The sequence below is a fragment of the Salvelinus alpinus genome, chromosome 24 (genome assembly GCF_045679555.1).
Source record: "Salvelinus alpinus chromosome 24, SLU_Salpinus.1, whole genome shotgun sequence".
NCBI lineage: Eukaryota > Metazoa > Chordata > Actinopteri > Salmoniformes > Salmonidae > Salvelinus > Salvelinus alpinus.
Window position 1 is genome coordinate 10,990,023 of NC_092109.1, and position 71,285 is coordinate 11,061,307.

General features: G+C 44.2%; 2 protein-coding genes and 1 pseudogene across 3 annotated transcripts; 1 reads left to right on the forward strand and 2 right to left on the reverse strand.

The window, feature by feature from the left end:
- Positions 1–2,538: 2,538 nt before the first annotated feature.
- LOC139552141 (cytochrome c oxidase subunit 5B, mitochondrial-like) lies at positions 2,539–17,670 on the reverse strand. The gene is made up of 4 exons (XM_071363572.1): positions 17,481–17,670; positions 16,946–17,016; positions 3,302–3,401; positions 2,539–3,114 (listed from the first exon to the last, which is right to left on the reverse strand). The coding sequence occupies exons 1-4, from the start codon at positions 17,575–17,577 to the stop codon at positions 3,002–3,004; spliced, it is 381 nt and encodes a 126-aa protein (XP_071219673.1). The 5' UTR covers positions 17,578–17,670; the 3' UTR covers positions 2,539–3,001.
- Positions 17,671–28,453: 10,783 nt separating this feature from the next.
- LOC139552142 (transcription factor 7-like 1-B) lies at positions 28,454–49,512 on the forward strand. 2 transcript variants are annotated; one of them, XM_071363573.1, is made up of 12 exons: positions 28,454–29,428; positions 29,571–29,652; positions 29,999–30,162; positions 41,221–41,304; positions 43,337–43,451; positions 46,153–46,246; positions 46,383–46,469; positions 47,271–47,387; positions 47,466–47,631; positions 47,766–47,873; positions 47,959–48,046; positions 48,163–49,512. In XM_071363573.1, exons 1-12 carry the CDS (start codon positions 29,243–29,245, stop codon positions 48,735–48,737), a joined length of 1,866 nt encoding a protein of 621 aa, XP_071219674.1. In that variant the 5' UTR covers positions 28,454–29,242; the 3' UTR covers positions 48,738–49,512. The 2 variants fall into 2 exon arrangements, with proteins under 2 accessions (XP_071219674.1, XP_071219675.1); XM_071363574.1 differs by having other exon boundaries at positions 29,574–29,652.
- A 1,453-nt stretch (positions 49,513–50,965) lies between these two features.
- On the reverse strand, positions 50,966–56,687 carry LOC139551936 (caspase-7-like; annotated as a pseudogene).
- Positions 56,688–71,285: the final 14,598 nt, after the last annotated feature.

Sequence of the window (71,285 nt, forward strand, 5' to 3'; positions counted from 1 at the left end):
TGCCAAAGCCTGACATCCTATCGTCCTTTTATCCACTGTACTTTGTTTATGCATAGATGTCATGTATTATAGATGATGCTTGTACCATGTTTGATCATGATTGTTTTTAGTATCTCAAAACGCAATTGGAGTTGTCCACAATGTGGTTTTAAAATAAAATCTGCAGTGATACTTAAATTCATTTTTTCTAACACAAACATACAGCAGGGTCAGGAAGGTCTTATGGTCTCAGACCCATCCGGCTGATCTGACCCTAGTAGCCCGATGCTGGAGCTGACAGGGGGCTCTCACAGCAGACATGCCCATGATAAAGACAGGGTAAGACACCCTGGACCTCTAGGAGAGGAGACCATGCCAGCAGCAGACTGAAGGTAGGACAGTTCCCTCCAAATCAGACCTCTGTGTCTCAGTGAAAGACAGGAGAGCAGTGGCTCAGCAGCAGTAGACAAAAAGTAACAACTGCAGCTTAATAAAGTCAGCACAGTTGATGTAATCCTCCTGAGTTCTCCTCCCAAAACACTTAGCCTTTCTGCCTCTCCCCCTTTCCATCTACCTCTTCTCCTCTCTATGGCATTCACCCTCTCCCTTCTCACTCATCATATTCCCCTTTTTCCTCTCCACCCTTCCTACCTCCTTTCCTGCAGTATAAATAATTTCCCAGCTCACCATGCTCAAGTCAGGCATTTCTCAGGCCTATAGGATGTGACTGTCCTCTCTTCCTCCCTCAACCTCTCCTGAAAGAGTGGTAATGGGTAGAGGAGATGACAATATAGAAGGACAAGGAATGAGTCCCAAATACACAGGGAAAAAAAAATATAAAAACACGATGGGTAATTGGGCATCACACCATCCTTTTCTTCCAGTAGCCATGGAAACGCAACTTCATTAGGCTACAGAGGATTATAGCCCCGGGCAAATCACTGACAACCTAAACCTAGACTATTCCCCCTCCACTTAGTAGTGCACTATATGGGGAATGGGGTCATTTAATATAGTGCACTCTGAGGGGGATATGGTGTCATTTAAAAGTTGTGCACTATAGTGAATAAGGTGTCATTTGAAGACAAGCAGTGGGTCAAAGAATCCTCATATTTCCCGCCATCTTGTGGAAGACATCCGTATCAACATACTGTAGGCCTACTGTGAGAATGGAATAACACTAGTGTGACTAACTTAAAACGAAGGAACTCAGACATTCTGATGTTCTGTCCGATACAGAAGTTGTGGAGTCGGACTGAGATGTAGACGTGCTTCAAAACAGCAGTTTCCAAACTAACCAGCTGAACGACTCACTCAAGATCCTCAGGAATAACTAGGCAGAAGTAGTTTTTTTCCAATGATATCAATCTGCCAGTACGGTTCACTAATTCATAATAAACTGCTTATGGCAGTAGGCAGAGCATGGCATTAGTCATGTAAACACCTTACTTTGCTCATCTTAAAATCGCCACATGGTTCATAATCGAAGTAAGCATACGCTGATTAAAACTTGGTTTTCAGGGCAATTTTGAATGATTACAACATGCAAACACCTTAAATCGCCGTTTCAGCGGTGTATTCTGTCTGTGCATGTAATAGCACCAGCCGACTCGAGTGAGCCTCCCTCTAACGCGAGTGACATGTCCCTACGTTCTATCGGCATCGAACACGTCACCCTCCCTAGGAGAGGGGGTGACCTCGGCAATTTATTGTTAAAACGAGAGGCTGCCTGGAACTTTAATTTCCCTTCGGTCTCACCGTAGATTTTGATCTGAAGCCATGCTTGTGATTTTGCAGGCCTATGTAGCCAAATTGTGTCGATGATCGTATTCTATCCATTTGTTTTTTTTGTATGTTTTCTTGATATATGAGAATTAACCAATGATCTCAGGCCACACCCAGCCATGATTTGTCCCCTGTATGTGTCCTTTGACACCATATAAACTAGTCACCCCGCAGAGTTTGTCATTATACCCCGATGAAGACAGCTTGTCTATCTAAACGTTGGATATTAGGTTATTACGTCTGAACCCCTAGAGTGTGCGGCTCTCCTTTAATTTTTCAAGTGTTCTACTCCGCTAACCAGCACCTCGCCTAAATAGGTGTGCGTTTCTTTCGCTTCTAGATCGAACTCCCAAAAATAACATGGTCGGTCAAGTAGAACCTTTGAGTGGCGATTTTCTGCATTCATCAAAGTCCCATCAGGTAGCCTGACTTCATGTGTCCATGTAAACACGATTATTAGGGAAATTGTTCTTCTTGCTAAATATGTGAACATTTTAAAATCAAACCATTATATTCATCTGACTACCCACAATAAATCGTATTGTGTGCATGTAACCGTACTCATTATATAGAAAGAATATGGAACATCTGCAGGGAAGCACAGAACTGGGATAATCTGATGGTAAACGGTGTTGGTGACTGGCCACATGTAGCAGAAGCAAGTCATATCGAGAGACTTACAAAACTGTGGTACATATACAGAACATAACACAACCCACCACAAGGGTCCCGCTATCACCACCACAATCTACACTTCACCACTGAAAAAGCAAGAGGAGTTACGAGTTTATTGGTTTGATAAGAGGGGTAACTGGACCAAGTGTAACATTGTACAGTACATACGTCAACGTAAACTGCTGTTTGAATAGAATTGCTTGAAAAATAACATTGTGTCCCACACCGTAAAGCCTAGGCCTTTGGTACGTTTATAACAATAACTGGTGCTGTAAGCACAGAACGACATTGAGGTCAGATCATCAAGTAGACGCTAGGATGAGATAAAGAAGAATTGGACAGCAAAGAAATCATAAAAGGAAACCAGAAAGTGCACAGAGCACAACATTCTAAATTTAGAAACCCCTACTCCCAGTGCAAATACACTTCCTGAAAGAGCATTGTGATTTCTGACATCACTGTCTAACCCCACTTTACCCCATTCTAAAGAAGCTGGAATCTTTCAGAGTGAATGTAAGAGAAAATGTGTGTATGTATATAATAGATAGAGGGTGTATATATTTTAGTGTGGCAGCTCGTGGGGCATCAGTTTGTAGTGGGAGCCACAGGAGGGACAGCGCTGAGCCTCGCCCTGATGAAGCCAGAACCACACCACTGCTGTGTTATCCTCCTCACCTAGAGATGGAGAGAGGGGAAGGGGAGAGAGGGAGAGGAGAGGCAGAGAGAGTGTTTGAAGGAGAGATTAGATATGAGCAGAGACTACAACAATCAGACAGCCAAGACAAATGAGAGTGGAATGGCTTCTGGCAACAGAAAGCTACCAGACAGCTGTTGAAAGACTAATATGAAGCCAGTCACGTACAGACACAGCCCACAATCCTCTTTGTGGTGATGGAGGGCACCAGATGAGGGTCAGCCTTGGAGCCCGCATACTCCTTGGGTTTCAGCATGCTGTAGGGGTCCTGGAAGGAATTCAAACAAGGCAGGTTCAGTAATAGACTTATACAGTATGAGAGAGTGAACTACAATAAGGGCAAAGCCCACTAAGAAACCTTGTAATGATCTTAGCTAAGTTAGCCAAGTAACATCAAATCATATTTTGTCACATGCTTCGTAAAACAGGTGTAGACTAAGTGAAATGCTTAAATTACCATCGCCTTCTCAATGCAGAGAAAAATAAGAGGAATACACAATAAGTAACGATAACTTAGCTATATACACACAGGGTACCAGTACAGAGTCAATGTGCAGGGGTCCGAGGTAATCAAGGTAGATACAAAAGTATCCTTCAAACTAGTGGATTCGGCTATTTCAGCCACACCCGTTGCTGACAGGTGTATACAATTTACATTTAAGTCATTTAGCAGACGCTCTTATCCAGAGCGACTTACAAATTGGAAAGTTCATACATATTCATCCTGGTCCCCCCGTGGGGAATGAACCCACAACCCTGGCGTTGCAAGCACCATGCTCTACCAACTGAGCCACACGGGACCACAATCAAGCACACAGCCACCCAATCTCCATAGGACAAACTTTGACCGTAGAATGGCCTTACTGAAGAACTGACTTTCAACGTGGCACCGTCATAGTATGCCACCTTTTCAACAAGTCAGTTTGACAAATATCTGCCCTGCTAGAGATGTCCCGGTCAACTGTAAGTGCTGTTATTGTGAAGTGGAAACGTCTAGGAGCAAAAATGGCTCAGCCGCAAAGTGGTAGCCCACACTAGCTTGTTCTCTGGAGTGAGGAATCACGCTTCATCAGCTGGCAGTGATGTGGACACCGAGGAACTTGAAGCTCTCAACATGCTCCACTACAGCCTCGTCGATGTGGATGGGGGCGTGCTCGGCCATCCGTTTCCTGTAGTCCATGATCAGCTCCTTTGTCTTGCTGACATTAAGGGAGATGTACAGTGAGGGGGGAAAAGTATTTGATCCCCTGCTGATTTTGTACGTTTTCCCACTAACAAAGAAATGATCAGCCTATAATTTTAACAGTAGGTTTATTTGAACATTCAGCTTAAAATGTTGAAAAGCTATTATGTGATTTCTTCACATTTTAAGCGCAGCAATGCGCACATGGTAGTAGGCTATAAGCCTATAAGGTCAACTTTTGTACTATTAGGGATAGTAGATTGACATAGGCTTTGCTTTTCGTTAGGGCTACTCATCTTGTTGGCTGATGAAAATTAGGCTAAATATGGAAACCTCTAACATTTTCAATATGGGCGTCGGAATTTAATTGCATTGTAGCCGACTTATGAGTTGAAATGCATTGGTTCCAATCTGAAGGAGCCAAGTGAATGAGGGGCTTCGGAGCACGGCAGCCGGGAATTACAATTATTATATTCAGCCCAAGGCCACAAAAGGCATGGATTTTTTTAGAGGGCATTACGGTCACACAAGGGGGATGCTGCCGGGAAATTCAAGGGTCGGTGAAAATATTATCAAGTGCTTGTCAAATTGTGAATGAGTGTGATGGTGTGCAGCTCAACACAGAACAGCTGCATGTGCGCACTTCCTTTGAAATCGTTTGGAGAAAATATCCTTTCTATTTTATTCAGCTATGTTCAATTGTATCCCTCATACTATAAACTTAAAAATGTATGCCATGGAATTCTAAGCAAATCTTGTCTGCTAAATTAACTCCCGTAGCCGACAGCCATGTGGCATAGCCATATCAGGGCCTAACATAAGGACAACTCCGCATGCTATTCTGTTCTTCTGAAATGTACTACATTTTCTTCAAATTATGTTTCTTTAGACCTGTGTAAAATAATGGATTTATTGTGATGGTGTAGAATATTTGACATCGATTTATTAGTTTTAAATGTAGATGTTCCAAAAAGGTCTGTGTCAGTAGCTTGTAGGCTATGCATGGAAGCCAGGAGATACTAAACATGTTTATGTTAATTAACGGTCAATTACCGTGAGACAATCACCGGCTGACAAAAGTGTGTGACCGCCACAGCCCTAGCCCTGCAACATCTGACGAGCATCAGAGCCGGCGTAGTAAGATTCAATCTTAGTCCTGTGTAGACACTGTCTGTTTGATGGCTCTGAGGTCGTAGCAGGATTTCTTATAAGCGGTCGGATTAGTGTCCCTCTACTTGAAAGCGGCAGCTCTTGACTTCAGCTCAAGGCAGATGTGGCCTGTAATCCATGGCTTCTGGTTGGGATATGTACGTACGGTCACCGGGGACGACGCCGTTGATGCACTTAAAACCCTTAGCCTATAAACTTACACAGCCCCATGGAAATCTAAGTAACATAAAATCCCCATCAAAATTTGTCTGTTAAGCTAGAGATATGTTGTTTTTGCATGGGCTGCGTCTCAATCCAAAACATCCACTGATATCGCCCTTTCCGGTGAAAGATGGCAGAGCTTGAGCGATCTTCTCACAAAAATGTCTGTAGTGTCCAAACGGTTTGGCCTACAAAGTGTAATGACCACGACTGAACCACTTTAGCTCTAGGATGCCCACAAACCTCATGATGGTTAAAAAAAAAGAAGTATATAATGAGATATTTTAGGCACTAAACTAAGGGGATAAATACATGTAAAAAAAAATATATATAATAATAATCCTGATCTTTCTTATACATCTCTCATATATAGGACACTTCAGAACAAACTTCCTTTGGATTTTTTGGGGGACTTATTCAACGCGTTTCTATTGGCTAATAGCAGTAATGCCAAATTCAATGTTTCATCCAATAATTTATATCTTTATACCTTAAGGAGTCTTAAAATTAAAACCGATCCTTGGTAAGACCAAAACAAATCCATATTTTAGCTTACAACAACCCCCCCAGCTTAGACTTGAGGGTTAATGAAGCCAGTGACTTATCTTGTAAACTCTTCAATGTTTTCAGATGAATCACAGAACATATTCGTCTGTTAGCGAAAGTCCTGTAGCTTAACAGCCGCTTCATGTGACCACTTTTGTATTGAGCGTTTCACTGGTAATTCCTGTCTGAGTTTTTGCTTATAAGCAGAAAACGAGAGGATAGAGTTATGGTCAGGTTTTCCAAATGGCGTGCGAGAGCTTTGTATGAGTCTCTGTGTGGAGTAAAGTTGATCTAGAGTTGTTTCACCGCTAGTTGTACAGGTTACATGCTGGTAGAAATGAGCTAAAAAAAAATGATTTCAGTTTTTCTTCAATTAAAATCACCGGCCACCAGGACAGAGTTCTGGTTAGATTTTCCAAAGGGAGGCAAATATCAGACCAGGGCAAATGCTGACAGACAGAGAGCCAGATGGGAAAATGAGAAAGAGTCTAAGATTACTGTCAAACTGATAGAGTGTGACCTAGCTGCCAAACTGACACTTGACAAAATACCAGCCGTTTTACCTCAACACAAGCCCTTAACTCAAATTCCATTGCATTACATTGGGCCATTGGACGTCCCCTTTAGCCTTTTTTAATTTATTTGATTGAATATCCGAAACATACAATATACTTGCAGTGAAGCCGCTCAACAACTACACACCAGTCATCCAACAGACTCCCATTTAGAGTGACACAGAAGCATCCAGGGTCAATGCCCTGCTCAGGGGCACATTGACAGATCTCCCACCAGCCCAAAAAACATGAACCCGAACTCGCCAAGATTCCCCCCTACAGTTTCCCAATAGCTGTCCATCAACCATCCGAGACCACTCCCACAGTCCCCACCCCAAGAAGAAAAAATAAAAATACAAATAATTCCATTCCCCATTTCTAAGAACCCCCCCCAATGCACCAACAAAATGAAAGAGGAAAAAGAGAAGAAAAACAACAGAATGCAAAGAAATTTAAAAAATAAAGGACATCAAGGACAACTAATCAGAACAGCAATGCCAACTAAATATGTTTGAGTGCATGTCTGGCACTATTACGTGTGTGTCCGTGTATTTGAATTGGAGTGTGTATGTACAAACACATGCACGGCATCAGCCTCAGGCAAACCTGCATTAGCTGTAAAAACACTGCCCCGCAATGTAATTTAAAACATACTTTTTATTCTGTTTTATTCTTTACTTTGACCATCATTCTCTCACGCACAGCAACTCCACTCCCATCTATCTCTGCTGGCCACCCTCTTTGGATTTCTACAGAAGTCGCAAGTTTACATACATCTTACATTTACATTTAAGTCATTTAGCAGACGCTCTTATCCAGAGCGACTTACAAATTGGAAAGTTCATACATATTCATCCTGGTCCCCCCGTGGGAATTGAACCCACAACCCTGGCGTTGCAAGCGCCATGCTCTACCAACTGAGCCACACGGGACCATCTTAGACAAATACATTTAAATGCAGTGTCACAATTTCTGACATTTAATCCTAGTAAAAATCCCCTGTCTTCGGTCAGTTAGGATCACCACTTTACTTTAAGAATGTGAAATGTCAGAATAATAGTAGAGAGAATTATTTATTTCAGCTTTTTTTCTTTCATCACATTCCCAATGGGTCAGAAGTTTACATACACTCAATTAGTATTTGATAGTATTGCCTGGCTTTTTTGTTGTTTTGAAGCAGTGGCTTCTACCTTGCTGAGCGGCCTTTCAGGTTGTGTCGATGTAGGACTCGTTTTACTGTGAATATAGATACTTTTGTACCCGTTTCCTCCAGCATCCTCACAAGGTCCTTTGCTGTTGTTCTGGGATTGATTTGCACTTTTCACACAAGTATATTAATCTCTAGGAGACCGAACGAGTCTCCTTCCTGAGCGGTATGATGGCTGCGTGTTCCCATGGTGTTACTACTTGCGTACTATTGTTTATACAGATGAACATGGTACCTTCAGGCATTTGGAAATTGCTCCCAAGGATGAACCAGAATTGTGGAGGTCTACAATTTTTTTCTGAGGTCTTGGCTGATTTCTTTTGATTTTCCCATAATGTCAAGCAAAGAGGGACTGATTTTGAAGGTAGGCCTTAAAATACATCCACAGGTACACCTCCAATTGACTCAAATGATGTCAATTAGCCTATCAGAAGATTCTAAAGCAATGACATTTTTTGGGCAGCCAGACCAGTTCCCTACCCCCTCCCGCTGCTGCCTCCATTTTTGGGGTAATGCTGTAATCTATTGGTTGCACTCTTGGATTGAGCAGACCTTCTCGTACAATTCTGGTAACTCCATGAAGGACATAACTCTACCATCCCAATATCATTTAAGAACAAAAATACCCTTTCCCATAAATACAGGTATTTTATCAACCAGCACATTTGAGTTCAGCCATAATATTTGTGCTCTCTTTTAAGGGGGATGAAATTGAAATTGTAGCCAGCGCTGCAATGCTTGTTTGAAAAAGAGATACTTTTTTCAAAATATCTTTTTCAATCAATAGAACATGAGCCAAAAAGGCACATTTTAAACAATGGATGAGCTTTTCTTAGTATTCTACTTGAGAACCATTTAGGGTTCAAGTAAAACTTTTGAATAAGTGAAGCTTTTAGAGAAAGGTTTAGTGCTTTCATATTTAATAATCTCAACCCACCCAATACATATTCATTATATAGATAGGCACGCTTTATTTTGTCTCGTTTAGCGTCCCAGATAAAGCTAAATTTGTTTTGCTCATATGATTTGAAAAACGAATCATCAGGAGTAGGCAGCACCATAAGTGAGTAAACTGATATGACTAAGGAGTTATCAGGGCAATTTCTCCATAAAGACAGGTATTTACCTCTCCATGGTTGCAGGATCTCATCTATTTTTACAAGTTTTCTATTGAAATTCATTGTGGAGAGCTAATTTTTATATTTTGTGATATGAATAACAAGTATGTCTATTTCAGCATCAGCCCATTTTATAGGTAAACTGCATGGTAATGTAAAAGTTGTATTTTTTTAAAGATCCAATACATAATATTGTACACTTCTCAATTAGGTTTTAGTCCAGAAAAGTTATCTAGATCTTCAATGAGACATTGCAGGGATCTAGCTTGCGGACTTAATATAAAAGTCGTGAGTCGTCAGCATATATGGACACCTTTGTTTTTAAGCCTTGGATTTCTAATCCTCTAATGTTATTGGATCTGATTTTAATAGCTAACATTTCGATGGCCATAATGAATAGATATGTGACAGCGGACACCCTTGTTAAACTCCTCTTTACAATTCAAAACTCTGAGAAGTAGCCATTATCTACTATTTTACACCTGGGGTTGCTATACATTATTATTACCCATTTTCTAAGAGAATCGCCTAAATTGAAAGAAATCCAGGCATTTATAAATAAAATCCAGTCTTACTTTATCAAATGCCTTTTCAAAATCCGCTATAAATACCAGGCATGGTGTCTTAGATGTTTCATGATGTTCTATTATTTCTAGTAGTTGTCGTATCTCCAATGTATCATCCATGTAAAAAAAAATAATAATAAAAAAAAAGTCTGATCAGGATGAACAATACCTGGTAAAACCCTTTAAAAAAAATTCTGAGTGCTATGCATTTCGCTAGTATTTTTGCATCACAACATTGAAGTTTAAGGGGCCTCCAGTTTTTTTTTTTTGATAGACGGCAAATATAAAGACCCAGTCTGTGTCTTGTTTTAATAGAGAAATCAAACCTTCCTGCTGAGTACCTGACAGACTACCATTTCAATAGGAGTAGTTAAAACAAAGCTAACAAAAATGTAGCTTTTAGTACATCAAAAAATGCTTGATATACCTCTACCAGCATGCCATCAAGCCCTGGGGTTTTTACAGACAAAGGATTTAATGGCCTCAACAAGTTATTCCTCTAATTTGGCCTTCGCACTGATCTTTCTGTACATTTGTTAATTTTCCATTTTTTATATTATTTGGAAAGAATTCCTTACCGTAATCTTCATTCAGTGGGAGAAAATGAGACGGAAAAGAGAACATCTGCCTAAAATATTTAGCTTCCTCTTAAAATATAATTCGGAGAATCATAGTTGACTCCGTTTTCCCTTGTTAGTCTTGTCTCTTTAGACAGAAACTGCTTTTTTAAATGATTGATACATATGGAATTGAATGACCTCTGGGTACATTTAAAAAGGTTTCCTAAACAATACGGGGATTGCTTAACCTATTATAAATTATTTTGTCTTATTTCTAACTAATTTTTCCTCCAGTAAACTTTGATTAAATTTCCAATATCCCCGCGCACGTGGAAATTCTATAAGAGTTATGAGAAGGCCAATTAGATGATGATCCGATCGCATTCTGTCTCCTATTAAAAAACTTTAATGGAAAATAGAAAGAGACAAGAAACTAGCTCGATTAAGTCTACTCTATCGTGCATTTTTTAGTCTACAAATATACACTATTTCTAATGTGTCCATAATATTTGTGATTTCCTGAAGGGCACGGCAATGACAGTTTATAGAGTGACTTCCTTTACGGTCCATTGTGGTACTTAACACTGTTATAGTCTCCTACCATAATGATTTGACCATTTGTTGCCTGTAAGTTCAATAAATTGGTTTAAATGTTTTCGAAGTAGTATGGATCATCCTGATTTGGACCATCTAGATTAATGAGCCAAATCTCTTATTCGTCCACTTTCATATTCAAAAAGATCCACCTTCCTTGCAAATCATCCCTGACTATTTGCACATTCAGATCTACATTTTTGTTGATATTAATTATCACACCTTTTGAGATCCTTTGTCCATGACAGAAAATTATTTCACCACCCCATTTCTTTTCCCACACAACTTCATCTAAGGATGCAGTGAGTTTACTGTAAACAGTATTTTATATTCCTTTTCGCAATGTAAAAAGTGATCTTTTTTAATAATCTGCTAAACCGTTACAATTATAACTGGCTATACTTATTTCACCCCCTTACCATACCTAGATACTATTCTCACTCTAAATTGACCATAATTATTGCTTGTAAAGTTACTGCCATCAGAGGTATTATGACGGTCAAAATTAAAGCTTTCAAATGTCTGATATTTAGAATTCAAGAAATAGGTTCTAGCAATATTTGATTTAAAAGCACAATTGTTGCACGACTGTACCTAACCATAAATATCAATGCCTTTCTTAAAATCAATACACAGAAGTATATATTTTTAAACCTGCATATTTAGCTAAAAGAATTCCAGGTTAGCAGGCAATATTAACCAGATGAAATTGTGTCACTTCTCTTGCGTTCATTGCACGCAGAGTCAGGGTATATGCAACAGTTTGGGCCGCCTGGCTCGTTGCGAACTAATTTACCAGAATTTAATGTAATTATGACATAACATTGAAGGTTGTGCAATGTAACAGGAATATTTTAGACTGATGGATGCCACCCGTTAGATAAAATACGGAACGGTTCCGTATTTCACTGAAAGAATAAATGTTTTGTTTGAGATGATAGTTTCCGGATTCGACCATATTAATGACCTAAGACTCGTATTTCTGTGTGTTATGTTATAATTAGGTCTATGATTTGATAGAGCAGTCTGACTGAGCGATGGTAGGCACCAGCAGGCTCGTAAGCATTCATTCAAACAGCACTTTCGTGCGTTTTGCCAGCAGCTCTTCGCAATGCTTCAAGCATTGCGCTGATTATGACTTCAAGCCTATCAACTCCCAAGATTAGGCTGGTGTAACCGATGTGAAATGGCTAGCTAGTTAGCAGGGTGCGCGCTAATAGCGTTTCAAACGTCACTCGCTCTGAGACTTGGAGTAGTTGTTCCCCTTGCTCTGCATGGGTAACGCTGCTTTGAGGGTGGCTGTTGATGTGTTCCTGGTTCGAGCCCAGGTAGGAGCGAGGAGAGGGACGGACGGAAGCTATACTGTTACACTGGCAATACTAAAGTGCCTATAAGAACAGCCAATAGTCAAAGGTATATGAAATACAAATCGTATAGAGAAATAGTCCTATCTCTCCTATAATAACTACAACCTAAAACTTCTTACCTGGGAATATTGAAGACTCATGTTAAAAGGAACCACCAGCTTTCATATGTTCTCATGTTCTGAGCAAGGAACTTAAACGTTAGCTTTCTTACATGGCACATAATGCACTTTTACTTTCTTCTCCAACACTTAGTTTTTGCATTATTTAAACCAAATTGAACATGTTTCATTATTTATTTGAGGCTAAATTGATTTTATTGATGTATTATATTAAGTTAAAATAAGTGTTCATTCAGTATTGTTGTAATTGTCATTATTACAAATACATTTCTAAAAAAATAAAAAAATATTTTTTTATTGGCCAATTTATCGGTATCGGCTTTTTTGGATCCTCCAATAAATCGGTATCGGCGTTGAAAAATCATATTTGGTCGACCTCTAGTACAAATGTATTCTGTACAATATGTTATTATTCCCCAATGCCCCTATTCTGACAACTTCTCCCTGCTTGTTGTAAACATATATAAACATGTAGACAAGTACATAAAGAAACAAGAAACATAAAATTATAAAACAGTTTGACAGAGAGGTGAGAGAGGAAGAGAAGAAAGGGAGTGAGAAGAGAGCGAGATAAGGTGTGTATGTACAAGCGAAAATGTAATTGAGTAAGTATGTTCATATCCACTTCATTGTGTTCAGATATTTTTACAGTTCCCATACTTCTTTCATACCCTGAAGTCCCTGTAGAATTTAGTACAGCCATGGTGTTATGGAGCCGTCACGGGAATAGCGGTCCATCTATAAAGAGTTTGTCCACAATGAGAAAGGCTCGCTTACCCTTCTCCCTCAGTTGTCTCTGTACCGGATACAGTCTCTTACTACGTTCGTTTATCTCCCATGGAAATTGGTCATTGAGACCGAATGTGTCCCTTTAAGCTCCCTTCCCCTGACTTTGATCAGCTCCTTTTGTTGGTAGTGTTCAAATTTTGCGATGATCGGACAGGGACTTATGGTCTTGTCACTCTGAGCTCCAAGTCTGTACTCGGTGGAAAGTCACCTTGTTTACAGTCTCTATAGGAAGTTTCAAGGCGGATTGCATGAATTCTCTGATCTCGCCCTCTTATTGGATGCGTCCTCCGGAATCTCAGAAAAAAAGATTCACGCATGCTACGACTTTGTATGTCTAGTAGCGACTCCTTCACCACCCTGTTTTCCCCGAGTAGACAATCCATGTTGGAATCGTGGATTTTTACCTTAGGCTGTGAGTGCCTTGTTCGCTCCTTGGAGCGTGAGAATATCACTCTGGCTAAACGCCAAACTCTCCCTCAGCCCTGCTACCTCCTCACACAACTTTTACAGTGTTGCATGAATTGCAGCCAGAGCACTAGCCTCTACTTCAACGGTAAGTAAATTGTCCGTGTCTGTAGATGAATCGGTTTCTTTTTTGGGGTTCGGGTTAAAGTTAATTTGTGAGGTAGTTGGATCTTTCCATGATGGAGTATGTTGTTCCTCCATGACGTAAAGCTGTTGGTACTCGTCTATTCCCCTCAGGATCTCCTTAGATTCCAGGTTTGCTTTTACTGCAACCAGTTTTCTGAAAAGATAACAATGAGTCTTTCCCACAACAGGTATCTGTAGTACAGCCAGCTAGTACTCGTGGAACCCATGCAAAAACACGTTTGGTATTCGTATTTAATTAATAGCCGTTTCATTTTAATCAAAACTAACAAACCAAGTGTTTTCCAGCATACCGTGTTCAGCTGCGCACTCTGACGTCACCTTGCAGAGTTGGCCTTTATTTTTTGATGCACATCAGTTCTAGCGTGTTAATATGCTTTATGGAAAAATGTCCCGACGCTCCCAATGCTCTGTCTAAACGCAAATACACCTTGCACCCGATAGTTTGAAACATTTGGAACTTAAATAAAATACATTTTAAAAAAAATAGCAATTCCACCACTGTTTGGGAGCACTTGCGGGGGCTGCATGCTACGCCACTGCTTATAACTATAAGAAATCTAAGATGTCAAATAAATTATATCCAGCTCCAACTATGCATTTAGTTTGCCAACTAGATGTCAATATTAATCTTCTTGGTTACAGCAGAGACATTCAACCCCCTCCTAAATCAAGATCCCTGTTGCCTAAATTGTTTTGTGCGTCAATAAAAATAAAAATAAACATTTGTTTTTAGAAATAGCTCCCCTTGCTCACACATTCGTTAATACCCTATACCCGGTATGGTATGGTATGACGGTATAATGACCCTAGTTTAGGCCAAGGGAGGGTCTCTTTTTTTGCTCTTCACGGCACCGTGAAGCTTATAGCACTTTCATTTTTTTACTTGATGATTTGGGCTCCCGAGTGACGCAGCGGTCTAAAGCACTGCATCTCAGTGCAAGAACCAGTCCCTGGTTCGAATCCAAGCTGTATCACATCCGGCCGTGATTGGGAGTCCCATAGGGCAGCGCACAACTGGCGGTACAAGAATATTTTGAAGATAAATACACAACGCAGAGGATGACAGGACTAAAGACAAGAGTACTAAACTAAATAATGGTCAATAGGGAATTGTCAATGTAAATAGTTGGTCTTCAGTTCAACAGCTGTTTAGAATCTGTGGAATTTCACTCCTGAACTCAGAGCTACGTTCTGTACATCGAGTCAGGGACAGGATAATTGTTATTTGGTCATTGGCCCAGTTGTACTGCAAGGACTTCTGATTGGTCAACCCCAGGCTAGGGTGGGGTTATAAGTGGCATCCTGTCCTTTGTTCTGTGGAGAAAAACTGAGGACAGGGAAGACTGAAGTCCACTTTTCAGCATAGCATCTATGATTTGTCCTTCTCAAATAAATTATTTTCTCCACCTGATTTGCTTTGGGGTCAGTGTTATTGAAGAATAACATCAATTGCTAACACCGGTGTAGGCCGTCATTGTAAATAAGAATTTGTTCTTAACCAACTAGCCTAGTTAATTTTTTCATTTAAGTTAAAGGTCTACCAGATGTTATTTTTTTTCAACATAGAAATGCCTAATTTGCACATATGTTGACACTGGTATTGTGCTGGATGAGATAATGAAAATGAGGTTGAAACATGGTGGAGTTGCCCATTAACTATGAACAAGATCAAATGTTCCAGATACAAAAGATAAACTTACTGTATGCAGTTTATCAAAGTTGTTTTGAGTAAAGGCATCAGCATGCTTCAGTTTGGCTTGCGGTCAGCCAAAGTCAGCTAGGCGAACAAGTGTGTTCGCACACTCCCGTAAAAGACCTTTGCTTCAAAAACGAGACAAAAAGCAACAATAGTAAGGTTTGTCCATTTTGAGATGCCCTAGCTTCCTCAAAAGTCAGAATTCATCTAAGAAACCTCAAGAAATCTGTCAATACTTTGACGTTTTTGCAGAGATCTTAGTCGTGCAATTTTACATCCAAGATGTTTGGTGCAGCATTTCTAAATGTCAATGTGCATGAAAACAAGTAGTCTTTCGTTGAATTGAAGATTTTCCTGAGACTTCAGCATGTCTCAAGAAAAAAACAATTTGCCCCAAAAAACCTCAGCGAAGCCCAAAACGAACATAAACATCAAAATGTCATCCAAATATGCACAAACTCTTCCGAACTGTATCGGCTGGGAAGCATGCAGACGCCTTAACACCTGCTTCCGACCGGAAACGTGGAATGGTCCAATGGAAATGCGAGTGCAATGTGAGAAGATGTGTCGTACCTTGGCTGGAGGCTGTGTTAAAGCCAGGTGCAACTTTGCTAAACTGCGTACATTAAGTGCATCTTTTGTACTTTAAAAATATAATTTCTCACTGGTATGAAAATTAAGTCCAAAGGTTTGCAAAAAGCCAGGATTAACATGTCTAACTAGTGATATACATATTATTCCCAGAGTCCATGTGTTTTATAGTAGTTAGTTTGAATAGAACGTGCAACCTTACTCTCCCCCCCCCCCCCCAATTCTATTGATTAACACGATAGCCGTACAAGTGATTGACAAATAAGTGTTGCGTTTCGGCCACCCCCATATCAAAATGCATCACTCAAATGTAGCTGGCTGTCTTCAGTAACTTGTCTTCTAACGAGTGGTGTAAACAACATTTCCAGTTTCCATGTGTTTTTTTAGTTGTGTTAGTTTCAACAGCGCATACTAATTCATATGAGTGATTTATCTCCACTTGTCAAAACAGGGGGATTGGTGCAAATCCAGTTCATAAGGTGCTCTAAAAAATAAACAATAATATGATGACTAATGTAGCACATGCATGTGTAGGTAACACATTTGATGTTTAGGTTTTAAATATATCATGAACTGGTTTAGCATATTCATTGATTTAAACTGACCTTTGTTTTGACATTGGTCTATTTATCAAAGGTTGTTGTCAACAGGATGTAGCGACAGAGTCATTTTCAACCTGTTATAGGAATGTACCTTTAAAACGTTCAACTAACTTCCAAAAGTATTCTACTTAATTATGAACAAAACTGCTTAATGATTACAAAAACGTGATGTGATTTTTTTATTTTGATGATCTACCAGAAATCATAAATAAACTGATTAGACTTACCCTGGCCTTGGGTTCTCGAGAGCTACATCAACGCTAGCGTTCTAACGTTAGTTAGTGCAATACACCTGACGTTAAAATATTATTACAAATATTCCAAAATCTTGACGTACCGCGCCCTGTTGGGCAGCCTTCATAACGATCTTCTCCAGACCAGTGGCCTGCTCCTCGTCGGTGGGGATGCCTGAAAACATGTAATCATCAGTGTTTGCTAGCAAGCTTAGCTAACTAGCTTATCAGCTAGCTGAAGTGATTGGAATTAGCTAGCCAGCTAGCAAAATTAGCACTGGGCTACTTTCGCGCTAACCACACTCAATAATAAAGTCGACACTAAGCTAGATGGCTAATGCACCATATTTGGCTAAGGTAGCTATAAAGACAAAATAGCTCAATATAGAAAATGGAAAAATGTACATCTGCTCAGTTAGCTACTTCATGTGAACAAAAAACGGACGACATAAAAAAAATATATATATATTTTGCTACAAGGAACATTTTATGACAGCCATCTAATACTATACTGTTAGCTAGCTCTGATAAATAGGATAGCTAGCCTTGCGCCATTGCCTGGCATCGTCTGTCCTTGGCATGACATCAAATATGTCTAATATGATGCTTCTGCCCAAAAACTCAACATTACCGACTCACCTCCAGCAGCCATGCCGCGGGTGAGAATAGGGAACGGGGCCGCCCGGCAAGTTGTAGCGGCCCTGATGGACGATCGGAGCAGTAACCTTGCAGCCATTTCTCCTTCTGGTCGAAAATACAACTGGCAGCACGCTGATGACGTTAATATTTTTACCTTCTTCTTCTTCTTCTTCTTTGGAAGTTAATTGGCGGATCGCATCCAACTTTTAGGTGCACACACCGCCACCTACTGTACTAGTGTGTGATGCCATTCACGGCCTACCTACATCATATTCTTAGATACAATAAATCAAAATTGGGGAAAAGGAAAATTACCATACCACCTATTAGTACTCTATAAAAAAAACACCACCCATTCCACTATTTAACCCTATCTAGTCCTTCTCCAGACCAATGGTCTGAGGGGACATACCACTACCACTCAACATCTCCTGCAGCTGTTCTGCAGTATGTCTTCTCCTTTTCCTCACCGGATCTACGTCTCATCAAGCGGTGGACGTCACAAACACAGAGAATCTTCCATTTCAACTGCTCCTCTTCAACACTTTATGCCACCCTTGTTATCACTCCATTCAACGGCGCCCGGAGAGAAAAGTTCCTGCCTTTCTAGGGTGTTTTCCTAGCCAACGTGCTGAATTCTTCTGTATAAGCACTTTGTGACAGATACTAATGTAAAAAGGGCTTCATAAATACATTTGATTGATTGATCACTATTCCACTACCTTGTCCCTACCTGATCCGCTCAAAACACCTTGTAACTCTTCTGCAGTAAAATGTCATACACCCAAGTACTTCTCTGCAGATAACATCACAAAATCTATCCTCTGTGATTTACATTCTATTCCCACGATACTGTTGACAACCATGACCATGAACGCCAAAAAAACCAACCTTACTGAAACACATGTTAATCCTATCACTCTATTGATCTCAGCCTACTCACAGGGATACTCTTAAGCACCTACAGTTTACACACAACTTTTTCCACTGATACCACACATTCCTTTGTCTCATGTCCAACTGCACATTTCTCACATCTAGGAATTTCCCTCCTACACACTGCTGCCACATGACCCATAAGCTTGACACCTAAAACATCGTAATGGGTTCGGGACAAAAGCTCTCACGGGATAACTGACATCCTAAATTGACTATTTGGTAAAAACTCTGCATCAAAACTCAGTAGTACAGACATCTTAAACTTCTGTTGGCCCTCAACACTTAATGCCACTCCAGTTATCACTCCTTTCAACGGCACCCTGCTCCGGGAAGGAAAGCAAGTCACAGTTCTTGTCCCCAGTCGCATGGTGCGGAGAGCACGCTCCCTCTGAACAGCAGAAACGCAAAAAATCTACATGATTCCACCGACCCAACCTCTTCTCCACCCAACCTGGCACCACATATGGATCAGCCAGAAGACAAGGATCCATTCTCTCCAAAAAATCTCACTCACACTCGGCCAAAAAAGATCTTTATCACCATCTGGACGATGCTCAAACTCAGCGGTCTTCACCGCACATGCCGCCGCAGTTGATTCATCATCACTCTAGTCCTGTTCAACTTCCTTCTGCAGCACTCCATACTCTTAATATTTTGTACTTTCTTCCTTTTTTCCTGCCCACCTTCTTACCAACCTCTATGGGTTCCTTCGACTCCATCTCCAAATCCGACAATGTCACGACCGTCGTATAAATAATTGGACCAAGGCGCAGCGTGAGTAGAGTTCCACATTTTAATAATAGTGAAACTTCCAAAACAACAAAGATATAACGATCGTGAAAAATGTAGCGCAAGTATGCACTCATACAAAACAATATCCCACATCGCAGGTGGGAAAAAGGACACACTAAGTATGATCCCCAATTAGAGGTAACGATTATCAGCTGCCTCCAATTGGGAACCATACACACACACCAACATAGAAACACAATACCTAGAAACCCCCTCAGTCACGCCCTGACCTAAAACACCATAGAGAACCCTGAGGGCTCTCCATGGTCAGGGAGTGACAGTACACCCCCCCCCCCCCCCACCCCCAAAGGTGCGGACTCCGAAAGCAAAACCTGAAACTAGATGGGAGGGTTAGGGTGGGCAACTAGCGTCGGTGGCGGCTCCGGTGCGGGACATAGCACCCGCTCAGACTGCAGATCCGGCCATGAAGCCAGGGTGAACGCTGTGCCCGGACTGGGCACCGGCGCAGAGGAAGGCTCCGGCCATGGAGCGGGACCGGACGCCGCGCCTGGACTGGGCACCGGCGCAGAGGAAGGCGCCGGCCATAGAGCGGGACTGGACGCCAGGCCTGGACTGAGCACCGGCGCAGGAGAAGGCTCCGGCCATGGAGCGGGACTGGATGCCATGCCTAGACTGAGCACCGGCGCAGAGGACGGCTCCGGCCATGGAGCGGGACTGGACGCCAGGCCTGGACTGAGCACCGGCGCAGAGGAAGACTCTGGCCATGGAGCGGGACTGGACGCCGTGCCTAGACTGAGCACCGAGGAAGGCTCCGGCAATGGAGCGGGACTGGACGCCTGGACTGAGCACCGGCGCAGAGGAAGGCTCCGGCCATGGAGCGGGACTGGACGCCGTGCCTAGACTGAGCACCGAGGAAGGCTCCGGCAATGGAGCGGGACTGGACGCCTGGACTGAGCACCGGCGCAGGAGAAGGCTCCGGCCATGGAGCGGGACTGGACGCCTGGACTGAGCACCGGCGCAGGAGAAGGCTCCGGCCATGGAGCGGGACTGGACCCCGTGCCTGGACTGGGCATCGGCGCAGTGGAAGGCTCCGGCCATGGAGCGGGACTGGACGCCTGGACTGAGCACCGGCGCAGAGGAAGGCTCCGGCCATGGAGCAGGACTGGACGTCGTGCCTGGACTGAGCACCGGCGCAGGAGAAGGCTCCGGCCATGGAGCGGGACTGGACCCCGTGCCTGGACTGGGCATCGGCGCAGTGGAAGGCTCCGGCCATGGCACCGGCGCAGGAAGCTCCGGGCCGTGGACCATCACTGGAGGCTCCGGACCGTATACCGTCACTGGAGGCCCTGAATTGTGAACCGTCGCTGTTAGCTCTGAATTGTGAACCGTCGCTGTTAGATCTGGTCTGTGAACCGTCGCTGGAGGTTCCGGGCTGTAGAGCGTCTCTGGAGACTCCGGACTGTACACACGCACTGGTGGACGAGTGCAGGGAGCCGGCACAGGACGTACCGGGCTGGGAAGGCGCACTGGAGGCCTGGTGCGTGGAGCCGGCACAGGTTGCACCGGACTGATGACACGCTCCTCAGGGCGAGTGCGGGTAGCCGGCACAGGACGTACCGGATTGGGGAGGCGCACTGGAGGCCTGGTGCCGGCACAGGTTGCACCGGAATGATGACACGCTCTTCAGGGTGAGTGCGGGGAGCTGGCACAGGACGTACCGGACTGGGGAGGTGCACTAGAGGCCTAGTGCGTGGAGCCGGCACAGGTTTCACCGGACTGATGACACGCAGTTCAGGGCAAGTGCGGGGAGCCGGCACAGAACGTATTGGGCTGGGAAGGTGCACTGGAGGCCTGGTGCATGGAGCCGGCACAGGTTTCACCGGACTGATGACACGCTCTTCAGTGCGAGTGCGGGGAGCCGGCACAGGACGTATCGGGCTGGGAAGGCGCACTAGAGGCGCCTGGTGCGTGGAGCCGGCACAGGTTTCACCGGACTGATGACACGCTCTTCAGGGCGAGTGCGGGGAGCCGGCACAGGACGTACCGGACTGGGCACGCTGGACGTACCTCCTGGGCACGCTGCTTGGTCCTGTAATGGTGGGATATTCTGTCACTACCGTCGTATAAATAATTGGACCAAGGCGCAGCGTGAGTAGAGTTCCACATTTTAATAATAGTGAAACTTCCAAAACAACAAATATATAACGATCGTGAAAAATGTAGCGCACATATGCACTCATACAAAACAATATCCCACATCGCAGGTGGGAAAAAGGACACACTAAGTATGATCCCTAATTAGAGGTAACGGTTATCAGCTGCCTCCAATTGGGAACCATACACACACACCAACATAGAAACACAATACCTAGAAACCCCCTCAGTCACGCCCTGACCTAAAACACCATAGAGAACCCTGAGGGCTCTCTATGGTCAGGGCGTGACAGACAACCATTAGGGCATAGGCTTACCCGCCATTTTGTCCACCCGTCTGCTTTTGACGCTCTTGTCAAAGACAGTCTGTGCTCTTGTATTAAAAAATAGATGGGATGCGTTCAAAGGGCCAGGGTTCTAGTTCCTTAATACACCCAAACTAAAACAAAATTAACGTAACAAGTTCTAACTCCCTCTCCAAGCTCCGGGGCCTGAGAGGGTGGTACTGCTCGTGCAAGTACATCATGTAAATCCTTTGCCGAAAAATCCTTCAGTCCCAGGAACCGCTCTGCCACATCCACAATAACGTCCATCCTTCTGGACCTCTTCTCCACCGTGCCATTGATGTTAGTCAGTCACAATTTACCCATGACGCATCACCGTTTTAATGCTCTCGAACAATGCCATGGATTCAAGGCTCTGGCAAAGATTTGTATAACTGCTCCATGTGTGGCTCTGGTGGTTGACTGTACCTGAAAAGGTAAGCTATACATATACAGTACTTCATCATGCCAACTAATTAGCTCCAGCTTTCTGTTTCCGCAAAACTACTAAGAAAACATTGCAGTACATTCAGTATTCTACATGACATGGCTAATGACAAAGATGGTGGTATGGCACTGTTCCTCTGCTAATAATCAGAGGAGCCCAAATACACTTACCCACATTTCGTAGTCGAGGGAAGACCATAAATAATCTAGACTTGACTGTGCTTCAAATGCTAGAAAAGATTAAGCAAATGTAAACAATTGGACATGCAACCATCGTTATTTGATTTAAAAGTTCAATCAAAATCAAAAGTCTGACAAGACAGATAGTAAAACACAAAACATCCCCCTGATCGCGTAGAAGATGAGTTAGAGCCTACTAGTCTGAGACCTGACTAAAACCAGACAAACACTAATAAACTGACATTATCCCTGGGTTAATTAAGATGCAGTAATCAAGTCAGTTTCTTTCCCTGACGTCTCTCCACTCTGCTACTATAAATCTTAGCACGGGTCCCAGAATGATCCAACTGATGCTCTGCTTGGTTGTATCGGCATGTGGGGGCTTTGGAACTACAGGAGCTCAACGTAATTGGCCGGGAACATTCTGTAGTGTCCGTCCGGTCTGTGGCCTCCCCACCAATCCTCATCCACCATATCGATCCATCTGAATCAAAGGTGATCTTAGAGTCGTCAGCTGAGGAGAAGATTGAGAGGTGAGAATAGATGGACGAAGGGAAGGAATAGAAAGATGACAGAAAACATGAGAGATGAGAAAATATGGAATGAGAAAAAGAGGTATGTGATTTGAAACCAGAGCTGGGCAACACTCACTGGCTTGGTAGTCATACAGGGCCCTAGTACACAAATTCTGTCCACTGGCCTCCTCTCCCTGCTCCACCACCTGAGAGAGAGATTGTTCAAGTGATTTTCAAGTGATAAGGAGTTAAAGAAAACCTAAAGGCGATTAAAACATTGTATTCATAACACGGCTGAGGGCAACGTCATCCTACTTCATGTAGACTCAGTGTTGGTGTGTCCTGGTAGATACCCTCATAAATGTTCTCATTTGTCTCAGCCAATGGCAGGGGCTCATACACCTCGTCTGGGCCAATGGGCGCCTCTGTACCCGGAACCAGGGTGGCAACGGTTGGCTCGGAGAGATGAAAAAGACCTCCGGCCAGCTGTAGTTTTTAAGCGGTAACAAAGTGAGAGTGGAAATGAGTGCACGTGTGTGAGGCCTACTGTCCTCTAGTGCTGCGTCCTCTGGATCATCAAAATCATCAGACCAGTACTCCTTTTCAGTAAAAGAAGACTGACACACACACAAACATTTTATTTTGACTGAAATTCTGAAAGGGTTAGCGGCGTGCATGCATGTCTGACCTGTTTGTTGGACAGGTGAGGGCGGGCAGCTGGTGACTCAGGCTGTGAGAGCAAAGGAGCAGGGGTTAAAGGGTTATTTATAATAAAGGTGTGTGCATGCATGTCTGACCTGTGGGTTAGACAGGTGAGAGTGGGGCAGCAGTTTTAGGGGTTTCTGGGAACAGGGGTTTCTGGGAGCAGTGGAGCAGGGGTTAAAGGGTTATTTATAATACAGATGTGTGTGTGTGTGTGGGTGCGTGTATTACCTGTGTGTTGGACAAGTGAGAGCAGAGCCGTCGGTGCCTTGGGCCCTGAGAGCAGAGGATCAGGGGTTTCTGGGAGCAGAGGAGCAGGGGTTTCTGGGAGCAGAGGATCAGGGGTTTCTGGGAGCAGAGGATCAGGGGTTTCTGGGAGCAGAGGAGCAGGGGTTTCTGGGAGCAGAGGAGCAGGGGTTTCTGGGAGCAGAGGATCAGGGGTTTCTGGGAGCAGAGGAGCAGAGGAGCAGGGGCTTCTTGGAGAAGTGGAGCAGGGGATTTTGGGGACTGTGGTTCGATTGGCGTCTCTCTCTCTCAGTGGACTTCTGAGACAGAAAGGGGCTCTGCAGATTCCCTGAAAGGGGGGGGATGTGTTATTGATATGTCATAATTATTCATTGAGAACCTTAAAGTCAATAAGTGTTTAATGTTGACTGGTTTTCTAAGTCGATACCCATCTAGCTGGTTTTAATTTTTGTATTTTATTTCACCTTTATTTAACTAGGCAAGTCAGTTAATTTAGGAAAAAAATATTATTTACAATGACGGCCTACCAAAAGGCAAAAGGCCTCCTGCGGGGATGGGGGCTGGGATTAAACATAAGAAAAAATTCAATAAATATCGGACAAAACACACATCATGACAAGAGAGACAATACAACACTACATAAAGAGAGACCTAAGATAACAACATAGCAAGGCAGCAACACATTACAACACAGCATGGTAGCAACATGAAAACAACATGGTAGTAACACAACATGGTAGCAGCACAAAACATGGTACAAACATTATTGGGCACAGACAACAGCACAAAGGGCAACAAGGTAGAGACAACAATATATCACGCAAAGCAGCCACAAATATCAGTAAGAGTGTCCATGATTGAGTCTTTGAATGAAGAGATTGAGATAAAACTGTCCAGTTTGAGTGTTTGTTGCAGCTTGATCCAGTCGTTAGCTGCAACGAACTGAAAAGACGAGCGACCCAGGGATGTGTGCGCTTTCGGGACCTTTAACAGAATGTGACTGGCAGAATGGGTGTTGTATGTGGAGGATGAGGGCTGCAGTAGATATATCTCAGATCGGCGGGAGTGAGGCCCAAGAGGGTTTAATAAATAAGAATCAACCAGTGGGTCTTGCGACAGGTATACAGAGATGACCAGTTTACAGAGGAGTATAGAGTGCAGTGATGTGTCCTATAAGGAGCACTGGTGGCAAATCTGATGGTGTTGCTTATCTATGGGCAATTCCACGATAACTGAATTGCGCCAAGACTCAGAGACCATTGATTTCAAAGCTTAACAAACCATACTCTATGCACAACTACTTTTAACAATTTACATTGAACAGTTTACCTAAAAACAGATTTACTGTAAGAATTGTGCAGATGCAAAAAGTGTGGTAAAATAATTTATGTAAAATCTCCCTCAGTTTTTTTTATGTGACCACGTTTTCCATGATGTCTGCAGAAAGAAGGGGGTGCCAGCCATGACATGACACCTTGAGTTTGAAAAAAATATATTTAGATTCTTGATCTACAGTAAGTGAAGTGGATTTACACCCAGTAACATAATTGAATTATGGGTCCCTGATCTGTACTACACAGAAATACATAATGGATGTGTCACGGCCGTAACAGAAGAGGACCAAGGTGCAGCGTGGTGAGCGTACATTTTCTCTTTATTTGGAAAAAGACGCCGAACAAAACAACAAACACTACAAAAACAAACCGTGAAGCTAAAGGCTATGTGCCCTAAACAAAAGTCAACTTCCCACAAAGAAAGGTGGAAAAAAGGGCTACCTAAGTATGGTTCTCAATCAGAGACAACGATAGACAGCTGTCTCTGATTGAGAACCACACCCGGCCAAACACAAAGAAATAGAAAACATAGAAATAAAGAAACTAGAATGCCCACCCTAGTCACACCCTGGCCTAACCAAAATAGAGAATAAAAGCCTCTCTATGGCCAGGGCGTGACAGGATGTCAATCTCTTCATGGAGATGTATCCTAAATAGGCACACAAATAAAGGTAGAAATATGCAATATCCTCCTTTGCATATCTGGGTATTATTCTACACACTGGCTATTACAAGTCTAAGCCAGGGGAATTGTTTTCAGATGGTCATAACAAGGATCATTTAAATATTTGATTGAATTTTTGGACCCCTTCAGGTATAAAGATAAATAAAAACATTTTGATTAAACATTGAATTTGTCCTTACTGCTATTAGCCCATAGAAACATATTGAGTAAAAGATGCATACATGGAAAAACAGATGGTCAAAAATAAATAAATAAGAAGTTTGTTTCGAAGTGTCTGTCCTGTATCTGAGAGATAAGATCAGGAAATTATATATACAGTACCCGTCAAAAGTTTGGACACACCTACTCATTCAAGGGGTTTTCATTATTTTACTATTTTCTACATTGTAGAATAATAGGGAATACATCAAAACTATGAAATAACACATATGGAATCATGTAGTAACCAAAAAAGTGTTAAACAAAACAAAATAGATTATATATTTGAGATTCTTCAAAGTAGCCACCCATTACCTTGATGACAGCTTTGCACATTCTTGGCATTCTCTCAACCAGCTTCACCTGGAATGCTTTTCCAACATTCTTGAAGGAGTTCCCACAGGTGCTGAGCACTTGTTGGCTGCTTTTTCTTCACTCTGCGGTCCAACTCATCCCAAACCATCTCAATTGGGTTGAGGTCGGGTGATTGTGGAGGCCAGGTCATCTGATGCCGCACTCCATTACTCTCTTTCTTGGTCAAGTAGCCTTACACAGCCTGGAGGTGTGTTGGGTCATTGTCCTGTTGAAAAACAAATGATAATCCCACTAAGTGCAAACCAGATGGGATTTCGTATCCCTGCAGAATTCTGTCGTGCAGTAACGCTCCCCATCCAACCTGACAGAGCTTGAGAGGATCTGAAGAGAAGAATGGGAGAAACTCCCAAAATACAGGTGTGCCAAGCTTATAGCGTCATACCCAAGAAGACTCGAGGCTGTAATCGCTGCCAAATGTGCTTCAACAAAGTACTGAGTAAAGGGTCTGAATACTTATGTAAATGTGATATTTCAGTTTTTTGTATTATAAATTAGTAAAATTTCTACAAATCTGTTTTGCTTTGTCATTATGGGGTATTGTGTGTAAATTGATGAGGGGGGGATCTATTTAATACATTTTAGAATAAGGCTGTAACGTAACAAAATGTGGAAAAAGTCAAGGGGTCTAAACACTTTCCGAATGCACTGTATAACAGTCATAGTATGTTACCGTTACTGAGAATGTTATTGTAGCTGAAGCGGTCTGTTGGTTTATTATGTAGATTTGACTACTTTGAACATCATTACTGACAGTTTTAAAAAGCGGCTTCACCTAAAAAGTAATGTCTCCGTTTGACAATGGCCTATGTGGCATTGATATGAATAAAAAACATTCATTCTAGTGTCAAAATAAACTATACAGTGTAAATAGGATAATGTTTGTCATTAAAGTCAGTCTCCTCCAAAACTGAGATTTGCGAGCTGATAGGAAAAAATCTATGTCACGGAATGAAGGGTACTCTAACAGTTTTCTTTGGGTTGAGTTTATTTCAAACCTGCCCACGTACCCATAGTTGGCATCACCCAAGTAATCGTCAATTCGGAGCGCAGCTGCACGCAATCATAATGCCCACGGTCAATTTTGTTCGCACACCAGCTGGCTGAAGCTAATTGAGAAGTTGACTAGCCCTATCTAAAAAGAAGTTGAAGTTGACTAGCCCTATCTAGCCTAGGCGACTTCAAGACCTTGTTAGACTGTTACAAGTTATCTAGAAGGGTAAGTTACTGTAACTGTTTAGGCTCCCTTTAAAGATTTTGAAAAAAGCTAACATAAGTACATGTGACAGATAGGATCAATAATAAATATTATATGTTGCAATCTTCAATTGGTTCCTTTTTCCAATATGAAATGTATTTAAAAATCATTATTGTGATATAATTCTTACTTCAGTGAGATTGAATGTGCAGTAGAGATTTAGCCATGACAAAAAAACGTCCATTCATAACCGAAAATGAACCTGAGTTCGACATCTGGAAAAGAGGTATTTTCAACTTCCGACAAATATTTATTTTCAACTTTCATTCAGAAACGAAAATGAACCTGATTTCAACGCCCAGAAAATACATATTTTCAACATGCAGAAAATATGTATTTTCGACGTCGGAAAAAACATTTTCACCTTTCATTCAGAACCTAAAATGGACCTAACATCAATGACTGGAAAATGTGCCTTTTAGAGGTCTTTCAATATAATTTTGCTACCTGGGTTGTCTCATTAACTCATTGGTGTGTGGTGGGATTATGATCGGGATGGGTGCATGCGCATTATCATCATAGTACATTCTTCACTTCACACCATGAATATGTACATAGCCATTGCAAATCCAATCTAATTCAGTGTAGTGAAAAAAAACAGCGATATTCAGTGTGCAATCCAGACTAATGCAGACATGGCAAAGATATACAAAAAATGTACACGTATTGCCAGAACTTTCACACTGACTAAGATTTTTTTTCATTTTAAAGAAATCAACTGGGAAAGATCAGGTTCTACACATGATTGATGGCTGGACTGGCATTTCTCCGCCCAAACATCTTCCCCCCTCCCTGTCTCCTCCTTCCCTCCTCCCCCTGTCTACCTTCCTCCCCCTCTTTCCCTCTTCCTCCCTTCCCCCCTCCCTCTTGTCTCATCACCCCCTCCCCCAGTCTCCCGGCGGCGGCCTAGCTCTTCCTTCCACTCCACTTCAGAAACACCAAGCGACTTTTCTTCTTTCCCACGCCAACACAGACACACCAAAACAGAACATAGACAGCCAGCGAGTAACATCTTCTCGAACTCACAATAATTACATTTTCTCAGTTTGAACGATAATGGACGGCGAAATAAGCAAGAAAGTAGGGCTGGTGAGCTGACTTCGCTTCGGATGGATTTTACTCGGGGGGGAAACAGGATAAAGTTTTTTGTGCGTGCGTGTTTCAGCAAACTTCGACGCACAACTTTTCATTGTTGTCGTTTTCCCTTTCAGTTGGAGGAGATACCTAGCTATATATTTTTTTTACACCCGTATACAAATATTCATGGATTTAACTTTTTGGTTTCGTCGGTGTGTTTTGTAACTTGTTTTTCTATCCCAGAAGACGCAACAAGGAACGAGGAGGACAAGTCAAGAAATCAGCTACCTAAATAGCTACTGTAGTTAGCTTAGCTACTGTAGCTAACAAAAATGAACAGTCGTTGAATGCTTATTTTTGCGGGTTTTTCAATAACTATTCTCTTGTTTATGAGTTATATCGTTACTACCATTGGAAAGCGTGGAAATACAAATAATACCGTGTGCTAGCTAGGTAGTTACGTGTTTTGAGAGAGGGTTTTTGGAACTCTGGATATTTTCCGAACGGAGTAAGTTAACTGTTAGCTAGCTAGCTAAAACAGTACTTCCACAGCAAGACCACACTGTTTCGAAATCCAAGATGCCGCAGCTGGACGGAGGAGGGGGGGATGATTTGGGGGCAAACGACGAGTTAATTTCGTTTAAAGACGAGGGGGAGCAGGAGGAAAAAACAGCCGAGAATGTGTCCTCTGAGCGGGACCTGGACGATGTCAAGTCCTCGCTGGTCAACGAGACGGAGAACAACAGCAGTTCGTCTGACTCCGAGGTAACTAGTTTGTCTACTTAGCTAATGTTAATGTGACGGAAGATTGAATCACTCTATAAACCACTGCAGTACAGTACTAACCGTTGTCTTTTAGCTACCAATCTAATTTATGTTTTACAAACAATGTTTGTGTGTTTGTCAGCAGGCAGGCAGTCACAGACGTCCCCAGCAGCACAGACCAGATTGGGAGAGCTATGTCAGGCAGAGAGAGTTCTTTGCAGAAGGTAACTAAAACTTTACAAACTAACAGTAAAACTATAACTGTAGCTCTCACTGATGCTTTATGAGTGCACCCCGTTCTCTCGTTCTCCTATGGATTATCTTTCCTATCTCTTTCTACCTCCCAGTCTCCCTCTATCTCCCCATTCATTGAAATGAGCTTTGTTGAAATGAGGTCATTTTACACCCCTTATAAGAAACAACCAAAACCCTCCTTTCTCCCTCTTCCTATCCCCCCGCCCCCCTCCTCTCTCTCAATTCAATGAGCACTGTTGACCCCAGTCTATCCCCAGCTCAGAGGGAGTGGATCAGCAATTGCTAAAGTTAACTGTGTGTGTGTGTCTTTTCCAGCTCTGAGACAGCAACACGACAGTGGGTTGTTCAAGGCATCTCCATATGCTGGCTATCCCTTACTGATGATCCCTGACCTGGGTAACCTAGCCAACCTGAGTCACCTGGGGAACCTTGGCAACCCCTACCTCTCTCCCGGAGCCCTCTCACCCGGCGCCAGGACGGTGAGTCAGTCACACATGCACGAACATGCCTTAAACACTCTCAATCTTGAGTTCATATTTTTGCAAGTAAGGCTGCTAGACTAACATAGCTTTCTGTGTGGTGTGGCGGTGTATCCAGTGTGATGTCTGGTGTGTGTCATAAGGGACAGTGAACGGTGAGTTCTGTGTGCTCTGACTCTGAGCAGTGTAATGTGTCTCGTAGCGATTCATGGTGTGTTATGATAACACACTAGCGTTCCGGCAGCAGGCATGCCTCAACACCGTCCTGCTAAAACGCTGATGCAGGAATGTGTGCACGTGTGAGAGAGAGACACATGTATAGATGCTACAGTATTTCTGTCATCACCATCCATGCGTACCTATGTTAGTTGTAGTTAACATTGTTTTTTGTTTGCTTTCTGTATACTGGGGCCGAGGACCTATTTGTGTTTATCCACCAAGTCCTTTCTGTTTGTCTAATAAGACATAAAATCTTAGATCATAATGTTAGCTTTTTAACTCAGATGTGAAAAATATTCCCTACGACACAACTGGCAGTAGTTGCTCTTTCTCCATGTACGTTTACCCCCCCCCCCACTCGCATACCCTGTCTGCCTCTACATTCCCCTCCCCAGGTATTAATGAGCTATTGTTGTCACGAGGAGGAGGCGGTGGAGAAGCTCAATTGACCTAATGTTGCTCTCCACAGGAGATCATTACCACACGCACACACAGTGGAGGTTGTGTTGACTTTAGTCAGCACCGTGGTTAATGCTCCCTCCTCCTCATTAGATGGCATGTGTGTAAGAGATGCACGCCTCTCTGTCTGAGTGAAGATCTACATGCTAATGTAAACTGTACAATAGCTGAATCGTAGCACACCACCATGTGTGCTGTCCAGCATCTACCCTCACCAAAATATGGAACAAAAACTCTAGGGGTATACAAAACAGTAAGGGTGAAATCAGGTGCACTCTAGATCAGGACTGGAAGTGAAGCGTGTAGCGTTCCGTGATCGGGGATTGATTATAGGTGGACCCCCCCACGGATACTGTAACCCCAGGGAGAGTTGCTCTGGCCCCTTTCCTCTTTTAACACACACTTTTGAGTTGGAGTTAGACAGGAGTGTTGGGGATGGATTCAGCCTTAGGTTGCTGATTTGACTCACTTGGTGGGCTTTCAACACACACACACTTGGTTGTCAGTCACCCCTAAGCATTAGTGAATTTGTGGAGGGGATGTGGGGAGAGATTACTGACACTGTTCTAACACGTCTCGCTACCTCACTCTCTCTTTGTGAATGGTGTGTGTGCTGTCGACAGCCTTCTCTCCTGGTATTTTAAGTCCAGTGAGACAATGTGGAGTAAACACAAGCCAGAGGGCCTCACACTTTACATAAACACACACTGCAACCTTTACACACACACACACAGAGCGAGAGAGACCAACCATCTGAAGAGTGAACTCACATGGGACAATGAGGTCAGTTGCACAAAGTCTGCAAGGCTGACATGAAGTTGACTTTTGTGTTCTCCACAGACCTGGGCAGAAAATAGTTTTTATTATAGTCGTTTATTTGAAAATGCCAACTTATCAAATACTCAAGGTAGTCAAAGATGGTTTGTATAGTGTTTCAACTAAAAGGCAACAATTTGATATTCAAATACAGGTCTCAGAAAACCAAATAATATTTGAAGGTATTAGAACATATGCAAGTTTTTTGAAAAATGTATTTACGACGGGCAAATATTTGTCGAAGAACCAAAAACTACAACAGTTGTGTTAGTCTAACTATATGATCATAAGCACATGGTTTGGAGGGCACCTGGATATCCTTCTTAATAAAGCCTACAATGAAAGGCCCAGTGCAGTAAAAAAATAGATTTTCCTGTTTTATACCATGTCTTCAAAGTATTCATGCCCCTTGGCTTGTTCAAAATTGTTGTTATAGGCTCAATAAAAAAATAATTCTCACCCATCTACACACAATATTCCATAATGAAATGCATATATTTTCTGAAATGTTTGCAAATCTATTAAATGAAATATCTTATTTACAATACTGTGCCTTCGGGAAGTATTCAGACACTTTCACCACATTTTGTTAACTTTCCGCCTTATTCTAAAATTGATAAAATCATTTCCCCCCCTTATCAATCTACAAACAATACACCATAATAACAAAGCGAAAAAAGGTTTTAAGAAATGCTTGCAAATGTATAAAAAAATACTGTATTTACTTTAAGTGTTCAGACATTTTGCTATGAGACTCAATTGAGCTCAGGTGCATCCTGTTTCATCCTTGATGTTTCTACAACTTGATTGGATTCCACCTGTGGTAAATTCAGTTGATTGGACATTATTTGGAAAAGCACAGAACTGTCTATAAAAGGTCCCACATTTGACAGTGCAAGTCAGAGTAAAAACCAAGCAATGAGGTCAAAGGAATTGTCCGTAGAGCTCCGAGACAAGATTGCGTCGAGACAAAGATATGGGGATGGGTACCAAAAAATGTCAGCATTGAAGGTCCCCAAGAACACAGTGGCCTCCATCATTCTTAAATTGAAGAAGTTTGCAACCACCAAGACTCTTGCTAGAGCTGGCTGCCTGGGCAATCGGTGGAGAAGGGCCTTGGTCAGGGAGGTGACCAAGAACCCGAAGATCACTCTGACAGAGCTCCAGAGTTCCTCTGTGGAGATGGAAGCACCTTCCAGAAGGACACGTATTTCTGCAGCACTCCACTAATCAGGCATTTTATGGTAGTGGCCAAACGGAAGCCACTCTTCAGTAAAATGCACATGACATCCTGCTTGGAGTTTGCCAAAAGGCACCTAAAGGACTCTGTCTATGAGAAACAAGATTCTCTGGTCTGATGAAACCAAGATTGGACTGTTTGGCCTGAATGCCAAGCTTCATGTCTGGAGGAAACCAGCCACCGCTCTTCACCTGGCCAATACCATCCCTATGGTGATGCGTGGTGGTAGCATCATGCTGTGGGGATATTTTTCAGTGGCAGGGACTGGGAGGATTGAGGGATAGTCAGGATTGAGGGATAGATGAACGGTGCAAAGTACAGAGATCCTTGATGAAAACCTGCTCAGGGCCTCAGTCTGGGGCAAAGGTTCACCTTCCAACGGGACAACGACCCTAAGCACACAGCCAAGAGAATACAGGAGTTGCTTCGGGACAAGTCTTTTAATGTCCTTGTTCAGCCAGAGCCCAGACCTGAACCCGTTTGAACATCTCTGGAGAGACCTGAAAATAGCTGTGCAGCTTTGCTCCCCATCCAGGATCTGAAGAGAAGAATGGGAGAAACCCCCCAAATATATATATATATAGATAGGTGTGCCAAGCTTGTAGCGTCATACCCAAGAAGACTTGAGGCTGTAATTGCTTATAACAGTGAACCTTTTTTTGTGGGATACACATAAGATACAAGGTCTTGTGGCATATTTTGGTTAAACTATCCCAATTTTAGAAAAAAATAAAATAATGCTTTTATTTAACCTTCAATTAACTAGGCAAGTCAGTTAAGAACAAATTTGTATTTACAATGACAGCCTAGGAACAGTGGGTTAACTGCCTTGTTCAGGGACAGAATGATAGATTTTCTTACCATGTCAGCTCGGTGATTCGAGCTAGCAACCTTTCGGTTACTGGCCCAACGCTCTAGGCTACCACTAGGCTACCGGTCGCCCCAAATGTCCTTGTGTGGCCCAGCCAGAGCCGGACTTGAACTCGTCCAAAAATCTCTGGAGAGACTTGAAAATAGCTGTGCAATGGAATTGCAACCCTCTGTATGCACAGTGCATTCTTCCATCGCATGTGCTGTGCACTCTTCCATCAAATGTATAGCTGATTTCTCAAGATCTTGCACACTAATGAGATGCTATTGAGCCCACACTACTACACTGTCTGAGCCAAGGACTACATGCTTTCTGGTAAGTTTTGTTTACAATACTGTGTAGGGTGAATATTTTATATTACATGATTTTTTGTTAACTAGTTAATAGTAGCCTACAGCAAAGTGTTTAAATAATTTATAACTTAACAGTTTCTGTTGGTTAGTTTTTGCTACCATGTGGGTTTTATCTTGCTCGAGCCTGCTATTTGAGTGTTAATTCACCTGTTTCCATATATGTTTCATTTTAAAACAGTTATCTTTCAAAGGAGTTGTTTAGTCTAACTGCCTAACTATTTATCTGTACATGGAATTGTATTTTTTTTTAAACTCATTTTGTTCTAATCTTTACAGGAAAATGCTGCGGGCACTATCTGATGTGTGGAAACATTTCAGTGCAGCTAATGTAGAAGGAAAAGCTGTGTACATTTGCAAATACTGTGCCAAATCATATGTGAAGAATGCAACAAAGATGCAGAATCATCTGGCCAAGTGCATAAAGTTCCCTCAGCGCTCACAACAAGCAACCTCTGACAAAAGTCCCTCTACTTCTATTTGAGGTGAAAATGATGAATTAGACACCTTATCGATAGCAAAAGCTCATGGTCCTCCTGGAATCAGAAGTTTTTTTTGACTCAAGGGAGGAACGTAGTCAGAGAAATGCTGATGAATGTCTTGCTCGAGCTGTGTATGCAACTGGTTCCCCTCTGATGCTCACAGGCAATGTGTATTGGAAGAGATTTCTGAATGTTCTTCGCCCAGCATACACCCCTCCAACCAGACATGCTTTATCTACTCATTTGCTGGATGCAGAGTTCAACAGAGTTCAAGTGAAGGTCAAGCAAATCATAGAGAAAGAAGACTTTATTGCAGTCATCTCTGATGGGTGGTCGAATGTTCATTGGCAAGGAATAATTAACTACATCCCTCAACCAGTATTCTACAAGAGCACAGACACACCGGTCTCTACATTGCAGATGAGCTGAAGGCAGTTATCAATGACCTTGGACCCCAGAAGGTATTTGCACTGGTGACAGACAATGCTGCAAACATGAAGGCTTCTTGGTCTAAAGTGGAGGATTCCTACCCTCACATCACACCCATTGGCTGTGCTGCTCATGCATTGAATCTGCTCCTCAAGGACATCATGGCACTGAAAACAATGGATACACTCTACAAGAGAGCCAAGGAAATGGTTAGGTACTTGGGGTCATCAAGTCATAGCAGCAATCTATCTCACCGAGCAAGGTGAGAAGAATAAGAGCACATGAAAGCAACACCCATAGGGGTGGTGTTGTCATCGTGTTTGACAGTCTCCTTGGGGGGAAGGAGTCTCCAAGAAATGGCCATATCACTGCCGATATGGAAAGCCCCATCAAGTGGTTTCTCCTGGATGATGTATTTTGGTTGAGTGGTAAGCAGCCTGAAACTTATTGCGGTAGCCTTTGCATGGATTGAGGGAGACAATGCCATCCTGTCTGATGTTCACTCTGCTTGCAGATGTAAGGGAAGAAATCCGTACAGCCCTGCCCACTTCACTGTTGCTCCAAGCAGAGGAAACTGCCGTTCTGAAATACATCAACGTGTGAAGACTTCTGCCTGAAGCCCATACACACCGCAGCGTACATGTTAGACCCCAAGTATGCTGGCAAGAGCATCTTGTCTGGTGCAGAGATCAACAAGGCCTATGGTGTCATCACTACCGTATCTCGCCACCTTGGCGGTCTGACGAAATACAATTCCAAGCAAGGGCTTTGGGATGGAGATGAGGTATGTTGGCACGACTGCAATATTGCATCAGCCACCTGGTGGAAGGGACTTTGTGGATCTGAGGCTCTATCCCCTCTTGCCTCCATCCTCCAAATCCCACCAACATCAGCCGCCTCAGAGCGCAACTGGTCCTTGTTTAGGAACACACACCAAAGCACGCAACAGGCTGACCAATACAAGCGTTGAAAATTGGTGGCCATCCGGGCATATTTGAGGCTTTTTGAGCCTGACAACGAGCCATCCTCAAGGTTGGAAAGTGACAGTGAAGAGGAGGCCCCAGAGTCTGGTGGACATTGAGGAGGTCCAGGGAGAAGACATGGAAGCCTGAGAGGAAGACAACCAAAGCTTTGGTTTCTAGACTATCATTTTAAAGATGTATGTTGAAAAACATTTTTGGGAGATGTGATAGGTCATTGGGCGTCATTCAATATTCCCTTCTGTTTTTCTGTGAAATCATCCCATGTGAAGAGCCAACTAATTAAATTTAAGGTCAATTCGTAACTAAATTGTTTTATTTATTTTTGAAGGATTTAATAATTTGCAATTGGCTACTTATGATAAGGTAAAAGGTTTGTTTCTGTCTCCATATGATATGGTAAATATATCCAATGCAAAAATAACATCTACATTTAAATGGTATTAATATTAATTCCCAGTTATTTCCATGGAAAGTTTCCACCTCTGAATATCCCCAAAATGTGCAACCCTAGTCATACTCAAGAAGACCGGAGGCTGTAGTCACTGCCAAAGGTCCTTCATCAAAGAACTGGGAAAAGGGTCTGAATGCTTCAACATCAACAAAATGAAGGAGCTGATTGAAGACTTCATGAGACAGCAGAGGGAAACTGCCCCCATCCACATCGACAGGAAAAACTTCAGGTTGAAAATCTACAATCTGAAATGGTCCACCCACACAGATAGTGTGGTGAAGGCGCAACAGCTCCTCTTCAACCTAAGGAGGCAAAAGACCCTCACTACCTTCACATCCTGTCGGGCTGTGTCAGAGCTCCAGAAGGTGGTGCGATCTGCCCAACGCATCACTGGGGCCACACCTCCTGCCCTCCAGGACATAAATAACATCCGGTGTCAGAGGAAGCCCAAGAAAATCATCAAGGACATCAGCCAACCGAGCCACAGCCTGTTCACCCCGCAACCATCCAGAAGGCGAGGTCAGTACAGGTGCATCAAAGCTGGGAGAGAGACTGAAGAACTGTCAAGTAGACTGTTAAATAGTCTAGTCACCACTAGCCGGTAACCTGCCCTGAACTTTGGTCACTGTCACTAGCCGGCTACCACCCGGTTATTCTACCATGCACCTTAGAGGCTGCTGCCCTATGTACACCGAACAAAAATATAAATGGAACATGGAACAATTTCAAAGATTTTACTGATTTAGAGTTCATATAAGGTAATCAGTCGATTTATCTTTGGGGTAGGGGGCAGTATTTTCACGTCCGGATGAAAAGCATGCCCAGAGTAAACGGCCTGCTACAAAGCCATAAAAGTTAGAATATGCATATTATTAGTGGATTTGGACAGAAAACACTGAAGTTTATAAAACTGTTTGAATGATGTCTGTAAGTATAACAGAACTCATCAGGCAGGCAAAAACCTGAGAAAAAATCCAACCAGGAAGTGAGAAATCTGAGGTTGGGCGATTTTCAACTCAGCTCCTATTGAAGATGCAGTGGGATATTGGTGATGTTGCACTTCCTACGGCTTCCACTAGATGTCAACAGTCGTTATAACCTTGTCTGATGCCTTTACTGTTTAGTGGGGCCGAAGGAGAGAGGTATGAGTCAGGTCTGCCATACCATGCGCGTTCACGTGAGAGCGAGCTCTGTTCCATCGCAATTCTGAAGACACAGGAATACTCCCGTTGGAACATTATTGAAAAATTATGTTAAAAAACCTAAAGATTTATTCAATACTTCGTTTGTCATGTTTTTACGGACTGTAATATCACTTTTTAAACTTTTCGTCCGTACTTTCCGCTGGACCTGCCTGCGTTTCGTGAGTTTGGAAAGTACTGAAAGCTAGAACAAGGAGGAATTTGGACATAAATGATGGACATTATCGAACAAAACTAACATTTATTGTGGAACTGGGATTCCTGGGAGTACATTCTGATGAAGATCATCAAAGGTAAGTGGATGTTTATATTGCTACTTCTGACTTCTGTTGACTGTATAATATGGCGACTATATTTGTGTCTTGGTTGGGCTCTGAGCGCCGACTCGGGTTATTGCATGGTTTGCTTTTTTCGTAAAGCTTTTTTGAAATCTGACACAGCGGTTGCATTAAGGAGAAGTGCATCTAAAAGTCCATGCATAACAGTTGTATCTTTTAGCAATGTTTATTATGAGTATTCCTGTAAATTGATGTGGCTCTCTGCAAAATCAAAGGATGTTTTGTGACTTCTGAACGTAAGGCGCCAATGTAAACTCAGATTTTTGGATATAAATATGAACTTTACCGAACAAAACATACATGTATTGTGTAGCATGAAGTCCTATGAGTGTCATCTGATGAAGATCATCAAAGGTTAGTGATTAAATGTATCTCTTTCTGCTCTTTGGCTGGAAAAATGCCTGTGTTATTCTGTGAATAGGCACTCACCTAACATAATCGTTTGGTTTCTTTGAAATCGGACACTGGCTGGATTTACAACAAGTGTATCTTTTAAAATGGTGTAAAATACATGTATGTTTGAGGAATTTTAATTATGTGATTTCTGTTGTTTTGAATTTGGCGCCCTGCAGTTTCACTGGCTGTTGAAGAGGTGGGACGCTGCCGTCTCACGTACCCTAGAGAGGTTAAATACATTTATTACGCCCTAATCTATGGATTGTCCATGACTGGGAATACAGATATGCATCTGTTGTTCACAGATACACGCCCCTACTTAAGGTATCAGAAAAACACCATTTGTCTCGTAGTGCGACATCTCCTTTGCATAGAGTTGATCAGGCTGTTGAATGTAGACCCACTCCTCTTCAATGCCTGTGCGAATTGATCATGCTGTTGAATGTAGTCCCACTCCTCTTCAATGCCTGTGCGAATTTGCTAGATATTGACGGGAACTGGAACGTGCTGTCGTACATGTCGACACAGAGTATCCCAAACATGCTCAATGAGTGACATGTCTGGTGAGTATGGCCATGGAAGAACTGGGACATTTTCAGCTTCCAGGAATTGTGTACTGATCCTTGTGACGTGGGGCCGTGCATTATCATGCTGAAACATGAGGTGATGGCTGTGGATGAATGACACGACAATGGGCCCCAGGATATCGTCACGGTATCTCTGAGCATTCTAATTGCCATAGATAAAATGCAATTTGTTTTCTGTAGCTTATGCCTACCCATAACCTCAGCGCTACCATACGGCACTGTTCACAACGTTGACATCAGCAACTGCTCGCCCACACGGTGCTGTACATGCTGCATGCCCTCTGCCCGGTATAGTTGAAACCGGGATTCACACATCTCCCGCATGCCAGTGGCTGTCGAAGTGAGCATTTCCCCACTGAGGTCGGACATGACGCGGAACTGCAGTCAGGTCAAGACCCTGGTGAGGATGACGAGCACGCAGATGAGCTTCACTGAGACGGTTTCTGACCGTTTGTGCAGAAATTCTTCTGTTGTGTAATCCCATAGTTTCCGTTTTGCCAAATTCTCTAAAACGATGTTAGAGGCGGCTTATGGTAGATAAATTAACATTAAATTCTCTGGCAACAGCTTTGGTGGACATTGCTGCAGTCAGCATGCCCATTGCACCCTCCCTCAACTTGAGGCATCTTTGGCATTGGGTATTGGGTTGTGGGACACAACTGCACATTTTAGTTGCCTTTTATTGTCCCCAGCACAAGGTGCACCTGTGTACTGATCATGGTGGTTAATCAGCTTCTTAATATGCCACACCTTTCAGGTGGATGGATTATCTTGGCAAAGGAGAAACTCACTAACAGGGATGTAAACAAATTTGTGCACAGCATTTGAGAGAAGTAAGCTCTTTGTGTATGGACAATTTCTGCAATCTTTTATTTCAGCTCATGAAACATGGGACCAACACTTTACATGTTGCGTTTTATATTTTGGTTTAGTGTAAGCACAGAATGGCATGCTAATTTAAAAGATAGCTAGTCATTATTAGTCTGGTTCTGTATGGAATGCAGTACATTATGAGAGCGGTCAAATTGGTGCGACCAAATCAGTTGCTGGTGCCATCAACTGAAAACATTTGTTGCACCAGTGGGGAAAAGTTTGTCTAGAGCCCTGTGGACATGGATGATTGACTGGCCCGGAAGGTTTCCAAAACCTCCCCGGGCTGGCGGGCACTCCTGTATGTCAAGCCGTGTGCTGTTTACGCACCTTTTTCATTTATGGTGAATAGCATTCACAAACCTAAGTGGAGGGAAGGGGGTGTTGGTGTGTGTGGTTTCTATCTTGGTGTTTTGTAAGAAGCAGTAACTAGCCTCCAGCCATGCAGCAACATCATGATTGTACAGCAAACTACCGATTTTGTTTAGGGATAAAGAGAGGGAGGGAGAGGCAGAGTTGTGTAGGCTTCATCAGTATGGTATTTCTAACAGCTGGTTTCATTTAGAACTCACAGCCAGAACTTCCTGGGGCCTTGGAATGGGGGTATGTGTGTGTGTGTACTGGAGGCTGGTGTGTGTGTGTGCTCAGCCCCACTCTCCCTCTCTCTCTCTCACACACAGGGCCTACACTTTCTCCTTGTGCAGAAAAACACACTCCCTGCACAGGCAAACACTTATTATGTTCTTGTGGTCCTCATTATTTGAGTTTTATTTGACCTGCCACACAATGGGACCCTTATTCATGACGTGTGTGTGTGCTCATGTTTTTCTCCCTCAACTGAAAGTCAGCGACTCGGCGTAGCATGTTGGTCTGCTGTGAACATTGTACCACAACCCTGACACACATTCCCCGATGCTCTCCCCTTTTCTACTCCTCTATATTGCCATGTCCATTTTTAGCCCTATATCTTATCCCTCCTTCCTTCCTGTCTCACCACCTTGGAGTGGTGACTGACCGCTGAGCGGTTGTGCCCTACGTTAAGAGCCCGTGTGTGTGTGTGCGCCCGCTGCTTTTCTAAACGAATGCGCTCCCACACATAAACCTACATGCAGAGAGACGTACAGCTGGAGTCTGACTGATACACTCACCAGATGTCTGCAGAAAGTAATCCGACCAGGACCCATGTGGAGAGTCATCGGAATTCACTTCTCGCTCTCGCCTCTCACACATCCTACCAGCTGTACCCATTTCATGATATGTTGTTTGTCCATAAAATTACATTTTTTGTGTGGTGCTTAATTGTTTGCACGCAGTCTTTAAATCTTTTAATTCTCTCTCCCCATTCTGCTGTCTTTTTCTCTCCAGTATCTACAGATGAAGTGGCCCATGCTGGATGTTCCTGGAACCTCTGCTTTAAAAGACCCTCGCTCCACCTCCCCCGCTCACATGGTGGGTGTGTGTGTCTTAGGGCTGGGTGGTATACTGTATTTTACTATATACCGGTATTGATGCACAAACCAGTTTGGGTTTTTACTTCACCTTATATAAAAAAAAAAAAATTGTTTGGTTTGTTAAATGTGATACGCTACTCCGCCGTGTGTAGCGTCCATTTAATATAGTTTACTCCGCAACTTGAGATGTCTCTCTCCTCTCCCTTTCTCTCTCCATGCCACTTTCCACACAGACCAAGCCCCCACCCCTGTCACTCAAGGAGTGCGCAATTGTTGCGTTCAGTTTGCATGGTCAATGCAGCACATGCAACAAGATGTTGATGACCATGATGCTGATTTCCACTTTACTAAATATAAATCTACAAGCGTTCTATAATTACACTTTGTTTGTGTATCTAGCTGTCTGCAAACAGTTAGTTTGTCTTAGCATGTTGTTGCAAAAATGTATTGTTTTTGACACTAACGCTAATCATTAGTTAGATGCAACTGGTGTGGACTAACAGTGAAATACTTACTTACCTTCATATTTCCATGATTTGAACATTTCCCCCAAGTGTTTTGATCTAAATCGCAAGTCAAATCGCAATTGCAATATTTGGTAAAAAATAAGGCCTCGATTTTTGCCCATATCGTGCAGCCCTATGTGGCAGTGTGGAAATTGTCTCATGAGTGTAGGAAATGGATGAAAATGCTGAAATTTTAAAAGTATAAAACATTCAGAAGAGGGAGCCATTGAAATCACTTAGAGTAATGTATTTGTTTCCACTTTATCGTCATGCACTACTTACCCATAAAGCAAATGTGGACCGTGTATTGTTCAAAAACATAAAATTACCGTCCAAATACCATCACACCGAAAAAATATTGTGATAATTTTTGCCCACTTGCCCAGCCGTTGTGTGTGCGTGCTTCACAATCTAGCCACCATGCAGTGACGATGGTCGGAGCACAATTGGCCCAGCGTCGTTAGGGGAGGGTTTGGCCAAGGTAGGCCCTCATTGTAAATAAGAATTTGTTCTTAATGGACTTGCCTAGTTAAGTTTAAATAAAATTAAAACATCCTGACTGACATCTAAAAGGCCAACTGTTGCTCAAGCTAGCTTATTGCTAAGTACCTGGTCTTTCTTACAAAACTTACCCGGGTATGTAACCCTGCTCTGCTAGGATAAGCCATTTAGATTGTCTCCTAGAGTGCTCCCCCCCACACACACACATACACACAAAGCACTCAGGTGACCTGACTCCTGACCTCCTTCACCCTCTCCAGGCTTACACACACCCTCCTGACCTCCCTCAAACTCCCTGCAGACAGACACTGGAATGTTCAAGCTGAATAGTGTTAATCCGCCCGGAGACACAGGACTTTCACACCTTGGGGTGGGGGGGGGGGGTGTCTTTAAGACCGGTGGAGTGAGTGTGTATGAGATGAGTGGGATTGTATTCCAGTGAGTATGAGCCTATGAGCCTGTGTGTTGTGTATCTGAGGATAGACCTGCTCTGCCATGGAGAACTGATCCCCTGTCATTGATAGTCAGACTGGGAGAGGCCCTACCCAGAAACAACCCTAGGCCTTAGGCTCATGTGTAGATTTTAAGGCATTGTACAGTAGGGCTGGGAATTGCCAGGGACCGGACGCTACGATATTATCACAGTACTCAGGTGTCAATACAAAATGTATTGCGATTCTCACGATACTGATTTATTGTGATTCGATGTTCCAAACATATTGCTCACTGTATGTCTGCTGCAGAGGGACGAGAGTCATGAGAAAACAAGTTTTGGTCAGTCATGTAAATAAGTGCTGTAAAAGATTTACCTATTTAAAAAGATGGAGAACAAGCAAATAAGGCAAATAATATTTCGATATTGTCAAAACTATAAATAAAATAAAAAATATCCCGATATGCATGCGCAATGTAGTGAAAATTCCACCTAGGGGAGAAACTGTTACGCCTTGTGACGAGACACAGTATGAACTTTCCTCTGTTCCTAATCTCTTGCTCTCATCCCTCTCGCTATCTCCTCTCTAGTCCAATAAGGTACCAGTGGTGCAGCACGGTCACCTGCCCCCCTTCTCTCCCCTCCTGTCCTACAGTCCAGACCCCTTCCCCCCGCGGACCCCCCCTCACCTCTCACCTGACACAGGTATGGAACCTCCTCATCCCTCTCGCTAGTTTCTCTGTAACAATGGATGTGTATTATATAAATATGTGTGTGTGTGTACACACAAACACACACACAGTTGAATTCGGAAGTTTACATACACTTAGGTTGGATTCATTAACTCGTTTTTCAACCACTCCACAAATTTCTTGTTAACAAACTATAGTTTTGGCAAGTCGGTTAGAACATCTACTTTGTGCAGAACAAGTAATTTTTCCAACATTTGTTTACAGACAGATTATTTAATTTATAATTCAATGTATCACAATCCCAGTGTGTCAGAAGTTTACATACACTAAGTTGACTGTGCCTTTAAACAGCTTGGAACATTCCACAAGATAATGTCATGGCTTTAGAAGTTTCTGATAGGCTAATTGACATAATTTGAGTCAATTGGAGGTGTACCTGGGATGTATTTCAAGGCCTACCTTCAAACTCAGTGCCTCTTTGCTTGACATCATGGGAAAATCAAAATAAATCAGCCAAGACCCCAGGGGAAAAGTTGTAGACCTCCAAGTCTGGTTCATCCTTAGGAGCAATTTCCAAATGCCTGAAGGTACCACGTTCATCTGTACAAACAATAGTACGCAAATATAAACACCATGGGACCACGCAGCCGTCATACCGCTCAGGAAGAAGACGCGTTCTGTCTCCTAGAGATGAATGTAATTTGGTGCGAGAAGTGCAAATCAATCCCAGAACAACAGCAAAGGACTTTGTGAAGATGCAGGAGGAAACGGGTACAAAAGTATCTATATCCACAGTACAACGAGTCCTATATCGACATACCGCTCAGCAAGGAAGAAGCCACTGCTCCAAAACCGCCATAAAAAGCCAGACTACGGTTTGCAACTGCACATGGGGACAATGTCCTTTTTGGAGAAATGTCCTCTGGTCTGATGAAACAAAAATAGAACTGTTTGGCCATAATGACCATCGTTATGTTTTGAGGAAAAAGGGGGTGGGAGACTTGCAAGCCGAAGAACACCAACCGTGAAGCACTGGGGTGGCAGCATCATGTTGTGGGGTGCTTTGCTGCAGGAGGGACTGGTGCACTTCACAAAATAGATGGCATCATGAGGTAGGAAAATGATGTGGATATATTGAAGCAACATCTCAAGACATCAGTCAGGAAGTTAAAGCTTGGTCGCAAATGGGTCTGCCAAGTGGACAATGACCCCAAGCATACTTCCAAAGTTGTGGCAAAATGGGTTAAGGACAACAAAGTCAAGGTATTGGAGTGGCCATCAGAAAGCCCTGACCTCAATCCCATTAGAAAATTTGTGGGCAGAACTGAAAAAGCGTGTGCGAGCAAGGAGTCCTCCTGTGGGGAGCTTGTGGAAGGCTACCTGAAATGTTTGACCCAAGTTAACCTTTTTTGGCACATGAACCGCTAGCGGGACACCTACGACAACATCCGGTGAAATTGCGGAGCGCGAAATTCAAAATACAAAAATCGTAATATTAAACATTCATGAAAATACAAGGTGTCATTCATCATTTAAAAGCTTAACTTCTTGTTAATCCAACTGCATTGTCAGATTTCAAAAAGGCTTTACTGTGAAAGCTTACCATCGATTATCTGAGGACAGCGCCCCACACAAATACTTTTTCAACCAGCACAGGCGTCACAAAATCACAAATATTGGTTAAATAAATCACGTACCTTTTGAAGATCTTCCTCTGTTTGCATTCCCAAGGGTCCCAGCTACACAATGAATGGTCGTTTTCTTCGATAAAGTCCTTTATATCCAAATAGGTCTGTTTAGTTGGCGCCAATGATCTCAGTAATCCACTCGTTCAACATACAAACTAATCCAAAAAGTTACCAGTAAAGTTCGTCCAAACGATGTTTCTAATGAATCCTCGGGTACTCTATCTAAAATAAACGATAATATTTGAGATGGAGAATAGTATGTTGAATAGGGTAGATAAATAACGAAGAGCGCTCACCTCTTTCACGCTCCAACAAGACCACTTTTCTTATGAGACACCTTGTAGTTCTTCCAACTACTTGTTCATTTTTCAAAAAACAAGCCTGAAACCCCTTCTAAAGACTGACATCTAGTGGAAGCCATAGGAACTGCAATATGGGTGTTATCTATTTGTATTCCCATAGGCAAGCACTGAAATGCACTGTGACCTCAATTTTATTTATTTCCGGGTGGATTTTCCTGGGGTTTTCGCATGCCATACCAGTTCTGTTATACTCAGACATTTTAACAGTTTTAGAAACTTCAGATGGTTTTCTATCTAATGCGACCAACTATATGCATATTCTAGCTTCTGGGCCTGATTTAACAGGCAGTTTACTTTGACACGTCAGTCATCTGAAATTCCGAACAAAAACCAGTCTCCAAAACAGGTTAAACAATTTAAAGGCAATGATACCACATACTAATTGAGTGTAAGTAAACTTCTGACCCACTGGAATGTGATGAAAGAAAAAAAGAAAAAAAAAGCTGAAATGTATAATTCTCTCTACTATTATTCTGACATTTCACATTCTTAAAATAAAGTGGTGATCCTAACTAACCTACGACAGGGCATTTTTACTAGAATTAAATGTCAGGAATTGTGAGAACTGAGTTTAAATGTATTTGGCTGAGGTGTATGTAAACTTCCGACTTTAACTGTGTGTATGTGTGTTGCTCTTTCTCCACTGTCCTCCTCCACTCTCCAGGTCTTCCCCGCACACCCCACCCAGCAGAGCTCTCCCCCTACTACCCTCTCTCTCCTGGAGGCATGGGACACATGACACATCCCTTGGGCTGGCTGTGAGTCACACACTCACATTCACCATCTTGTGATGGATACAATGATGGTTTAGTTTATTTTGCTAACAATTTCTAGCCGAACGAATGATATTGCAACACAAGTGACACTGTTTCCCCTCTCTCTCTTTGTCTCCAGGCCGGGCCAGTCTATGTACGGTATTCCAGCGGGGGGGTTTAGACCATCCTACCCTGCAGCTCTCGCCATGAACTCTTCTATGTCCAGGTACAGCTCACCTAATCACTCACACACATCCATGTATTACTGCTCTGGAGTCTTAGTACTATAGAGACTGGACTTATATCTGTAAAGCAAGGGCTTTCAAACTGTTTGTGGCCTAGACCCCTTTTGAAGTGGAACATTTGTCAGGGACCCCCTCATAATTTATAACGACTTGAGTGAGATAAAAATAGCATAGAATAATTTTTACGGTGACTTTGGCAGTGCGTGGCCGGACGAACCAAGTGTCGGGCCCTGGGAAAGAACATTTTTAAAGGCCTGCCTTTTGGCATCGGTGAGAAAATGTTGCAGTGTTCAAGCAAATTTTCTGCAATTTTACACAATTTGTCATGTGGCAGAGATTTATGTTGTTGCCGCATTAAAGCTAATATCCTAGAATTCTACACAATTTGCCATAACGCAGAGAGACAACGTAGCCTTTTTTATTAAAGCTTAAGTTAAATACAAGAAGTATTGAGTTGGATAATGGGTAATTGGTGGAGTACTGTGGATACCAATATCCTCCGGTGAGCCTCCCTGGTTCATGTTGCCCAGGGTTGTTAACATCAACTGAAGACAATTTTTTTTTATTGATCCCTCAACTTATTACACGAATCCCTTGGTCAAAATTTGTTTCATCGGTTATTAGTAATATGCATAAAAAAATATCATTATATTTTGAGCTCTTGCCCCGGACCCACTTTGCAGTACCTGCGTGGACCCACTTTGAGAACCTCTGCTGTAATAAATACAATCATGTCATTTCAAATGGTATTTATGCTTTATGGACCTGTGTGTGATTGACAGCTTGGTGGCCAGTCGTTTCTCGCCCCACATGGTCCCGTCCCTGCAGACGTCTGTCCCTCACCCTGCCATCGTTTCCACGGCGATCAAACAGGAACCAAGAGACGGCAACCGTCACGGGTACGCATACACACACCTTTCTATCACACACGTTAACACCTCTTGCTAACTCACTGACTGTCTGTCTGGTGTGTGTAGGTGTGGCGTATCCATGGGGGACAGAGAGAAAGAGGAGGAGAAGAAGCCCCATGTGAAGAAGCCTCTGAATGCCTTTATGTTGTACATGAAGGAGCAGAGACCCAAGGTGGTGGCAGAGTGCACGCTGAAGGAGAGCGCTGCCATCAACCAGATACTGGGACGCAGGGTAAGTGTGCTAGCACACTGTCTTTCTTTGGAGGATTATACAATGGGTGTGTTCATACTGAAAACTGTTGTCGATGGCCTATGCTCCAGAAGGGAGTATGTGTTAACCCTTTGTGTATGTGTGTGTGTCTACAGTGGCACTCTCTATCTCGTGAGGAGCAGTCAAAATACTACGATATGGCCCGCAAAGAGAGACAGCTACACTCCCAACTCTACCCTGGATGGTCAGCTAGAGACAACTACGTAAGTACTATAGTAAACATTTAGTAGTGATTTGATTGGTTGCTTTGAGATGGAGGGTGTGATGTGATTGGTTGTTTGTGTGCAGGGGAAGAGAAAGAAGAGGAAGAGAGATGGCAGGCCAGAGACTGCTCCAGATGGCCAAATAACACACACCCAGTCTGCTGCTCCAGAGGGTAAGTGGACTCCAAGACCAGAAAATTATGAGAGCATGAAGTGACCAAACTATATTTTTTGACATTACTGGAAACTTACAGCAATGACTGATCAGTGTTTTATTTTGTCTCTCCAGAGCACTTCTCTCCACAGCCCAAGAAGTCATGTGTGTCGTATGGAACTCAGGAGAGGCCCAGTGTTTCTCACACACACCTGACACACACACACCTGTCCCAGGCTAGTCCCGCCTCCTCCCTGGACTCTCCAGCCACGCCCACCACTGCTCTGGCCTCCCCTGCCGCTCCCGCACCCACACACACTGAACACACACACTCTCACTCTGAGCACACACATCCCGAGCAGGTCCAGCCCCTCTCCCTCACCACCAAACCCCCCCGCCCACACTCGCACAGGGAGACACACGGTCAGACTTACACCCACATCCAGTCTCATACACACCCACACTTGTTCACTCACACACACCTGCCCCTCACCACTAAGACCACTTCATCTCAATCCTCTTCCTCTCATCCCCCCTTTTCTCCCCACATGAGCTCATCCAGTAACCAGACTCCGTCGCTCCTTACTGGACCAATCCCCTTCGCCTCTGGCTTAGCCCCTACCACCTCCATCCACCAATCAACGATGAGCTCCCATCATGCCATGCTCCAGTCCCAGCCTCTCTCCCTCGTCACCAGAAATAATCATTGAAACCCAAAGACGCTAACCACAGATCTAGGATAAAATTGTGCTATGCCCAGTCCTAACCTTAAGCATTACACTACCCCTAACCACTGATCTAGGATCAAATTTTCCCTAACCGTAAGCATTACACTACCCCCTGATCCCATATTCATGGGTGGGATGAAAAACTATCTGACCCTGTATCAGTGGATAGCAGAGTACTCTACTCTGGGCAGGGGTGAACAACTCCTTGAGGGTTTTAGCTCCAGAGCAGTAATACACCCAATTCAAATAGTGGTTTAAATGAAGATCATGGTTAGTTGAATCATGTGCTGGGCTGGGGAAAAGCCTGCAATAACCAATGGCCCCTGTTGCCTTCAGATTAGGATCAACTTTTTCCTACTCTATTTTTTTTGCCTCTTTTTGTTGTTTGTAAATAAAGTTTTTTAACCTTTTCTAGATAGTAGAACTGGTTTTATTAGTATGAAAAGAAAACAATTATTGGTCAATATTTGACCACCTCTTTTTAACTTGTCTTCGTGAAACCAAGCATATTTTTAGTCAAATGGTATTGTAGAATATTACCTTTTTTTGATGAATTTGTCCAATTTGTTACTTGTATGAAATACAAAAAATGTAAAGGCACATTTTTTTAAAGAAAAATAGATCAAAGTAATAATTTCTGTCTTTGGTAGTAATGAGTGCAGATCTGTTCTCCCTCTCTCCCCTATTCTTTTATAAATCCCCCCTCTCCTGTATGACTGAGTCTTTGTTGATAATAAACATCTACTTATTTCTGAAACGTGTCATTGTCCGTATCTGTGTGTTTCTGTTCCTGTGTGGTCTTTGCCTTTGGTAGGATGGTCTTTGACATGAACTCAAGGCAACTTCAATGGATCTCATCATTGAAGCTAGTTGTTTCTTAACAAACATAAAATGTTTGACCAGCAGAAGTAACACGTTTTAGATATGGTCTTTGTCCAAGAACATGTTTCCGTAACTCAACCCTTATTGCTACAATAAACAAACTACAAAGTGCAGTAACTGGGTGTGTTCCAGAAACACCCAATATGTTGCAGAAACTATCGGACTAATTTAATAATATATGATCGTCTAACAATCTAAGCAGGGCTTAGCATAATTTGGGTATGTGTGCGCACGGACCAGTTTTGGTGTCCCTGTACCATCCCTGGGTAAACTGGTTATGACATGTTTGCTTTATTAAACTGTTTCAGTTCGGTGTCTGATCTGCTTCCTGAAGGAACGCCGCTTACTGTAAATTAATCTTTAGAGAAAAGCAATAGCTCAGAAGCACAATTTTATCAGCAATGAAGCAATAATGTGTGGCAGGGTTGGGGTCGATTCCATTTAAATTTGTCAACTCCGAAATCAAACCATGTTCCTAATTGAAAAGCATTGGAAATTTTTGCAGACACTTATCCAGATCGACCTACAGGAGCAATTAGGGATAACTACCTTGCTCAAGGGCACAGACAGATTTTTCATCGGCAACCTTTCGGTCACGGCCCAATGCTCTTAACCACTAGGCTTCCTGCCATCACAATGTACTTTCAGAATTGAAATAGAATTTACGCCAACCCTGGTATGTGGTAGGTTTTTATGTGGTTGTTTATCAGTGTGTTGTGTTTCTGTGGTAAGTACAGTATGTAACAGTATATCAGGTTGTGTGTAGCGTGACAGGCACTCATATGTGTTCCTCTGTCCAATTCTTACCTGTCTGTGTCAGGAAATGCCCCCAGTCCTTCCAACAGCTCAGTATGTCTTCCTCACCTGCCCACCTACACATAAGTGGGTTTAATCTTAGTGTACATTGGCTGTTGTTCCTCATTCCTCTACAGCAGAGGTACTCAAATTTGGCTGCATCTTCAATTTACACCCTGTATCAGCCCAGTCAGAGCCATAACTCAGAAATAAACTAATTTGTCTTAGTTACAATACAACAAAAATACCTTGAACATATCAGTCAATGAATTAAAAAATATATCAGACAATTTCCTCAAGGTAGTTTTTAGCACACTCGACTTACATTAAATGGTTTCAAATAAGAGCATAGCAGCAGAAGCTAAGTGATAGGTAGCCATTTTAATGAAAGAAACAAGTCTCAAATAATGTGTAGTATACCTTTCTTTCTCTAGGATATTTTAAGACACATTAGTTTGTAGAGGAAAGGGGCCATGATAATCTACTCTATGGTGAAACCAATACCTCCCGATCTGTTCCTGCATCCACATGTCTGAACATCACAATGTTATTTTTATTTCATGCACAGAAATGTAACAGAGTGGAAATTCCATCCCAACCTAGGCACGAACTCACAACCCTCTGACCAACAACACTCAAAGTCAACCGTACTAGCTGACAGAGCAAGAGTCAAGCCTAACAATCCGGGAGAGACGGTTCTCTTCAGATCTAACAAAGGCTTTGGGTTTAGCTTATATAATGTTTGTGAGGTCTGTTGTACTCTGGGTTGATGAATGTTGAGGCAGAAAATCCATTGGCCACGCCCTCCTTCCGCGCTCGGCAAATGGGAACACCTCTCTGGTCAGTCGTGATACGAAGCAAGGCATTTCCTTTTTCCCCCCCAGCAGACGACCTTTGGCCTCGAAGCAGAAGGCCACACGATGGGAAAGGCGTGTCAGAAGGCGTGTCAGTTCCAGGGCACCACCCCCTTCCTCCTCCAATAGGATGCAGAATGTCTGGAGGAAGACGGCCCCCAGAGGGTGCATGAATGCCCCGTAACCTGGTGCGGTGGCGTACATAACTGCCGTATCCATGGGGATGGACAGGTATTGAGACAAGGTGTCCTCAATGATGTCACTTCCTGCTGAATCCGTCTCCACTGTCACCCCATCATCCAGCTCACCCCCACGACACGCCTAGAGAGAGAGAGAGAGAAAGATGATTACTATTGATTATTATCACTGACTGATTGAATGACTGACCACATTGTTGTGGGTGTGATGATGATGGTACTGACCTGGATGAAGAACAGTTTGATCTTTCCCTCCATGTGTGTGTTGTTGAAGAAGGAGAAGATGTGGGACAGTCTAACCGGCATTCCGTCCGCCCCGAACACACAGCCCTCCTCCCCGTGAGATGATAGCACAGCCAGGAAGCACTCTTTCACCGGCTGCTCGCTCTCTGCAATCAATCAATACATCAATTAATCAAATTGTATTCATTTATACATTCTGGGGTCAGAAAAGGCTTTATTGGCCTAGACCCACTAAGAGCAAGCAGCAGCACAGTGGCAAGTAAAAACTCCCTAAAAGGAAAAAACCTTGAGAGGACCAGACTAGCTCTCTGGCTGTGCCGGTTAGCAGAAAAAGACTACTAGAAAATGCTATCTCCTGCTGTGGCATGTGACGATGGTGGCACTTGATTCCTCAAAACAGTCTGCTTCAACTAACAATTAGCTCACCCATCAGTCATCCTTCTGTCTGCAGGGCACAACACAGTGTGCGCATGTCTGCAGGTGTTTGCAGAGTAGTTATTAAATAGGTGTGTACGGGACTGTGCCATGCATCACTAGGACATTATGTCTCTCTCTCTGTGTGTATGTGTGTGTGTCATAGTGTCATCCTGTCCGCACCCTTTACATATTTCACATCTCCAGTGGTTTTTACTGTAAATAAAAATGAATGACAGTATCTTTCCTCTGCCCCCCCCCCCTCCCTAATATTTATTTAACCTTTATTTTGACAGGGAAGACATATTGAGACCTAAGTCTCTTTTACAAATGTGCCCTGTATAATGCAATCTAAAACTACAAATGATACATAATATAGGACTGTTTTGCTAGAATATGTTCTGGGATTCATCCAATGGCTTTGAGGAGTATACGACATCAGTCACCGGCTTCATCAATAAGTGCATTGACGACGTAGTCACCACAGTGACCATACGTACAGTACATATCCCAATCAGAAGCCATGGATTAGAGGCAACATCCATACTGAGCTAGAGCTGCCACTCAAGGAGCGGGCACTAATCCGGATGCTTATAAGAAATCCTCCGACGAACCATCAAACAGGCAAAGCGTCAATAAAGAACTAAGATTGAATCCTACTACACCAGCTCTGACGCTCTTCGGATGTGGCAGGGCTTGCAAACTATTACGGATTACAAAGGGTTACCAGGATACGTACACAGTGCCTGCGCTGAACAACTGGCAAGTGTCTTCACTGACATTTTCAACCTCTCACTGACCGAGTCTGTAATACCTACATGTTTCAAGCCGACCACCATAGGCCCTGTGCCTAAGAATGCCAAGGCAACCTGCCTAAATGACTACCCATTCACATTGACAGGGCTGTAGTGGAGCGGATCGAGAGCTTCAAGTTCCTTGGTGTCCACATCAATAACAAACTATCATGGTCCAAACACACCAAGAGTCATGAAGAGGGCACGACAATGCCTATTCCCCCTCAGGAGACTGAAAAGATGTGGCATGGGTCCTCAGATCTTCAAAAAGTTCTACAACTGCGCCATCTTCAGCATCCTGACTGGTTGCATCACTGCTTGGTATGGCAACTGCTCAGCATCCAACCACAAGGCGCTACAGAGGGTAGTGCGTACAGCACAGTACATCACTGGGACCAAGCTTCCTGCCATCCAGGACCTCTATACCAGGCGGTGTCAGAGGAAGGCCCAAAACATTTTCAAAGACTCCAGCCACCCTAGTCACAGACTGCTCTCTCTGCTAGCACACAGCAAGCGGTACCGGAGTTCCAAGTCTAGGTCCAAAAGGCTCCTTAACAGCTTCTACACACAAGCTATTAGACTGCTAAACAGTTAATCAAATGGCTACTCAGTCAAATCTTTGAAATGATTTTATGTTACATTTTTTTATATTTTTGTTCACTATACAGTACCAGTCAAAAGTTTGGACACACCTACTCATTCAAGGGTTTTTCTATGTTTATACCCCTTTCTACATTGTAGAATAATAATGAAGACATCAAAACTATGAAATAGCACATAAGTAGTAACCAAAAAAAGTGTTAAACAAAACATTTGAGATTCTTCAAAGTAGCCGCCCTTTGCCTTGATGACAGCTTTGCACACTCTTGGCATTCTCTCAACCAGCTTCACCTGGGAGTAATGTAGAGATCTACAGGTCTTTAGCGAAGTTAAGCCAACCTTTTGATACAGGATACAGTGATGGGTATCAAAACTGTCACCTGTAACAAAACGAAAGGCACTATGGGAGATGGCATCTAAAGGTTTAACAGTAGTGTCAGCTGCACTTTGACAAATAATATCACCATAATCAAGAACAGATCAAAAGGTTGACTGAATAATCTGCTTCCTACCTCTTAGAGAAAGGCACGATCTGTTTCTGTAGAAAAAGCCAACTTTAAATCTTAGCTTCTTAACCAGCTCATCTATATTTTTTAAACGTCAAACCCATATAAATACAAGTGCCTCAGTATTTATACGCGGGAAAACGTTAAATCGGAGAACCATCTAATGAGTGAACATGTAAGTCATTTGAAACGTTCTTACGAGAATTTAAAAACAACATGAATATAGTCTTGCCCATATTAAGCACAAGTTTTCAATCAGCAAGTGATTCCTGCATAGCTATAAAACCTGACTGTAGTTTAGACACAGCCGGACCAACAGTCAGGGCAATAACATACATAATACTATCATCCGCATATCGATGAAATGTACAATTTTTAACAGATTGACGTATGATGTTTATATAAATAGAGAACAGGTCCTAAAACCGAGCCCTGTAGTACACCTTTATGCACTTCAAGAAATTCAGACTAAACCGCCTCAGTTGCTTAAAAGCTTGCCAGTCCGAGCCTAAGCCTGTGTTTCTGGCGTCAATCTCGATGGCCTGTGTTCCGTCACTAAGATAATCATGAAACCATGAACAGGCGTCAGAGCTCAGGCTTATCGAGGCCTATCAACTTAGTCAATAAAAGAGCATGACCAACAGTATCAAAAGCTGTTGACAAGATCATTAACAGTTAAAGTGGTTGCTGTCATAATGCCACTAAACCCTGATTGGTTTACGTTCAAAATTCCTTTCTCCGATAAAAAAATAGCAAAGTTGTACATTTACCAAGGATTCAAGAATCTTAGCTAGACAAGGAAGCATTGAAATGGGGCGATAATGATTAAGATCTCTACTATCCCCGTCCTTATGGAGTGGCAGCACAATAGCTGGTTTCCAGACTTTTGGAATATTTCCTGATAACAATGTTAAATAAAAACGGTGGGTTATTGAACCAACAATGATGGGCGCTGCACACTTATTAAGCAGACCAGGATCCAATTTGGTCAGCTCCAGCTCCTATAGATTTTATTGTTGTCTATTTGCTAGCAAAGCATCAAGGAGTTCTTTTTCTGTAAATAAACAAAAAGAAAAGCTCTGGCTATCAGCATCCAGCCCAATATCATTGTGAATAGGCTAAGAAGTTATTTTCAAAGAGATAGCCCAAATAAAATGGTGATTAAATGATGGCATTTTTTGTTGTTGTAAAGCCAGAGTCTGAATTAATTTGTTGTGGCAGAGAGGGGGAAGTAGATCTATTCAGGGATTTTACAGTTTTCCAGAATTTAGCCAGGTTCCCATTACAATCTGAAAGCGCAGTTACTTAATAATCAGATTTTGCCTTTCTGATTTTTTTTACACAATGATTCCTCAGTTGCTTAAAAGCTTGCCAGTCCGAGCCTAAGCCTGTGTTTCTGGCCTTGACCCAAGCCTTATCTCTTTTATGAATGACTTCTGAGAATTCCGGAGTGCACCAGGAATTCAATCTACCTTTAACCCTTCATTTTTTAAAGGGAGCACGATTATCCACAATAGTATTGAAGACATCTGCAAAAAGGCTCAAAGCTAAATCAGGTTCCGACGAAAGCTGAAATACAATCAAGCTCACTAAAATAAAGATGGTGTAAAAAAGCAGATTCACTGAAGTTTTTAAAGTTCCTATTTGTCATGACACAAGGCTTAGATTTTTGTATTCTCACATCTCTAACACAAACAACTGGGCAATGGTCATTAACGTCTTGGGCAAAGACACCAGTAGAAATCAAATCAAATGTTATTTGTCACACGCTCCGAATACAACAGGTGTAGACCTCACAGTGAAATGCTAACTTACAAGCCCTTAACCAACAATGCAGTTTTAAGAAAAATACAACAACAAAAAAGTAAGAGATAAAGTAACAAATAATTAAAGAGCAGCAGTAAAATAACAATATTTAACATATAACATATTTCTCTGGTGTATGTGTTAAAACAAGATCAATCAGTGTTGACTTCGAAGGATCTTTAGGGTTGGGCTGTTTTCAGGATTACGAACCGTTAACAATTCCTCTCAGAATCGGAGACCTTCATAGATTTTTAGGACTTTTGGGTAAGAGAACATGATAAGTGTGTTTGTATGTGTGTATACGTTTTCCATTGCTTTGTGTGCTGGGCTGCGGTGGACTCCGTGACCGTCCCCTAATTGATAACATTATGTAGCAACTCTGATAAGTTTGATAACATTGATAAAACCAGGTTATAAAGTATTTATTATTGTTTTGGAGCTGATTTGTAGCAGGGGTGTGTGTATAAGATGTGTGTTACCTGTCTTGAAGAGTGTGTAAATCTCCTGAGCGTTAAGGTCCATGTGTATGTCCACCCTGTAGCCCAGTCTGGTCAAGGCACTGTGGAGTCTCTTGGTGTCTTTCTCTGCTCCCGGCCTCCTGCCCAGTGGTACCCCATAGTCAAAGTTTGACTCGGAGACCAGCACGGCCCGGTTGCACTCCTCATTGCCAGCATTTGTCCGTCTCCACAGCGGCATGTCCAAATATATAGAGACCAACGGCCCAGTCAAGTTTTTGCAGTTTGGTTCCTCTCAAGACTTCTACCTATCCTTTGGGAGTGTGTCCGTGCTCCTGTCTTCCCCTGCTTGCTCTATGGGGGTTTATGTCCGAGTCTGTGACAAATGTACCGCTATATTGTGCACAAAGCGCTACACAAGTCCAATGTAATAGAAACATAGCCACGCCCTCAACACTAACACACCTGGGTGGCTGTAGGCAAAATGTCACAATCGCATGCTGTTGCATCACAGTTCCTGGTATTACCTAACTGTTATTTTCTACATTCATTCCTCCTTCCCTCTTCCATTCCTCTACTATGGTCTTTCCTGTCTACTGGGAATGCCAGCTCAGTAAAACATGTGCTAGCTCATCTCTGGACGTACCCACCTTTCACATTCTATAGCAATTCATTACCAGCTCATCTATCATTTTTACAGGGCTTGCTGGACAGACTATCATCAGTAGCTTCACTTTCACAATGACTTGGGACTTAAAAGTCACATTATATGAATAGGGGTAAATGGTTCTGAGAAATCACATCACTGCAGGGATTGACATTAAACCAAAGTCTGAAAGTGTCACGCCCTGACCATAGAGAGCTTTTTATTCTCTATGTTGGTTGGGTCGGGGTGTGACTAGGGTGGGTCATCTAGGTGTTTGTGTGTCTATGTTGGCCTGTTATGGTTCCCAATCAGAGGCAGCTGTTTATCGTTGTCTCTGATTGGGGATCATATTTAGGCAGCCATTTCCCCTTTGTGCTTTGTGGGATCTTGTCTATGTCTAGTTGCCTGCGAGCACTACATAGCTTCACATTTCGTTGCTCTTTGTTATTTTTGTTTGTGAGTTTCATCTGAATAAAACATGTGGAACTCTATGCACGCTGCGCCTTGGTCTACTCATTTCGACAGACGTGGCAGAAGATCCCACCACCAAAGGACCAAGCAGCGTGGCCAGGAGGAGCAGGGATCCTGGGCCCGGGAGAAAAGGGAGTGGAGGACATCATGGACATGGGAGGAGATTATGGCAGGGGACAAGACCCTGCCATGGAAGCAGGCAGCGAAGGAGGATCAACGCCGACTCCGGGGTTCGCAACCACGACGGAAGCCCGAGAGGCAGCACCAAAATATTTTTTTGGGGGGGGCACACGGAGTGGTCGGCGGAGCCGAGGGGTGAACCAGAGCCAGTCAGGGAGTCAAGTGAGGAACTCGACGAAAGATTCCGGAGAGAGGTGTTGGCGTTGAGAGCGCTGCAGAGCGGGCGTGCTGAGGAGCGTGACACCAGTCCGGTGTCATATGCACCAGTTTCACGCATCTGGCCTCCAGTGCGCCTCCTCCGTCCGGTGCGTCCTGTGTCTCCTCCACGAACTCGCCCTGAGGTGTGTGTCACCATTCCGGTACAATGTGTGCCGTTCAACGCACCGTGTCTCCAGTGCGCCTTCACAGCCCAGTGCGTCCTGTGCCAGCGCCCCGCACTTGCCGGGCTAAAGTGAGCATCCTGCCAGGACGGGTTGTGCCGGCTCAGCACTCCTGGTCTCCAGTACGCCTCCTCGGACCAGGATATCCTGCGCCGGCTCTACGCACTGTATCCCCAGTGCGCCTCCACAGTCCAGGACGTCCTGTGCCTCCTCCCCGCACTCGCCCTGAGGTGTATGTCATCAGCCCGGTGCCATCTGTACCGGTCCCACGCATCAGGCCTCCAGTGCACCTCCACAGTCCAGAGTTTCCGGCGACAGTTCCCAGTCCAGAGTTTCCGGCGACAGTTCCCAGTCCAGAGCTTCCGGCGGCAGTTCCCAGTCCAGAGCTTCCGGCGACAGTTCCCAGTCCAGAGCTTCCGGCGACGTTTCACAGTCCAGAACCTCCTGAGACGGTCCACGGTCCGGAACCTCCTGAGACGGTCCGCGGTCCGGAACCTCCTGAGATGGTCCGCGGTCCGGAACCTCCCCGGCGACGATCCACGGTCCGGAGTCCCCTGAGACGGTCCGCGGTCCGGAGTCCCCGGCGACGATCCACGGTCCGGAGTCCCCGGCGACAATCTATGATCCGGTTCCTCCGGTGACGATCCACGGTCCGGAGCTTCCGGCGACGATCCACGGTCCGGTTCCTACGGCGATGACCCACGGTCCGGTTCCTCCGGTGACGACCCACGGTCCGGAGCTTCCGAAGACGATCCCCGCACCAGAGCCGCCATGGAGGAAGACGTATCTGCGAGCGGAGTGGGTACTTCACCCCGCACCGGAGCCCCCCCCGATGGTAGATGCCCACCCGGACCCTCCCCTATTGAGTCAGGTTTTGCGGTCGGAGTCCGCACCTTTGGTGGGGGGTTACTGTCACGCCCTGACCATAGAGAGCTTTTTATTCTCTATGTTGGTTGGGTCGGGGTGTGACTAGGGTGGGTCATCTCGGTGTTTGTGTGTCTATGTTGGCCTGTTATGGTTCCCAATCAGAGGCAGCTGTTTATCGTTGTCTCTGATTGGGGATCATATTTAGGCAGCCATTTCCCCTTTGTGCTTTGTGGGATCTTGTCTATGTCTAGTTGCCTGCGAGCACTACATAGCTTTACATTTCGTTGCTCTTTGTTATTTTTGTTTGTGAGTCTCATCGGAATAAAACATGTGGAACTCTATGCATGCTGCGCCTTGATCTACTCATTTCGACGAGCGTGACAGAAAGGCACATGCCCATCAGGCAGGTCAGGATTTTGGGGGGGGTTGCCCAAAGATTATGATCCCTTGCCTGAACATTTAAAGTATCTGTTTTCACCTACACACAGGGGAGGAACCACAAAGACCAGACTACTGTCAGTATTTTATTTTTTACTTATTGTTAGGGATGGGTCCGAGTACTCAATTCAAGGTTTGTAGTCCATAACTAATGCTGCGTTCAAGTGGGATACTCAAAAAGTACTACTTGTAAACTGGAAGCAAAGAGTTGTGTGCTTTCAACTTGAGAACGCCACAAACAAATTGTAGTGTTAAAAACCATATTAATATATTGTTTTTCATAAATAATGTTTTGTTGTTGCATTTAACTTCTGAAAATGCTGTTATCGAGGTAATTTCCTTAGTATGTGATGTCAGAGTTCAGCATGTAATAGAGGTCGGAGCTCAGAGATGATAAACAAGTTTCCCACTACTAATTACCAGTTGCGGTGGCGTTCAAGTGGATTTCTCCCAGTCGTATTCTGGTATTTACGAATTTAGGAGCTGTTATGAACGCCTCATAATAATCGCCACATGTAAGTGAACTTAACACAGCCCGGATGACTGACTGACAGACACACCTGCCTGGAGCAGACACTCACTGACACATACTAACAGTGATGGGATCCCAAGGCTCTCTGAAGGATTCGGCGCTTGCCCGAAAAAACGGATCATTACTGGGAGGTTCATTATTTGTTCACAATGCACGTTAGTGACATCTGCTGGTCAGCAATAAATAGCAGTGTGTGATTATCAGATATTATCAGCGAAAACAATGAACTGTGCAAATGTTAAATTGGCTTTTTACCAAATTACCGTACAACAGACCACATATTCACTCTGCACACACTTTTTTTTACCTTTATTTAACTAGGCAAGTCAGTTAAGAACAAATTATTATTTACAATGACGGCCTAGAAACAGTGGGCTAACTGTCTTGTTCAGGGGCAGAATGACAGATTTTTACCTTGTCAGCTCTGGAATTCGATCTATGAACCTTTACGGTTACTGGCCCAATGCTCTAACCACTAGGCTACCTGCCACTCTAATTGACAAACATACAAACAAAAACAAAGGCAAAGTCTTCTCATGTTTTCTTGATTTCAAAAATGCTTTTGACTCAATTTGGCATAAGGGACTGCTATACAAATTGATGGAAAGTGGTGTTGGGGGAAAATATTATAGACATTATAAAATCCAAGTACACAAACAACAAGTGTGCGATTAAAATGGGTAAAAAACACACACATTTCTTTCCAAAGGGCCGGGGGGTGAGACAGGGATGCAGCTTAAGCTCCACCCTCTTCAATATATATTTCAACGAATTGGCGAGGGCACTAGAATGGTCTGCAGCACCCGGCCTCACCCTACTAGAATCTGAAGTCAAATATCTATTGTTTGCTGATGATCTGGTGCTTCTCTCCTCAACTGTCACGTTCCTGACCTATTTCTGTTAGTTTGTTGTATGTGTTAGTTGGTCAGGACGTGAGTTTGGGTGGGCATTCTATGTTGTCTGTTTCTATGTTGGTTTAAGGGTTGCCTGGTATGGCTCTCAATTAGAGGCAGGTGTTTGGCGTTCCTCTAATTGAGAGTCATATTTAGGTAGGTTGTTTCACTGTGTTCGTTGTGGGTGGTTGTCTCCTGTGTCTGTGTATATGTTTGCACCATACGGGACTGTTTGCGGTTTGTTCGTTTTATGTAGTCTGTTCCTGTTCATTGCGTTCTTCACGTTATATGTAAGTTCGTCGTTCAGGTCTGTCTGCATCGTTTATTTGTTTTGTTTGTTTATGCAAGTTTAGTTTGTTTTTTCGTCGTGTTCAATAAATCATGTCATTTCACTACGCTGCGCCTTGGTTCGATCACTACTCCTCCTCTTCGGATGAAGAGGAGGAGGAACGCCGTTACAGAACCACCCACCAATCCAGAACCAAGCAGCGTAATTTCGAGCAACGGGAAAGTATACAGGACTTGTGGAGTTGGGAGCAAATATTTAACGGAGAAGGACCATGGGCTAAAGTGAATCACCGTCCATGGGAACAGCTGGAGGCAGTTCGGAGAGCGGAGGAAAAGAGAGAGAGGAACCGGCGTTATGAGGGGACGCGTCTTGCACGGAAGCCCGAAAAGCCCGTGAGTAACACCCAAAAATTTATTGGGGGGGGGGCTAAGAGGTAGTGGGTCAAGGGCAGGTAGGAGACCTGCGCCCACTTCCCAGGCTAACCGTGGAGAGCGGGAGTACGGGCAGACACCGTGTTACGCAGTAGAGCGCACGGTGTCTCCTGTACGTGTGCATAGCCCGGTGCGGGTTATTCCACCTCCCCGCACTGGTAGGGCTAGATTGGGCATTGAGCCAGGTGTCATGAAGCCGGCTCAACGCGTCTGGTCTCCAGTGCGTCTCCTCGGGCCGGCATACATGGCACCAGCCTTACGCATGGTGTCCCCGGTTCGCCTACATAGCCCGGTGCGGGTTATTCCACCTCCCCGCACTGGTCGGGCGACCGGGAGCATTCAACCAGGTAAGGTTGGGCAGGCTCAATGCTCAAGAGAGCCAGTACGCTTGCACTGTCCGGTATTTCCGGCGCTACCTCTCCGCCCCAGCCCAGTACCACCAGTGCCTCCACTACGCACCAGGTTTCCAGTGCGTCTCCAGAGCCCTGTTCCTCCTCCACGCACTTTTCCTATGGTGCGTGTATCCAGTTCGGTGCCTCCAGTTCCGACAACACGCACTAAGCCTCCTGTGCGTCTCCAGAGCCCTGTACGCACTGTTCCTTCTCCCCGTACTCGTCCTGATGTGCGTGCACTCAGCCCGGTGCCACCAGTGCCGGTACCACGCACCAGGCCCATAGTGCGCTTCGAGAGGTCAGTGTGCCCTGTCCCTGCTCCCCGCACTAGGCTTGAGGTGCGTGTCTCCAGTCCGGTGCCTCCAGTTCCGGCACCACGTACCAGGCCTACAGTGCGTCTCAGCCGGCCAGAGTCTGCCGTCTGCTCAACGGCGCCTGAACTGTCCGTCTGCCAAGCGCCGCATGAACTGCCCGTCTGCCATGAGCCTGCAAAGCCGCCCGTCTGCCATGAGCCTACAGAGCCTTCCGCCAGACAGGAGCCGCTAGAGCCTTCCGCCAGACAGGAGCAGCCAAAGCCTTCCGCCAGACAGGATCAGCCAGAGCCATCCGTCTCCGCAGCGCCATCTGAGCCATCCGTCTCCGCAGCGCCATCTGAGCCATCCGTCTCCCCAGCGCCATCTGAGCCATCCGTCTCCCCAGCGCCATCTGAGCCATCCGTCTCCCCAGCGCCATCTGAGCCATCCGTCTCCCCAGCGCCATCTGAGCCATCCGTCTCCCCAGCGCCATCTGAGCCATCCGTCTCCCCAGCGCCATCTGAGCCATCCGTCTCCCCAGCGCCATCTGAGCCATCCGTCTCCCCAGCGCCATCTGAGCCATCCGTCTGTCCCGAGCCATTAGAGCCGCCCGTCTGTCCCGAGCCGTCAGAGCTGATAGTCAGTCAGGAGCCGCTAGAGCCATTCGTCAGACAGGATCTGACAGAGCCGCCAACCAGACAGGATCTGCCAGAGCCGCCAACCAGACAGGATCTGCCAGAGCCGCCAACCAGACAGGATCTGCCAGAGCCGCCAACCAGACAGGATCTGCCAGAGCCGCCAACCAGACAGGATCTGCCAGAGCCGCCAACCAGACTGGATCTGCCAGAGCCGTCAGCGAGCCATGACCGTCCAGAGCCGTCAGCGAGCCATGACCGCCCAGAGCCGTCAGCGAGCCATGACCGTCCAGAGCCGTCAGCGAGCCATGACCGTCCAGAGCCGTCAGCGAGCCATGACCGTCCAGAGCCGTCAGCGAGCCATGACCGTCCAGAGCCGTCAGCGAGCCATGAGCGTCCAGAGCCGTCAGCCAGCCATGAGCGTCCAGAGCCGTCAGCCAGTCATGAGCTGCCCCTCAGCCCAGAGCGGCCATTAATCCAGAACTGCCCCTCAGTCCAGAGCTGTCTCTCTGTCCGGAGCTGCTCTTCAGTCCGGAGTTGCCTCTCTATCCTGAGCTACCTCTCTATCCTGACCTACCTCTCTGTCCTTAGCTATATCTCTGTCCTGAGCTACCTTGTCCCGGTGCTGCCCCTTGTCCCGGTGCTGCCCCTTATCTTAAGGTTACTTTTTCAATTTAGGGGGTGTAATATGAGGGTGGTCATTCGTAGGGGGAGACGAAAGCTGGGATTGACTATGGTGGGGTGGGGACCTCGCCCTGAGCCTGAGCCACCACCGTGGTCAGATGCCCACCCAGACCCTCCCCTAAACTTTGTGCTGGTGCGCCCGGAGTTCGCACCTTAAGGGGGGGGTTATGTCACGTTCCTGACCTATTTCTGTTAGTTTGTTGTATGTGTTAGTTGGTCAGGACGTGAGTTTGGGTGGGCATTCTATGTTGTCTGTTTCTATGTTGGTTTAAGGGTTGCCTGGTATGGCTCTCAATTAGAGGCAGGTGTTTGGCGTTCCTCTAATTGAGAGTCATATTTAGGTAGGTTGTTTCACTGTGTTCGTTGTGGGTGGTTGTCTCCTGTGTCTGTGTATATGTTTGCACCATACGGGACTGTTTGCGGTTTGTTCGTTTTATGTAGTCTGTTCCTGTTCATTGCGTTCTTCACGTTATATGTAAGTTCGTCGTTCAGGTCTGTCTGCATCGTTTATTTGTTTTGTTTGTTTATGCAAGTTTAGTTTGTTTTTTCGTCGTGTTCAATAAATCATGTCATTTCACTACGCTGCGCCTTGGTTCGATCACTACTCCTCCTCTTCATTCCTCTTCGGATGAAGAGGAGGAGGAACGCCGTTACATCAACCAAGGAGGGCCTACAGCAGCACCTAGGTCTTCTGCACAGATTCTGTCAGACCTGGGCCCTGACAGTAAATCTCAGTAAGACAAAAATAATGGTGTTCCAAAAAAGGTCCAGTTGCCAGGACCACGAATACAAATTCCATCTAGACACTGTTGTGCTAGCCTAGAGCACACAAAACACTATACATACCTTGGCCTAAACATCAGCGCCACTGGTAACTTCCACAAAGCTGTGAACGATGTGAGAGAAAAGGCAAGAAGGGCCTTCTATGCCATCAAAAGGAACATGAAATTCGACATACCAATTAGGATCTGTCTAAAATTACTTGAATCAGTTATAGAACCCATTGCCCTTTATGGTTGTGAGGACTGGGGTCCGTTCACCAACCAAGATTTCACAAAATGGGACAAACACCAAATCAAGACTCTGCATGCAGAATTCTGCAAAAATATCCTCTGTGTACAATGTAAAACACCAAATAATACATGCAGAGAAGAATTAGGCTAATACCCGCTAATTATCAAAATCCAGAAAAGAGCTGTTAAATTCTACAACCACCTAAAAGGAAGTGATTACCAAACCTTCCATAACAAAGCCATCACCTACAGAGAAATTAACCTGGAGAAGAGCCCCCCTAAGCAAGGTGGTCCTGGGGCTCTGTTCACAAACAGACCCCACAGAGGTCCAGGACAGCAACACATACAGACCCAACCAAATCATGAGAAAACAAAAAGATAATTACTTGACGCATTGGAAAGAATTTACAAAAAAAATCTGCGCAAAATAGAACGCTATTTGGCCCTAAACAGAGTACACAGTGTCAGAATACCTGACCACTGTGACTGACCCAAACTTAAGGAAAGCTTTGACTATGTACAGACTCAGTGAGCATAGCCTTGCTATTGAGAAAGGTCACCGAATGCAGACATGGCTCTCAAGAGAAGACAGGCTATGTTGTCTTAGGTCTCTCTTTATTTAGTGTTGTGTTGTCTCTCTTGTCGTGATGTGTGTTTTGTCCTATATTTAAATATGTTATTTTTAATCCCAGCCGACGTCCCCGCAGGAGGCCTTTTGGTAGGCCGTCATTTTAAATAAGAATTTGTTCTTAACTGACTTGCCTAGTTAAATAAAGGTTACATAAATATGTGCACACTGCCCACAAAATGAGGTGGAAATTGAGCTGCACTTCCTAATCTCCTGCCAAATGTATGACCATATTAAAGACACATATTACCCTCAGATTACACAGACCTCCAATTTTGATAAACTCCCATATCTATTGGGTGAAATGCCACAGTGTGCAATCATGACCTGTTGCCACAAGAAAAGGTCAACCAGTGAAAAACAAACACCTATATTTATGTTTATTTATTTTTCCATTTGTACTTTCACTATTTGCACATCATTACAACACTGTATATAGAGATATGACATTTGAAATTACTTTATTATTTTGGAACTTGTGTAAGTGTAACGTTTACTGTTAATTATTTGTATTGTTTATTTATTTTGTTTATTATCTATTTCACTTGCTTTGGAAATGTAAACATATGTTTCCCATGCCAATAAAGGCCCTTTAAATTGAATAGGCCCTTTAAATTTTTTCATCCACTATTTTCATCAATATCCCGTGGCGAAGCGGTAAATCGTTAGCTTTAATAATAATAGTGTAACGACCCTGGGTTTATAAGCGCGGAAATCGACTCTGCCGCTTGAGCATGCTTTTGCGGCACAGTCGATAGCGCGCCGGACCTCGGGCTCGAAGGTCAAGGGTTCGAGACCTGCTCCCTGCCTGTTTCATTACAATAGGTTGGAAAAGCAGGTCTACATCATGCCTGCCTTTAAGTTGACTATTTTTCTAAAACGGAATCTATTGCATTAATTAGGGTGCTTAAGACAGAATCTTATACTAGACTAAGTAAAACACATTATTTGAACAACACTGCAGATAGTATGGTTTCACATAAAACAATTTTCAAAATAGCGTGCCTTCAACCTCATACCATTACGTCTCTAACTGTTCTATAGTTCCCGACTCTACCCGCTAAACTACCGGTCAGGTGAACCTATTGGCACAACATCCTAATTATATTTGTGAGTACGGTGTCCAGTAGAAGTCGGTGTTTGAAAGCAGCTTGGACTCGAAGAAATCACCGGAACCACGGCAAAATCAGTGGGATCTCGCATTTTGCGTCACACGGGTTGAAAAAGCACGTGATTTAAAGGAAGCTTTGACGTCATTGATGACGTACTTTGATAAAGTGATAAATGCGTCCGCCACCCGCACACTGCTTCGAAGTTAGCTGCTTAGCGAGTTCGGCACCTTCCCCGTTATCAAACAATCACTACAGACAACTGACTGACAACCCAATGGTACTTTAGAAAGACTGTGTCTATATTGGTCTAGCAATATCTGCAATATCTTCTAAATCCAAGATGGCGTAGCAGTCGGACGTGTCTTTGTCTTGTCTTGTCCCGTGTAAATAGTCTTCGTATTTTTCGTATACATTTCGTATATATTTTAATTTCACTTTCCGTCTAGGAACTGAATATACATTCCTACATTCCGCCTCACCCAATGTGGTACGGACCTGCTATTTTTTTTATACTTTAGAACCGTAACCCCAATCAGAAGCTAGCCAGATAACTAGCTACTAGCTAGTAGTCAGTTAGCCACTGCTGCGGTCTTCGCCCTTAACTCGGACACAGCCAGCTTCAATACCGGGCCAATACCTGCCAGTCTGCAAGCGCGATATCAACCCAGAGCATATAGGACTGCTTTTTCTCTACCACATCACCGGATTCCTGACGCAAGCTCTGGACAATTACACCGTATCATCACAGCTAGCTAGCTGCAACCGAGTGGCTACTACTGGCTAACACCTCTGTCCCGAAGCAAGCACCAGTTAGCCTTGAGCTAGCCTCGAGCTAGGCCCATCTGCCGGCTAGCCGAAGAGGTCTACCAGCGAATTCTTGGGCTACAATACCTCTTTTGCCAATTGGACTGGACCTTTTTTTGCCGACACAGAGCCCTGCCAATCCATCACAACTGGTCTAAATCAGCTACAAGCTAATTTAGCCATTTTTTTGCCGCTGCTAGTAGCTTTTACCTTCTGCACAGACACCAGCCCTGTTATTAGCCTGGATATTACTCACCAATTTACCAGCATCGGACTGTCTCTCGACAACAACGCCGGATTCCTGCCGTAATCCCTGAGCCACTACTTCTGATCCTCACAGCTAGCTTGCAGCTAGCGCAGCTAGCGCAGCTAGCGCCACTGCCACGAAGCTAGCACCAGTTAGCAAACACAATTCTACGATTCACAACCTCTCTTTCGCCATCCGGCTTGGATTCTCTGTCGACACGACCACGTCTGAGCAGACCCCCTCCGTCTGAGCAGACCACCCCCCGGGCTACTAACTTTAAACGCCGCGTGCTAGCTTAGTGGAGGCCTCCCTGCTCCATCTACGGCTGCCCCCTGGACACTATGATCACTTGGCTACATAGCTGATGCATGCTTGACTGTCCATTAATTCACGGTACTCCATTCTGTTTATTTGTGTTTTATCTGTCGGCTCTGTGCTTTAACTCAGGATCTGTGTGTAGTTAATCCGACCCTTTCTGCCTAGTCGTCGCCATTTTTACCTGTTGTTGCTGTGTTAGACTAGCACCCTGTTATTGCTGCTGTTATCTTACCTGTTGTTTTAGCTAGCTCTCCCAATCAAGACCTGCAATCACTTTATGCCTTATTGTATGTCTCTCTCAAATATCAATATGCCTTGCATACTGTTGTTCAGGCTAGTTATCATTATCATTGTTTTGGTTTGCAATGGACCCTGTAGTTCCACTCTCCGTACCTCTGATACCTCCTTTGTCCCACCCCCCACACATGCGGTGACCTCACCCATTGAGACCAGCATGTCCAGAGATACAACCTCTCTTATCATCACCCAGTGCCTGGGCTTGCCTCCGCTGTACCCGCGCCCCACCATACCCTTGTCTGCACATTATGCCCAGAATCTATTCTACCACGCCCATAAATCTGCTCCTTTTATTCTTTGTCCCCAACGCTCTAGGCGACCAGTTTTGATAGCCTTTAGCCGCACCCTCATCCTACTACTCCTCTGTTCCTCGGGTGATGTGGAGGTAAACCCAGGCCCTGCATGTCCCCAGTCACCCTCATTTGTTGACTTCTGTGATCGAAAAAGCCTTGGCCTCATGCATGTCAACATCAGAAGCCTCCTCCCTAAGTTTGCCTTACTCACCGCTTTAGCACACTCTGCCAATCCTGATGTCCTTGCCGTGTCCGAATCCTGGCTTAGGAAGGCCACCAAAAATTCTGAGATTTCCATACCCAACTATAACACTTTCCGTCAAGATAGAACTGCCAAAGGGGGAGGAGTTGCAATCTACTGCAGAGATAGCCTGCAAAGTTCTGTCATACTTTCCAGGTCTATGCCCAAACAGTTCGAACTTCTAATTTTAAAAATTAATCTCTCCAGAAATAAGTCTCTCACTGTTGCCGCCTGCTACCGACCCCCCTCAGCTCCCAGCTGTGCCCTGGACACCATCTGTGAATTGATCGCTCCCCATCTAGCTTCAGAGTTTGTTCTGTTAGGTGACCTAAACTGGGATATGCTTAACACCCCGGCAGTCCTACAATCCAAGCTTGATGCCCTCAATCTCACACAAATCATCAAGGAACCCACCAGGTACAACCCTAAATCCGTAAACATGGGCACCCTAATAGACATTATCCTGACCAACCTGCCCTCCAAATACACCTCTGCTGTCTTCAATCAAGATCTCAGCGATCACTGCCTCATTGCCTGTATCCGCCACGGGTCCGCGGTCAAACGACCACCCCTCATCACTGTCAAACGCTCCCTAAAACACTTCTGCGAGCAGGCCTTTCTAATCGACCTGGCCCGGGTACCCTGGAAGGATATTGACCTCATCCCGTCAGTTGAGGATGCCTGGTCATTCTTTAAATGTTACTTCCTCACCATATTAGACAGGCATGCTCCGTTCAAAAAATGCAGAACCAAGAACAGATATAGCCCTTGGTTCACTCCAGACCTGACTGCCCTCGACCAGCACAAAAACATCCTGTGGCGAACTGCAATAGCATCGAAGAGCCCCCGCGATATGCAACTGTTCAGGGAAGTCAGGAACCAATACACGCAGTCAGTCAGGAAAGCAAAGGCCAGCTTTTTCAAGCAGAAATTCGCATCCTGTAGCTCTAACTCCAAAAAGTTCTGGGATACTGTAAAGTCCATGGAGAACAAGAGCACCTCCTCCCAGCTGCCCACTGCACTGAGGCTAGGTAACACGGTCACCACCGATAAATCCGTGATAATCGAAGACTTCAACAAGCATTTCTCAATGGCTGGCCATGCCTTCCTCCTGGCGACTCCAACCTTGGCCAACAGCCCCGCCCCCCCCGCTGCTACTCGCCCAAGCCTCCCCAGCTTCTCCTTTACCCAAATCCAGATAGCAGATGTTCTGAAAGAGCTGGAAAACCTGGACCCATACAAATCAGCTGGGCTTGACAATCTGGACCCCCTATTTCTGAAACTGTCCGCCGCCATTGTCGCACCCCCTATTACCAGCCTGTTCAACCTCTCCTTCGTATCATCTGAGATCCCCAAGGATTGGAAAGCTGCCGCGGTCATCCCCCTCTTCAAAGGGGGAGACACCCTGGACCCAAACTGTTACAGACCTATATCCATCCTGCCCTGCCTATCTAAGGTCTTCGAAAGCCAAGTCAACAAACAGATCACTGACCATCTCGAATCCCACCGTACCTTCTCCGCTGTGCAATCCGGTTTCCGAGCCGGTCACGGGTGCACCTCAGCCACGCTCAAGGTACTAAACGATATCATAACCGCCATCGATAAAAGACATTACTGTGCAGCCGTCTTCATCGACCTGGCCAAGGCTTTCGACTCTGTCAATCACCATATTCTTATCGGCAGACTCAGTAGCCTCGGTTTTTCTAATGACTGCCTTGCCTGGTTCACCAACTACTTTGCAGACAGAGTTCAGTGTGTCAAATCGGAGGGCATGTTGTCCGGTCCTCTGGCAGTCTCTATGGGGGTACCACAGGGTTCAATTCTCGGGCCGACTCTTTTCTCTGTATACATCAATGATGTTGCTCTTGCTGCGGGCGATTCCCTGATCCACCTCTACGCAGACGACACCATTCTATATACTTCCGGCCCTTCCTTGGACACTGTGCTATCTAACCTCCAAACGAGCTTCAATGCCATACAACACTCCTTCCGTGGCCTCCAACTGCTCTTAAACGCTAGTAAAACCAAATGCATGCTTTTCAACCGTTCGCTGCCTGCACCCGCACGCCTGACTAGCATCACCACCCTGGACGGTTCCGACCTAGAATATGTGGACATCTATAAGTACCTAGGTGTGTGGCTAGACTGCAAACTCTCCTTCCAGACTCATATCAAACATCTCCAATCCAAAATCAAATCAAGAATCGGCTTTCTATTCCGCAACAAAGCCTCCTTCACTCACGCCGCCAAACTTACCCTAGTAAAACTGACTATCCTACCGATCCTCGACTTCGGCGATGTCATCTACAAAATAGCTTCCAACACTCTACTCAGCAAACTGGATGCAGTTTATCACAGTGCCATTCGTTTTGTTACTAAAGCACCTTATACGACCCACCACTGCGACCTGTATGCCCTAGTCGGCTGGCCCTCGCTACATGTTCGTCGTCAGACCCACTGGCTCCAGGTCATCTACAAGGCTATGCTAGGTAAAGTGCCGCCTTATCTCAGTTCACTGGTCACGATGGCTACACCCACCCGCAGCACGCGCTCCAGCAGGTGTATCTCACTGATCATCCCTAAAGCTAAAACCTCATTTGGACGCCTTTCCTTCCAGTTCTCTGCTGCCTGCGACTGGAACGAATTGCAAAAATCTCTGAAGTTGGAGACTTTTATCTCCCTCAACAACTTTAAAAATCTGCTATCCGAGCAGCTAACCGATCGCTGCAGCTGTACATAGTCCATCTGTAAACTACCCACCCAATTTACCTACCTCACCCCCCATACTGCTTTTATTTATTTACTTTTCTGCTCTTTTGCACACCAGTATCTCTTCTTGCACATGATCATCTGATGATTTATCACTCCAGTGTTAATCTGCTAAATTGTAATTATTCGAT

What these genes read in the sequence shown, in the direction of transcription:
- LOC139552141 (XM_071363572.1), bottom strand. Translation starts at nt 17,577, where the DNA reads ATGGCTGCAAGGTTACTGCTCCGATCGTCCATCAGGGCCGCTACAACT. An exon ending in AGGCTGCCCAACAGGGCGCG is followed by an intron (nt 3,402 to 16,945) that starts GTACGTCAAGAT and finishes AATTCCTTCCAG; the next exon opens with GACCCCTACAGCATGCTGAA. An exon ending in GAGGATTGTGGGCTGTGTCT is followed by an intron (nt 3,115 to 3,301) that starts GTACGTGACTGG and finishes CTCCATCTCTAG; the next exon opens with GTGAGGAGGATAACACAGCA.
- LOC139552142 (XM_071363573.1), top strand. Translation starts at nt 29,243, where the DNA reads ATGCCGCAGCTGGACGGAGGAGGGGGGGATGATTTGGGGGCAAACGAC. An exon ending in ATGAACTCTTCTATGTCCAG is followed by an intron (nt 46,470 to 47,270) that starts GTACAGCTCACC and finishes TGTGATTGACAG; the next exon opens with CTTGGTGGCCAGTCGTTTCT. An exon ending in AGAGACGGCAACCGTCACGG is followed by an intron (nt 47,388 to 47,465) that starts GTACGCATACAC and finishes TGGTGTGTGTAG; the next exon opens with GTGTGGCGTATCCATGGGGG.